This window comes from Homo sapiens, chromosome 10 (genome assembly GCF_000001405.40).
Source record: "Homo sapiens chromosome 10, GRCh38.p14 Primary Assembly".
Lineage (NCBI taxonomy): Eukaryota > Metazoa > Chordata > Mammalia > Primates > Hominidae > Homo > Homo sapiens.
Genome location: NC_000010.11, coordinates 118,556,322 through 118,627,352, shown reverse-complemented (window position 1 = coordinate 118,627,352; position 71,031 = coordinate 118,556,322). Strand labels below are relative to the sequence as shown.

At 45.4% G+C, this 71,031-nt stretch overlaps 1 protein-coding gene and 1 pseudogene across 1 annotated transcript, besides 4 other annotated features; one reads left to right on the top strand and one right to left on the bottom strand.

Moving 5' to 3' along the window:
• Window positions 30,320-31,128: an enhancer, noted in NCBI's record as "H3K4me1 hESC enhancer chr10:120355737-120356545 (GRCh37/hg19 assembly coordinates)". NCBI's record gives its function as "activates a minimal SCP1, AML or CMV promoter by ChIP-STARR-seq in primed H9 embryonic stem cells {active_cell/tissue: H9 hESC(primed)}" and the evidence as "EXISTENCE:reporter gene assay evidence [ECO:0000049][PMID:30033119]".
• Window positions 31,129-31,937: an enhancer, noted in NCBI's record as "H3K27ac-H3K4me1 hESC enhancer chr10:120354928-120355736 (GRCh37/hg19 assembly coordinates)". NCBI's record gives its function as "activates a minimal SCP1, AML or CMV promoter by ChIP-STARR-seq in primed H9 embryonic stem cells {active_cell/tissue: H9 hESC(primed)}" and the evidence as "EXISTENCE:reporter gene assay evidence [ECO:0000049][PMID:30033119]".
• Window positions 31,705-37,356, top strand: PRLHR (prolactin releasing hormone receptor). The gene is made up of 2 exons (NM_004248.3): window positions 31,705-31,837; window positions 32,103-37,356. Exon 2 carries the CDS (start codon window positions 32,109-32,111, stop codon window positions 33,219-33,221), a length of 1,113 nt encoding a protein of 370 aa, NP_004239.2. The 5' UTR covers window positions 31,705-31,837; window positions 32,103-32,108; the 3' UTR covers window positions 33,222-37,356.
• Window positions 31,938-32,746: an enhancer, noted in NCBI's record as "H3K27ac-H3K4me1 hESC enhancer chr10:120354119-120354927 (GRCh37/hg19 assembly coordinates)". NCBI's record gives its function as "activates a minimal SCP1, AML or CMV promoter by ChIP-STARR-seq in primed H9 embryonic stem cells {active_cell/tissue: H9 hESC(primed)}" and the evidence as "EXISTENCE:reporter gene assay evidence [ECO:0000049][PMID:30033119]".
• Window positions 41,570-42,769: an enhancer, noted in NCBI's record as "MED14-independent group 3 enhancer chr10:120344096-120345295 (GRCh37/hg19 assembly coordinates)". NCBI's record gives its function as "activates an origin of replication core promoter dependent on BRD2, BRD4, P300/CBP and CDK7 cofactors, and independent of MED14, by STARR-seq in HCT116 cells {active_cell/tissue: HCT116}" and the evidence as "EXISTENCE:reporter gene assay evidence [ECO:0000049][PMID:35650434]".
• SLC25A18P1 (solute carrier family 25 member 18 pseudogene 1) lies at window positions 53,733-54,482 on the bottom strand (annotated as a pseudogene).

The following is a 71,031-nucleotide window of genomic DNA, read 5'->3' as shown; positions in this document are numbered from 1 at the left end:
CCTCCTAGTTTTGGAGGGGCATCAGAAAGCAGAGAACCAAGGGGGTTGGGCAGGTCCCAGTAGCCCCTGCCTTTCCAAGTTTTCCCTGCTGCATGTTTGGAAATGGGACCAGGCTGCCCAGCCACTCCCACCGAGCCCAGCCAAACCCTGGGGAGGCCCAGGAGTGGGATGGCGGTGGGGTCTACACTGGTCACAGAGCTGCTGTCACCAGCAGGAGGCGCTCTTCCTGATCCAGTGCAGCTGACTCAAGCTCTGAGCCTGCTCCTCTCTCAGTGGCCCTGTGGCTCAGAAATTCCTTCTTGCTATAGCCAGGGGGAGGGAGCAGGGCCCCATTGACCTCCAGCTGGGTCTTTTGTGACCTCCTTTCTCCCTTCCATCTGGGATTTTGCATGGGGTTGAGATGAAGCCGTCCCCCACTCGCCCCCCAAAAAGCTGTCGAGACCCCAAGCATGGAATTAAAGGAACATCTTGAGTTCCATCTAGGGAAATTCCAGGCACCTACCTAGCTTGCTCTGAGAAGTAAATAAGCAACCTGATAGGCAAGAAGGTAATAGTAGCTTAGAACAATAGCCAAGGAAGCTGAAATCACAGGCTGTTTGGTTCCCTATAGAAACCAAAGGCAACATCTTACTATATGTCCCCAAGTTGTTTCTCAGAAACCTGGACCCCCACCAGACTGGCTCGTAGACCTCAGATAAAGGGGAACTGAGGACTGACCTCAGACCACTGTTCTTTCTTCTAAATTTCTTCCTGAGGGGTCTAGAGGAAGTCACACCCAGGAGCCGGAGCTAACATTTTCTGCTAACCTCCAGTTTTTATTTTGTTATTATTTTTTGAGATGGAGCCTTGCTCCATTGCCCAGGCTGGAGTGCAGTGGCGTGATCTCAGTTCACTGCAACCTCTGCCTCCCGGGTTCAAGCAATTCTCCTGCCTCAGCCTCCCAAGTAGTGGGACTACAGGCATGTGCCACCACGCCTGGCTAATTTTTGTATTTTTAGTAGAGACGGGGTTTCGCCATGTTGACCAGGCTGGTCTCAAACTCCTGACCTCAAGTGATCCACCTGCCTCAGCCTCCCGAAGTGCTGGGATTACAGGTGTGAGCCACCATGGCCAGCCTGACCCCCAGTTTTTAAATAAAGCTTCTCTTCCTTAACCAATTGCAAATCAGAAAATCTTTGAATCTACCTATTAACATGTAAGCCGCCATGTCAAGATATCCTACCCTTTTAGGCCAAAACCAATGTGTAAACTTCATCTACTGATTTACAATTTTGCCTGTAATTTCTGCTTTCCTGAAGCTGATCCCTGCCTTTAAAAATTCTTACCTGCAAACCATCAGTGAGGTCAGGATTATTTGCTAGTCACCAAGTAAGGAAGAGAGGAAGGCATTTTTGCCAGGCACCAAGTAAGGAAAATCGGGCAATGCTGCCCGGCAAATAAATGCCTTCCTGTCTTCTGCTGCAAACCTCAGTGTGGATGTTCTATCCTTACTCTACCTGGCATGCGGACCCCAGGTTGGTTCAATAACAGGGTCTTTATTCAGCTGTCTTGGCCAAAGAGCCCAGTGTTGGCCACGTGAAGATAATTGTGTTTCTAGAGAGTCCTTATTGTGGTGGGGAAAAAACAGTTCAAGTGAGCTCAGGTCACTCTGACCCTGCAGGGGAGGCGTCTCCTTGGAAGCAGAGCTCTGATTTTCTGCTTTGTTTTCTCACTGAAAGGGCACAGTGCAAGATGCAGGGCTTGTTTCTCTGGTAGAAATGTGATTGTCCTTCTCACACTTTGCTGGGTGGCAAGAGGCTTTGTTAGTGTTACAGGAAAGGGGTCTAGATCCAGACCCCAAGAGTGTTCTTGGATCTCACACAAGAATGAATTCAGAGTGAGTCCACAGGACAAAGCAAAAGCAAGTTTATTAAGAAAGTTAAGTGGTGAAAGAACAGCTACTCCATAGAGTAGGGCGTTCCCGAAAGTAAGAGGAGGAATGTGTCCAACCTAGGTACAATACTTTATAAGTATATAGGATAAAAAAAGATAATGGGGAGATGTGCTCTCCTACAAGGGTCTGTGATAAAGGATTAGTTTTCTTAATTACTATATTTTGCAAGAATCAATATTATCTTTAAAGGGAAATTAGGACTTCTTCTGTTAAGAGACTGGGATATCAGAACACTCCTAAGTCTGGGTCTGTTTAGTAAATGTTATCAATCTGTTCACTTAACCATAAACATCTAGAGGCTAGGAATAATACCTTTCTGGGAATGCAGCCCAGCAAGCCCCAGCCTCATTTTTCCTAGCCCTCACTCAAGATGGAGTCGCTCTGGTTCTAATGCCTCTGACATGAGTACCTCTTTTTATTTTTTGTGGAATGGGCTCCATCCCCAAAGTCCACGTGTCCCAACTGCTCCCAGGGTGCAGAAGTCCCTGGGACACGTGCTTGGCAGGCGATCCATGGCTTTAATCTTCCATCTGTACTGGAAAGCACCCACCAAGCCGATTCATTAATCCACACTGGGCATCTCCAGCTGGTTGGATGACAGCAACTCAAACACAGCCCATCCCAAAGTGAAACAATCATCTTCCCCTAAGCAAATTTCTCCTTTCATCACACAAGCCAGAGCCCCTGGAATCTACCTCTTAGCCTTTTCCCTTCCTCTAGGTCATAACTTATTTTCTCAGCCTGAGTGAGTGCAACTGATCAGGAGGATATCCATGATACGGGATGATAGGAAACGTATAACTATTAGCTAATATTAAATACAAACTCCTAGGAGCTCAGCTGATAAACTCAGGAGAAATGTGGTGGTCCAGCCAGACTTTCAGGAGAGAAAGAATTGGAGAAGGAGAGGAACACACACACAACAAAAGAGAGACAAGGAAAACGGAGAACTGGGCCTTAACTCCAAGATGCATTTGAATTGGATGCATTTGCGTTTCTGAAATTGCTTGGGTGGGAGCCATAGAGACAAACTCCGGCAGTTAAGAAAAAACTGTTGAGCTGCCAGCTGTTGAGGGGGTTAATTAGGACACAGAACCAAACCAAAAGTAACAATCAAGCCTTTCCTCATATACTGTGATAGAGCAAGCAAGCGAGGAGCCAAAAAGAGGAAGGCACCACTCCTCATGGTTTCCCCCTAGAAAGGCACTGGGCAATGATGGGGTGGCATCCAATCAGATGCAGTGCAGACAGGGGCAACTGCCTTACAGCTCAGGAGCCCCTAACAAAAAGGCTCCTTGAATTAGTTCGTTTTAACACTGCTATAAAGACACACCTGAGACTGGATAATTTGTTACTTTTCCAATTACTTTCAATGGCAAACATCACAATTACTTTGGTACCAACCTAATATAAAGAAAAGAGGTTTAATTGACTCACAGTTCTGCAGGGCTGGGGAGACCTCAGGAAACTTACAATCATGGCAGAAGGCAAAGGGGAAAACAGACACTTCCTTCACAAGATGGCGAGAGAGTGAGAAGAGGGTAGGGAAAGCTGCCATTTATAAAACCATCAGATCTCGTGAGGACTCACTCACCATCACGAGAACAGCAAGGGGGAAATCCGCCCGCGTGATCCAATCACTTCCCACCAGGCCCCTCCTCCAACACTGGGGATTACAATTCAACATGAAATTTGGGCAGGGACACAGAGCCAAACCATATCGCTCTTGCCTTTATAGATCCAGGGGTCTTGGAGAGAAAAAGTATAGAGTCGGAGTGGAGAAACGGTCTCAGCTGAGGCCCCTTGATAAGGAGGGTTCTCAGTGGAGGAGCATTAAGGGTGTAGGCATGGAGACATTGAATTCATCCGTGCAAACATTGAGATATTTGCACCCAAACTTACTGTAGTTGTGACGTTGAATTTTGTTTTATTTCATGTTTTAGTGTGGTTATCAAAACTCTTGGGGATGAGATAAAAACAATAGTTATTATTTGTAATGACACTGGGAAATATCTGAATGTAAGCTGACCACAGAATTGGAACTGAAATGTCATAACTGGGTTGTGTCTTTGCCTTTTGTGGATTGATTCTTGAGGGACACAGCATAGTCAATATGGAAGATATATGAGCAATGGAAGTTGTTCTATGTAAACTCGTTGGGTGGAAGTTTTGAAATTGTCTTACCTGGCACATGTGTAATTTGTGGTAGAATAATTGATATGACAAAACTTCTCAAATCTCAGTGCCTTAATACAGTCAAATTGTATTTCTTGCTCATGTCACGGTTCAGTGTGGCTTAAGTAGTGGTCACTGGGAAGTGGGGACAAGGTTTAGTCTGCTCTGCACTGTCATTAAGGGGCCCAGGTTTCTTCCAAGATGTGAGTCTTTGCTCCTCTAAGGTTTTGTCCTCTTTCCTTTCAGCAAGCAGAAGGGAAAAGGTCATGAAGGAGGTTTTTTAGGGGAGAAGATCATGAAGTGGTGTCCACCAATCCCACCCTCATTCCCTTGGCCAGTACTTAGTCACATGTGCCCCCTAACTGCACAGAAGGCTGAGAAATACAGCCTGGCTCATGTTCAGGAGAAAAACGAAACAGAGTTTGGTGAAGACGGAACAGTCTCTGCCACAGCACATTTCTGATTTTTTTTTTTTTTTTTTGAGACAGAGTCTTGCTCTCTCACCCAGGCTGGAGTGCAGTGGCACGACCTCCACTCACTACAACTTCCACCTCCCGGGTTCAAGCGATTCTCCTGCCTCAGCCTCCCGAGTAGCTGAGATTACAGGTGTGTGCCACCATGCCTGGCTAATTTTGTATTTTTAGTAGAGATGGGGTTTCACTATGTTGGCCAGTCTGGTCTCGAACTCCTGACCTCAGGTGATCTTCCCGCCTCGGCCTTCCAAAGTGCTGGGATTACAGGTGTGAGCCATCGTGCCCAGCCACCACAGCATGTTTCTTAGGTAAGTGGATATTAATTTGATTCTCCTTTTTTTTTTTTTTTTGAGACAGGGTCTCACTCTTTCTCCCAGGCTAGAGTACAGTGGCACGATCTCCGCTCACTGCAACCTCTGCCTCCTGGGTTCATGCCATTCTCCTGCCTCAGCCTCCCGAGTAGCTGGTACTACAGGTGCCCGCCGCTACACCCGGCTAATTTTTTGTATTTTTAGTAGAGACGGGGTTTCACCATGTTAGCCAGGATGGTCTCGATCTCCTGACCTCGTGATCCGCCCGCCTCGGCCTCCCAAAGTGCTGGGATTACAGGCATGAGCCACTATGCCTGGCCTTATTCTCCTTTTTTGATAGTCTCAGTGAGTATAAGGAATTATGGGGCAACAACACTAAGGTAATACGTGTGTATCCATGTTCCTCTGAGAAACTAGAGCTCAACTCTAAAGATGCCTGGGATAGGGAAATGAATATTGACAAAGGTGAAGAAACAATTTCAGGAATAGAAAACAAATTCAAATATGGAGCTCAAGTGGAGAAAATCAGAGAAGAGTTTCCAGCAAAACTTCAAGAGCTAATATCTTCTGTGGCACTCTCCCTTTCATTTTTATCTTTTGCAGGTGTATGAGTTTTTTTTTTTTCAATGACACTGGGTGCTCTATGTTGAGGGCTCTTTGATGTTTCCCCGGGGAGAGATTTGAGTTTCTCTTTTCAGCTGGTTAGTTCTCAAATGATGCCCTCGGGCAGGTCATGTCTACATCTACACAGTTTGAAGTAAATTCCAGGAAGCTGAGCCAAAAGTTAAAAACAGACAAGGAAATGGGAACTTACAATTCTTGAAGGAAACAGTTATTTAAACACAAGCTCTGTGTGTTTAGCCAGGAGAGGAACGGACTGTTCTTATGGGGAAGGTGGATTATTTTTAACAGGGTGGTACCAATGTATACAGATACACGTGAAAGGAGGAGGGTTGTGAGTAATGTGTCTGGTGCATGCTGTGAGCTCGCTGGCGGCCGGGGTTGGTGACTGGTGACTGACAGGGCTGCAGGATGTCATCAGGGCCCCAGCCATGTGGGAACTGTTATGGGACAGCTGGTCCAGAAGTGGGTGTGGGCTGGATCTCATCTAGTTCTGAACATGGCTGTAAGAGAAGGAAGGTTGTGTCCTAAGTGGGAAATAGAAGCCCATCTTGCTGTTCAACTGGAAGTTGAAGCAGTGGCCCTGGGGACAGATCTCAGATCCCTTCGGGAAGGTATGATGGCCATGTCCACAAGTTGCTGCGTGGAAGCCCCTTGGTTTCGACGTCTGTTTGCAACTGGGTCTGTTGAAATGCATGTGCCCACATCTGCATTCCCACCTTCAGGGTACTAGGGTAGCCCCAGAGGAAGGAAGTGAGGGATGGGTCATCTGAGAAGCCTCCCCTTGTGCTGTGGCCAATTGCAAGGATGGAGAGAGCTCTATGTAGACGAGCCAACAAGTCACAGAGTGTTCCTGAAGTACATTGTATCTGTTCCTGCCCAAGAAACAGGTGCTTTTAAGGACATCCCTCTTGACATCCAAAAGGCCCTGAAATGCAGTGAATAAAAAAAGGAACTTTGCCTTCATCTGGAAAGCAGCCTACCTACACAATGGGCAACTCAGCACTTATAAAGCCATGGTGAAAGATGGCAGGGGCATGAGCTACCGGAACAAAGGGACAGAGAAGCAAGTCAAAGCCCTTTATGTGCAGTGGTGGAAAAAAAAAGCATCTGGATATAGCAATTGGGCTGGAAGAGGCTTGGGGGTCCATTATATGGCATAATAAGAGAAATTACATCAGTGGGATTCTCATTATTGTTTTATTGGTATTATATTAGGGCAGAGCAATATGAGGGAAAAATGCAGCTAAAAGGATGGATGGGAGAAATAATCACATCTGACTCTTTTTTGAGACAGATAGTTTAGAATGCCACTTGTCAAAAGTGCAAGGGGGTTGGGCAGAGTGATTGATGTCGGAAGGGACATGGATCTCAGATTTAGGAGGAGGGGAAATGCATCAAGTTTGCCAGTAGACATAGGAGCTAAAGGAGCAGATTCAGAAGGAAGGTGCTGGCTCTGCAGACCTTGAGGGGAAGGAATGAGGCAAATTGGAGGAAGTGGGGGAAACGCGAGGAGGCAGCCCAGGTGGGGTGGTGGCTGGGGACGTGGTGGACATCAGACAAAGTCTCAGAGTCACATGGCCCTGTTAAGGCACATGCCACTCTGCATTGTCCTGGCAACAGGTCCCCATTTTACCACCCTGGCATTAAAACAAAGATAAGCCAAGGCAGGGAGGTAGGTGAACTGTAATCAGAGGCAGGGCCCATGTGGTGTGGGTGGCTCCACTTTGTGGGGACTACCTGGGCACAGGAATTTGGGATGTGTGATAGACAAAGAATGTGTCATGAAGTCCGTGTGTCCAGAAAAGAGAGAGAGCGCCTCCTGGGAGCTGCTGGCCTGGGGTTCTCCTATCGGCTCTGATAGAGGCCTTGGAATAAATATCCAGGTTGTCTGGCCATGCCTGCTACCTAGTGTGTTTGGAAGGAAATCTAGCATTTGAGGAACCCAGGCTGGGCACAGGTAGGCATGTGCTCTCTAAGGTAGCCTGTGAAACCATCCAGAAGGCTGCTCTCTCCCACTGCCCAGAAGTTTGACCCACCCAGAGATGGGAAGTGGGGTGGTCCAGGGAGTTAGCAATGCTCCTCTGTGTCACTTCTCTCCACCCTGTTTGGGCTCTCCACCCTGTCACCTGGACCTCTGCAGCAGCCTCCCACAGGGCACCCTCGTTCCTGCCTTTCCCCACTGCAATTCACCCTCCAGACTCCTGCCTGAAGAAACTCTACTTTCCTGTGTAAGACTCACCAATGGGTCCTGGTTCTTAGAGAATAAAGCGCAAACTCCTTAGCGTGGTTACAGGTTCCTTCCAGATCTGGCCCTGCCTCCCCAGCCTGCCTTCTCTGGGCGTCTGAGTCTCCCCACTGCCAACTCCACTTAGCAGCTGGTGCCTCTGGTACTTCTGGTCTGGCATTTTCTTTCTTTCTTTTGTTTTTTTTCTGAGACAGAGTCTCGCTCTGTCGCCCAGGCTGGCACGATCTCCGCTCACCGCAAGCTCCGCCTCCCAGGTTCACGCCATTCTCCTGCCTCAGCCTCTCGAGTAGCTGGGACTACAGGCGCCTGCCACCATGTCCGGCTAATTTTTTGTATTTTTAGTAGAGATGGGGTTTCGCTGTGTTAGCCAGGATGGTCTCGATCTCCTGACCTCGTGATCCGCCCGCCTCGGCCTCCCAAAGTGCTGGGATTACAGGCGTGAGCCACCGCACCCAGCTGGCATTTTCTTTCTTATCTTCTGAGACTCACTCCAAGCACAACCTGACCCATCCCCTCAGGTTGGAACTGGCCACCCCTTCCTTTGGGCAGGACAAGGATGCAGGTGGGCTTCAGGAAGAGCAGGATCCAGGTGCTGGGACTCTGCCAGGACTCTCTTGCTCTGTGCTCTTTGCTGCTCTCTGCCAGTCAGCTCCTTTCTCTCCCTGAAGATGGGGGCTTATTTCACCTCTGAGAAACAAGCCTGCCTACTGTTCCCTGTCTTACTTCTTCTCAAGGATTATAACTTAGGGAAGGCTCATTCTCTTTCTCAATCTCAATTTGAAAAGTCTTAGGGAAGAATTCTGATTGGCCTTGCTTGGGTCAGCTGCCCACCTCTGACTCAATCAACTGTGGTCATGGGCAAAGGCCATTATTATTAATAATGTTGCCTGGCTGGGCACAGTGGCTCATGCCTGTAATCCCAGTGCTTTGGGAGGCTGAGGCAGGAGGACTGCTTGAGCCCAGGAGTTTGAGATCAACCTGGGCAAAATAATGAGATGTTGTCATTGCCACTAAAAATAAAAAAATTAGCTAGGCATGGTGGCATGTACCTGTAGTCCTAGCTACTCAGGATGCTGAGGTGGGAGGATTGCTTGATCCCAGGAGTTCGAGGCTGCAGTGAGTTAAGATCATGCATCTGCACTCCAGTCTGGCAACAGTGTGAGACCGTGTCTCCGAAATACATATACACATACATACATAAAAATAAAAAAATTAATAATGTTGTCTAAATATGAGTTAGCTTTCTTACTAACTACTCCTCACAGAGTTCCTACTGGACTGGTAGCCAACCCAAACCCTCATGTCACGATAACTTTTCCACATTACCTGCCACCAGGTTAATTCATAGAAAATCAAATAAGCTGAATGCTCAACTATCAACTCACCACATTTACTAACAATAAAATAAAATAAACCTGGGTAGTTTTAATTTACTGGTTTTCCCTTTGTCTTCATAGCAGTATTTTAAGAAATATTCAGTCTTTCCCCTGGCTCCCTGTTGCCAAAACCAGAGGCTGAAAACAGTAAACGATGATGGGGGCAGAGAGAGGAGAGTCCCAGAGGAGCAAGCAGGAAAACTGGGAAACAGGAACATATTTATAAGAAATACTCATAAGACTAGAGCCCTAGGATGATCTATTTGTTGAATATAATTAATTCATCTGAAAGTAGAGTCAAGAAAATATATTCATAAAGAATATTTCTGAGTATAAACAATTCTTTTGGCTACATTCTTTGTATGAATAAACAATAGGTTTGCAGAAATCTTTGTATTCAAGATAATCTTATTAATATATTTTTCTTGGGCCCCTGAATCTTTCCTCTCTCTGCACCTAAGTCTTATTAACTGCTATTCTTTTGTTTCTTTTTAACTTAAACAGCCTCAGTGCCTTCAACTTTTCCTCCTAGATGTGGCTTCTAGGTCTTTCCTCAGCTTGCATGTTTTCTTGTCTCATATATATATGCAAATATATATATTTATAAATATATATTAAAATATATTTATGAGCCCTATGCAAATAAATGGGATAATGGAACAGACATCTCCTTAAACTCATAACCTGCACTTCTATTAATCATTATTATTACTAATGTTGTCTAACTTCATGCTAGCCTTCTGAATAAGGACCCCTCACAGTGCGTTCCTACTGAGCTTCTAGCCAGATAACCTTGTCTACACACCTTGTCTACATAACTTTCCCCTGGCCTGGAGGAAGGATTTTTGAAAAGTGAAAATGAGACCCCATCTGTGTATTCTAAGCCCTTATTTGTGAGTGGGAAACAAGGACCTAAGATTTGCCATCATTTGAAAATGAGAATTTGAGACTGGGTGCGGTGGCTCACGCCTGTAATCCCAGCACTTTTGGGAGGCCAAGGTGGGCAGATCACTTGAGGTCAGGAGTTTGAGACCAGCCTGGCCAACATGGTGAAACCCTGGCTCTACTAAAAATGTAGCAAATCAGCCAGGCATGGTGGCATGTGTCTGTAGTCCCAGCTACTCGGGAGGCTGAGGTGGGAGAGTCACTTGAACTGGGGAGGTGGAGGTTGTAGTGAGCCGAGATTGTGCCGCTGGACTCCAGCATGGGTGACAGAATGAAACTCTGTCTCAAAAAAAAAAAAAAAAAAAAAAAAGAAAGAAAGAAAGAAAAGAAAAAAAAAGAGTATTTGTATTACTGAAGTTTTAAAATGGTTTTGGAATTATCAGTTACTTTTTTTCTTTTTTGAGACAGGGTCTCACTCTGTTTCCCAGGCTGGAGTGCAGTGGCGTGATCTCACCTCATTGCAACCTCTGCCTCCTGGGTTCAAGTGATCTTCTTGCCTCAGCCTCCTGAGTACCTGGGACTACAGGTGTGTGCCACCACCATCGGCTAATTTTTGTATTTTTAGTAGAGACGGGGTTTCACCATGTTGACCAGGCTGGTCTCAAACTCCTGGCCTCAAGTGATCTGCCAGCCTGGGCCTCCCAAAGTGCTGGGATTACAGGCGTGAGCCACCGTGCCCAGCCTGTCAGGTACTTTTATACAGTTTGGCAGTAGTCGCAATGTTGCTAGCATGGGCTTGATATCCATTTTATGTAAGTCCCAGCAACACCATGTCTTGATGGCACGAATCTGTGTGCGTGTGGGATTATTCACTGCATTTCTGCAATTCCCCTGTTTATTCAGTTACATCATGGATTCATTGAAGTCCTCTATGGCAAATTCTGTGACTTAATTAGATTGTTATTTAACCACAGAAAAGGAAAGAGTATTATATATCTAGACAATGTTTTCACCTGAACTTGAAAGCATTTCCCATCAGAGTCTAGGATTGGCGTGTGCTTTCACTAATGCTTTCAATCTGCTTAATTCATTCCAACTTTCGTTGCTGCAGGCACATGTCAAAATTAGCTTTCAAATACTGATTTAATCTCTGGCATAATTACATTGCTGTGCACCCCTGAGGCTTTTAATTCTTGAGTGTATGCTAAAAAGTGACAAAGCTTCAGGAAATTAAAAAAAAATGTATTTAATTTTCTAAAAGAAGCCTAGTGGTAGGAGGAGGAACTATGCACGGATTGAGTTACGTGGAGGTAGCTGATCATTTGAGCAAGTGGCTGACGCACAACTGAGCCACCAAAGAAGCTTCAGTCTCCCCAGCTCAGCAGATCTGGTTACAAGCACATCAGCTGGGCTCTTAAGGGAGGATAGGAAGAATATTAGAAGCCAATCTTTGAGTCTCTGCCTCTCCAACGCCAAGGATCTTCATCTGTGAAATGTGGATAATGACAGCTAACACTTACTGAGAGTTTACTGTGGGGAGCTGCTGTTCTAAGCACTTTAGTCATTTAGGATCTTTGAGTCAGGCATAATGTTGGGAACAAGCCCCCCAAAATCTAGCCATAAACTGGCCCCAAAACTGGCCATAAACAAAATCTCTGCAGCACTGTGACACGTTCATGATGGCCATAACGCCCATGCTGGAAGGTGGTGGGCTTACCGGAATGAGGGCAAGGAACACCTGGCCAGCCCAGGGCGAAAAACCGCTTAAAGGCATTCTTAAGCCACAAACAATAGCGTGAGCGATCTGTGCCTTAAGGACATGCTCCTGCTGCAGTTAACTAGCCCAACCTATTCCTTTAATTCAGCCCATCCCTTCATTTCCCCTAAGGGATACTTTTAGTCAATTTAATACCTATAGAAATAATGCTAATGACTGGCTTGCTGTTAATAAATACGTGGGTAAAACTCTGTTGGCGCTCTCAGCTCTGAAGGCTATGAGACCCCGATTTCCCACTTCACACCTCTATATTTCTGTGTGTGTGTTTAATTCCTCTAGTGCTGCTGGGTTAGGGTATCCCCAACCAAGCTGGTCTCGGCAAGTGGTGTCCATCGTGGGGGCTTGAATCCAGGTCAAAGGGTTGCCGGAGCGACGGTTGGAGAATGTGGAACTAGCTAGAGGACACCTGAGTACTCTTAAAGCAATCCCCGCGATGAGTAAGAAGGGGAGCTTGGAAGCGTTAGGGTGACAATGGGACAAGTGTGGGGTCTGGTTCGTTCCACCTTGGAACTTTTTCACACTGCTGATGAGGAGGAAGGAGAGTATAGCGAAGTAACAGAAGAGGTTACAGAGCATGTTTATTCACCAGCTAATGCTAAAGTGGCAAAGGAAGGAGAGGTTCATCCCTACCCTTCTGCACCCCTCATTATTATTTTGAAGAAAAAGACCCTCCAGATCTTTCTTTTCTGGAGGACACTGGGCTAAAAGTAGTTGCCCCAGTGACTGTTCGAGCAGCACCTCGATCGACCACTCTTAGTTCTATTCAGGCAGGAATTCAGCAAGCTAGATGAGAGGGTGATTTAGAGACTTGGCAGTTCCCTGTTAGAATACACGCCCCAGATCAACAGGGAAATATTATAGCTACATTTGAGCCTTTTCCTTTTAAATTACTCAAAGAATTTTAAAAAGCTATAAATCAGTATGGACCAGGTTCTCCTTTTGTAATAGGACTGTTAAAGAACGTTGCTGTTTCCAGTCGGATGATTTCTACTGACTGGGATGCTCTTACTCAAGCTTGTCTAATTCCTGCTCAGTTCTTACAGTTTAAAACTTGGTGGGCAGATGAAGCTTCCATTCAGGCTGCTCGCAATGCCCAGACCCAACCTCGAATTAATATAACTGCAGACCAACTTTTGGGGGTTGGCAGCTGGACTGGTTTACATGCACAACTCATCATGCAGGATGATGCCATAGAACAGCTTAGGGGAGTGTGCATTAGAGCTTGGGAAAAAAAATCACTTCAGGTGGAGAACAATACCCTTCCTTTAGTGCTATAAAACAGGGACCCAAAGAACCATATGTTGATTTTATAGCTCGGTTACAGGAGTCTCTTAAAAAGGTGATTGCAGATTCGGCTGCTCAGCATATAGTGTTGCAGTTATTAGCTTTCGACAATGCTAATCCCAATTGCCAGCCTGCTCTGTGACCTATCAAAGGGAAAGCACATTTAGTTGATTATATCAAGGCCTGTGATGGTATCGGAGGTAATCTGCATAAAGCTAGTCTGCTAGCACAGGCAGTGGCAGGACTGAGAGTGGATAAAGGAAATACTCCATTTCCTGGAGCTTGTTTTAACTGTGGGAAGCATGGTCATACTAAAAAAGAATGTGGAAAAAATCAGTGAGTCAGGTCACCAGATAGGGGAAAAAAGAAAACTGTTGATCCTGAAATATGTCCAAAATGTAAAAAAGGAAAACATTGGGCTAATCAGTGTCCCTCTAAGTTTGATAAAGATGGGGACCCGATTTCAGGAAACACCATGAAGTGCCCATCGCGGGCCCCGTTCTAAACCAGGGCATTTCCAGCTCAGGCCATTCCCTCCCCCCTGTACAATATCTGTCCCCTGCCACAGCTGGTAGTGCCGCAGTAGATTTATGCTGCACAAAAGCTGTGAGCCTTCTGCCTGGGGAACCCCCACAAAAGGTCCCAACAGGAGTCTGTGGACCCTTGCCAGCGGGGACAATTGGATTACTTTTAGGAAGGTCTAGTTTAGGTTTAAAAGGGGTACAAATACATGCAGGAGTCATTGATTCATATTACAATGGGGAAATTCAAATTGTTATATCTACTTCTGTTCCCTGGAAAGCAGAGCCAGGAGAGCGCCTAATAGCACAGCTCCTGATTATGCCGTATGTGGGAATGGGAAAAAGTGAAATTAAATGAACAGGAGGATTTGGAAGCACAACTAAACAAGGCAAAGCAGCTTATTGGGTAAATCAAATTACTGATAAATGCCCTACCTGTGAAATAACTATTCAGGGAAAGAAATTTAAAGGTTTGGTAGATGCAGGAGCAGACATTTCAATCATTTCTCTACAGCACTGGCCATCTGTATGGCCAATTCAACCCCCTCAATTTAACATAGTTGGAGTTGGTAAAGCCCCTGAAGTATGTCAAAGTAGTTATATTTTGCACTGTGAAGAGCCTGATGGACAATCTGGGACTATCCAACCAATTATAACTTCTGTACCTATACATTTATGTGGAAGAGATTTATTACAACAATGGGGAGCACAAGTTCTAATTCCAGAACAATTACATAGCCCTCAAAGTCAACATAGGATGCATAAAATGGGGTATGTCCCTGGTATGGGACTAGAAAAAAGTTTGCAAGATTTGAAAGAACTGCTTCAAGCGGAAAGACAAAGTTCCCGCCAAAGATTAGGAAATAATGTTTGATGGCGGCCATTGTTAAGCCTCCAGAACCTATACCTTTAAAATGGTTCACAGATAAGCCAATTTGGATAGAACAATGGCCGCTAAGTAAAGAGAAACTGGAGGCTTTAGAGAAATTAGTTACCGAACAATTAGAAAATGGGCACATAGCTCCAACGTTTCCCCCTTGGAATTATCCAGTTTTCATAATTAAGAAAAAATCAGGTAAATGGAGAATGTTAACTGACTTAAGAGCCATCAGTTCAGTTATACGACCTATGGGAGCATTACAGCCAGGATTGCCTTCTCCTGCTATAATTCCAAAAAATTGGCCTTTAATAGTCATAGATTTAAAAGACTGTTTTTTTACTATCCCTTTAGCTGAGCAAGACTTTGAATGGTTTGCATTTACAATTCCTGCAGTAAACAACCTGCAGCCTGCTAAGTGTTTTCACTGTTTTACAGATAGGCCTAGTAATGGTAAAAATTACTATGCCCATTTTAGAGCTGGGAAAACTAAGGCCACTGAAAAGTAATGTAACAGCCCAAAGCCACCATCTGGGAAGTGGTGGAGCCTGGATTTGAACCCAGCAGTCTGGTTCCATAATCCACACTCTTAACCCCACACTGTATGGCATGGGAAAGCTGCTGCCCCTTCTGTCTTATGTAGGAATCAAATGTATGTGTGAGTCTTTTTGTGCTGAGTGAAAGGCTTTGCAAGCTCAGAAGTTCCATTGTGCTTTTAGAACCACCCAGTGTCCTGAAGTCTCATGCCTTTCCATGAGGAGTTGAGTGAAGGGGCTGAAGGACCCTCAGCCTCAGCGTGTGCTCAGATTTGCCGCTCTAGCAGAGGATCTTTGAGGAATCATTCCATCTTTCTGAGGCTCAGTTTCTAAGTCTATAAAAGTCAGTGAATGCTGGGAGCACCAAGAAAAACTGTAGGGGGCCACTAATAGTTGCTGACATTTATTGAGCACTAACTACGTGCAGGGACCTGCAGGAAGCCCTTTAATGAGGTATGTCATCAGGCACACCTGATGGTGATGAGGCTCATTAGGCTCAGAGATTCACCCAACATCACCTAGGAAGTGTTAGGATGTTACAGTCCATGTCCTTGACCCCTGGCCTGCTGCTCTCACTACAGACCTCCAGAGGAAGTGGTTTCCAAGTGTCTCTGCTCCCTGTCCATGGAACCTTCTTCGTAGCTACCATTTGGTGTCCACCCAGTTCCCCCAGTGTTTCCTTGAATGTGCATTTGGACACAATGAACTTGTTCCCAAGTACACAGGGTCTCCTTAGTCATCCCTCTCCCAGGCCTGCCCCATGTCTTCCCTTACACTTCAACTTTCAGAGCAGTTGCTTTTGAGGGGGTGACAGTGAGAGTATTTTTCCTACTCTTTCCCTTTCCCCTAGCTCTGTCTCTGGGTTTGGTCCTGAAACTCTGTATGGGGTTGGATGTTTGGGGTCTGTGATCCTGAGCGACCAAGCTTAGGGGGAGCTTAGGACACCAGACCTCTCTTGGCACAAAGAATAATGAACAGGGCAGGCCACAGGACTGTGCGGCAGAAAATGCGGGTTACACTCAGGGAATTATTTCAGAGAATGTGGCTGCATTAATGCTGCTAGCCCACATCTCAAGACTCTGGGGATGGCAGGGAGTAAGTGGGGCCCAATGCAGCGAGATAACCTGCCAGCCACAGGCTCAATGACTGCTCATAGGCCCCATCTCACTCTTAGTGTTGCAGGGAAACAAAAACCCACCTGCTCTTTGCTCTAAGTCAGATGCTTCTGCAGTGGAGTCTGCTTGGGCTCAAAGGCCATTTTAAGTGGAAAGGATGGTGAACAGACATTGTACAAATCAATTCTTTCTCCTATAAAATCAATGCTTTTCTTTCAAGGAGTTGAAAGAAGAAAGCAAATGCTGAATTTATGAAGCAGACATGATACTGTCTCATTCTACCTCCAGGGAAAACTGTTTTTCTCTTCTCCTCCCAGCTGGCTGGAACGAACATCATGTCTTATAGGAATACTGTTGCTCACGCCTGGCTTCAACCAATTCTGGAAGTTGTCAAGCCTCCTTCATCTAGATTTAATTTAACCAGAAGCCACAGAGTGCTGTGGGGAACAGGAGACTGCTAAATTTCCTCCCTGGCTGGTCTCATGGGGGCAATTAATCCAAATAAATAAAACCCAAGAGAAAGACAAACATTAAATGAGAGCCAGACCACAGGACAGGAGAGGCATCAGGCTTTGGAGGAGTTGGGAAGAGGAAGAGGTCAGTGTGGGCTTGAAATGGTCCATTTTTTTCCCTTGGTTTTATAAAGGAAACAGGATTTTAAAAGATAAAAATGATTGAGGATGCCCTTGGCTTATGGGGAGTGAGCACAGCCTAGGGAAAGTCACTGAGTTGGGAATGAACAAAGCTGACCTCTGGCACGGAGCTCTTTCCTCTTTTTTTATTCTTATATGTCTGCAGCCAGCATGGTTTTCTAATTTGAATAAAAGAGACATGTCGTAAAGGTCAGGGACACCATTTGGAATCTCTTACTCTTTCAGGTGCCCATCAGTGTCACAAGAACACCCTAAGTACAGCTGAAAAGGTCCCTGAGTGTGAGTTCTGGAGAGCTGGGGCCTTGGCCTCGCTTTGCTACTGAATAGCTGAATGACCTTGGCCTGTCCTTCAGCCTGGCCTCAGCCTCCTCCTCTGTAAAAATTTCTTTTGCCTTCCAGTTTGGTTATCTTTCTCCCTGGGCTCCTTGGGAAGCCCCTGGGTGCCAGGGATGAATTCCTTAGCAGCCAGGGCCCCATGGCATCCAGGTGTGGTGAGATGGAGCCAGTGATGTGATGGCATCCTGTTGTCAATAGTTAGCTCTTCACCACCTTCTCCAACCAGAAGCACTTGGACTGTTCACAAAACTGGAGTTTCAGTCTGAAATTACTCGGTCCCGAGGACAGCACCTGCTCTCACCCAGGCCCACCTGGGTGCCAGACTCAGCACTTGCTGCATCCAGGCCTCACTCAACCCAGTAGCAAATGGCAAAGACATTAGTGAAAGGTACAGGCTTACCAAAGGTTATGCAGGAGACGGAGGAGACAAACCTCCCTCATGACATCTCTGTTCTTGCCCCACAAGACTTCATCCATCTGTCCATCTGTCTATCTGTTCATCTACTCCCATATATTCATCCTATTTCCTATCTAGGGTAACTTCTCTCCCTCCCTCCCTCCCTTCTTTTTCCTCCTCCTCCTCCTCCTTCTTCTTCTTCTCTCTCTCTCTCTCTCTCCTTCTTTTTCTCTCTCTCTCTGTCTCTCTTTCTGTCTTTATTGAGCAAGCAATTAATTATTTTTAGGGGAGCCTCTCTCCTTAAAATGCAGACTGATTATAAATAATAAATCATTTCCAATAGGTGAGAAAAACAGAGTGGAGATGAAGCAGGACTAGAGAAATAACAGGAAGGCAAGAGTGCATCTTGTTTCCAAATATGTGCTTTGAAACCCTCTGTGCTCACATGAAATGTCCACACATGGGGCTTTGAGAGCCCTCAGCACTAAGTGGCAGGTGCAGTCAGTTGCATGATTCCCAGCCTGTAGTCAGTTGCATGATTCCCAGCCTGTGCATTCACTTAGGGGAAGTGTAATTGATGGCAGTGGGAGGCAGACTGTTTCTTAGGAGGGAATGGATGGGTCCCTGGTGAAACCCCACCTTCAAGCCAGGAACGTAGGGAAGCCTGGGGAACAGGCTGCCAATTCTAGGTGAAGTCTGTGACCTGGAATGAGAACCTGTCTGATGCCTTTTGGCCAATCAAGTGGTACTTTTCCCTGGCCTGCCCATAGACCAATCAGCACACACTTTCTCCATTCTGAGCCCATAAAACCACCAGACTCAGCCAGACTCAGACACTTGTCCGACTACCTGCCTGCAGATAGGAGCTACTCATTTCAGGTCTCCTCTCCACTGACAGCTGTTGGGTTGATCAACAAAGCTCTTCTCCACCTTGCTCACCCTCCAGTTGTCCATGTAACCTCATTCTTCCTGGACATGGGACAAGAACTTAGGACCCACTGAATGGCAGGAGTGAAAGGAGCTGTAGCACTTTCCTGGCTGGGTTGCCGAGTTGTGGGTGGGAGCTAAAGGGCTGTAACACATTCCTGGCTGAGCTGCAGGTGGTGACATGTTCCTGGACTGTGGGAGTAAAGAGTGGCAACCCTTCTGGGGGCCCAGACCTTGGGATTCCCTGAACCAGAGCTATAACACTATAGCCCTCCCATCCTCTCCTGGCACTGGGTGGCTGCCCCATGTGAAAGGAAGCAGCAGTGGGGCTGGGCCAGTTCAGCAGCCATGGACTGGAGTGGGGAGGCAGGACAGAAAGAGCTATGCCACAAACAGGCTGAAACATGCCTTTTGAAACATGGCCCCTGGTCACCACACTGTGGGTGATGAGAAAGAGACAAGCTGTGGTCCTTCTGGGAGCCCAGAACTCGGGGTTCCCCAAGCCAGGGCTGTGATATGCTGTAACACCCTCTTTGAGGCTACGCAGTTCCTGGCATCTCCAGGCTTTTCAGCACCACCGTGTTCCCCTCATCCAGATGCTGGTGCCCACAGCAGAAGCTGCCATGGTACATCTGGTCCAGCTGCAGCCTCACACAGAGCCGGTGCCTGTGCTGGTGCCTGGAGCCACCCACTGTGCTGCAGCAGCCAGGGTGCCTGGCTGTGTGCAGTGGCCTGACCCCGCGCTCACTTGCTCACACACCCCTTGCTGCTCTGCACCTGGCTTGGCACCTGGCTCACTGTGGGATCTGAGCCAGTAGTATGAGCCAAGTGCAGCCTGCTGGGCCAAGTGGGTGGAACAAGCCCAGCAGGCATGAGCAAAACTCAAGCAGAGGTGCCACCAGCCACAGAGGTTTCTGGCTGACAAAGTGACACCTGAAAGATCCTGTGACACAATGTGTCAGATGACTAGCTGTCTCCAGTAGTCACTCTCTCTGTCTTTATAAGCAACAGAATTGTATTGCTTGGCTGTGTTCTCAAGCCTCCCTTGCAGCAAGGGATGGCTGTGGAGGTTTTGGGGAGAAGGAGTGTCTTACTCCTGGGTCTTTCCATGGTAAAGATTGGGCATGTGCTTCCCTGGTCATTTACATCCTTCCTTCTGATGAGCGAGTGCAGAGAACTAGACCCAAAGGTGAAAACCACACATGGAAGAAAACCACACATAGCTCCCACCAGTCCTGGACACCTGTTGCTGGGCTACTTTAAGAAGGAAAATAAATGTTTCTCTTGGGGCCTACATGAGGGTGGACAGGGAGAGGAGGGAGAGGACCAAAAAACTATTGGGTATTATGCTTATTACCTGGGTGACAAAATAATCTGTACACCAAACCCCCACAACACTCAATTTACCTATATAACAAACCTGCTCATGTACCTCTGAACCTAAAATAAATGTTAAAAAACAAACAAAACAAAAAAAGAAATGTTTCTCTTATTGAAGCTACTCTGTATTTGGGGTCTCTTAGAAAAGCAGCTTAGCCTGAATATAAATGCAACAACTGCTCTTGTACTAAGAGAGTGAGACGCTATCTCTTCAATTCATCCTTTCCACACTGATTTGAAGTGTCACCTTTATCACAGGCTTTGCTGTTTTCTCTGGAATACAAAGCATCAGTTAGAAGCAGTGAACTAGAAATACACGTTCCCAAATAGATAGACCTTAAAAGCATAGTACTGAATGAAAAAACGATTACCCACAACAAGATTTATGGCACAGTAACATCCGTGTAAATTAAGCCTCTCTCCAAACCCACACTATTTTATTTCTAAGATATACACATTTATTCAAGGGCACATATGAAATCATTAGAGTCAGTGTCCAAGGAGAGGGATAAAGGAGGAAAAAATAGACATTTACAAGAGAAGGGCTTTGCTCATATGATGATAATGGGCATACACTGAGGAGTAGGGCTAACTCCCCACCTGAAGTTAACACACACACACACACACACACACACACACACACACACACAAATATGCACCCCCACCCCCGAATACATGCACACCCACACTGTGAAGAACAGGAGTCGGGGGGATTTGGGTGACCAAAACGCTATCTGGAGCCCATGGCCAGGGTGAGGCATTTCCATCAGACAAATCAAGATGAGGTTGGGCACATCCGAGACAGATCCTTTCAGGGTCTGATTTTGGCCTGAGCTTCATAGAGAGGTTTTCTTAAATGATACTGGAGTGTCTGCTTAGATGCACTGACTCAGATGCCAAATGAGGGTGGCAATTCTGGGCACCCAACTGGAGGCAAGATGAAGAAGCTTCTGGCACAACACTTCTGAAACGGAAATGTGGGCATCCATCACCTGGGATCTTGTTAAAATGCAGATCCTGATTCAGGAGGTCTGGGCTGGACCTAGCTTCTCATTTTTCTCCAAATCCCAGATGCTGCTGCTGCTGCCCTACGAATCACACCTCGGGCGGTGAGCCCCTAAAATATCTAAATGCATTTTTGGTAGGCCAGTAAATAGAATTAAGAAAAAATAAAAGGAAGAAATGGAATCAAGAAGCTCTTGAGGTCCTAGCATTTTCCTAGGATTGTCAGCTGCTGAAACCCTTGATTTATGACTAGACAGTTTCCAGAACGCGTTTAATTGCTTTATATCCTCTGTGTTTTCTTTATCATTAATGAAGATACTTGCATAAGAAACATCTCAGGGAACTCTCTAGCTGTTTAATTTTGTGGATTTGATGTAAGAAAAAGCCCCACCACATCCGTTAATTATGTTCATGAAATTTGCCATATGAGAAAAAAGTAGCTGGGGAAGCTGGTAGAAAGACTGTTATAAATTAAAAAAGAAAATCTTACATGAAAAAGCATCACTGTAGCAAACAGAGCCTTCGCGTGGCTGGGAAATGGTTGAAGAGTGTGAGTTAGTAATTGCTTTGATTGGATCGAGTGAATCATAGGAATCGAACAAACACCACTTACTAAACTCAGAAGACTGCCAACGATTGCTCAGGCTGACTTGCCTCACGGTGCTTACAGCTCGAGAGTGGAAACATTGCTGGGAGTACGCGTGAACGAAATGATTTCCTCTGGGATTCTTCCCTCAGTGAATTGTGAATCCAAGGGCTTAAAGTTCTTTCTTAGATATGTAGGAAGGCCAGACCTGTGGAGAAAAAGCTAAAGTGAGTCTGAGGAGGATGTCTGAGGATGTCATATAGATATACAGCTTTTTAAAAGGTGGAAGTGGGGCAAGGTGTCATTCAGGTGTGTGCAGAGAAGTGGTGTCATCTAGGTGTGTGGATACTAGACAGGAATATCTCAGAACCACAGTCTCTGACTCCTGGGCTGTCAGAGCTTATAGAGACCTTAGGGATTGTCTAGTTCCCTTTCCCCAATATGATTTTAGAGATAAGGGAACGGAGATGCTGAGTCAGGCAGGGCTTGCTCTGGGTGACTTGGATAGTTACTCTCAATGTGGGGATTTGCACACTGGTGTCCTGGCTTGCAGGCCTGATAACACTACTGTCTCCCTTTATGTCTCTTCAAGCTGTCTTTCTTCCAGTTCATTCCCTAGCCTACTCCTGCAGGAGCCTGGCTGGAGTCTTAGTAAGCCAAGCTGATCCAGGGGGCCAGTGACTTCAACTATGGCCTCAGATACTTTATTGGCCATGGAATTCTGAGCTTCAGTGAAGTCTCCCATGGGCATCTAAATTTAAAAAAAAAGATTAAAATAGAGCTGCCTCCGCTGAGCTCAGAACCAGGTGGATAGCAGTGCAATGGTCAATGCAGATGCCAGATGGTTTTTACCATCCATAAAAGCCATTTCTGGTTGTTAATGAAGGAGGGTGAGAAGCAAAATGAGAACGCAAATTGCTTTGTCCCTGTCTTTGGAAAGAATGTAATACAAATGGTTTTCAAGTGTTTTGCTTCGTTCTCTGTGTTTATTTAATTATGTACTTGTGTATATCATCTACCCCTAATAGACTAAGCTGAGATACATCACTGATGCTGCTAATATTTTAATATCTGAGTATGGGTAAGAGACCAATAGAAAGTTAAAAAATGAAGGCCTGCTAAGATCCTGAATCAAGCAGGTTGGTCAATTATCTATTTTAATGGGGGACGTCGGGTTCTACTGGGTGACCCAATGTCTCTCCCAGGAGAATTCATCCTTTCCAGTAGCTTCCATGAAGCCCTGGTTGACAGTGGATTGTGTAAGGACAATGACAGCTTGCTGTGCCCATGGGAGCTCTGAACAAGTGTGGATGCTCACCAGGAGAAAGGGGAACATGCAGGGAAGACCAAGTTTGGGGGACATGAGGGCCTTTCCTGGCATTGGTAAAGAATGCTGTTTAGTTCAACAGCAGTGTCCCTTTCCACATTTGCCTGTTATAAGAACTCATGCAATATTTAGTGAGCTCTTACAATTCATTAAGCAAAAGAGAGTCCCCTGCAGTACCGGTGAGGGTAAATTGGATCATATCTTGTGACTCATAGATTTCCCTTTGCTGAGTGACTCCCTGGAGAAACCTCCCCAAGGAAGCATATAGGAACATGTCTATTGTAGTGAGGCTTGTAATAGCAAACTGTTGCAAACAATCTAAATGTCCATCAACACGACTTCTTTCCCATCGGTTCAGATACATGTATGTAAATGCACAGGGAAAGGTCTAGAAAGGCAGGTGTAACCACCGAGGGAGAGATGGAGATTGAGGGTGAAAGTCAAAGGGAACTTCAGGCTTATCTGCTTTTTATTAAACAGGAGAATGTGTTCACGTGCTGCTTATATCATCAAAAATCATTTTTTTTAAAAAAGGTAGAATCTAGAGAATGCACCGAGCAGGTACAATACTGTTTTCTTCCTGCATCTATCATGCAAAGAGAAAGGGAGGGAAGGCTGAGATCAGCTGTTGGGCTCTCTGGGCAGGAGGGCAGGCTGGGTTTGCATCTGCTCTGTGCCCCTGGCTGATATTCCAGTCATTTGAGGAGGAGGGAGCCAGGCTCATGGATTCACCTGCTAATAACAGACTTTAGGATAATGGTTCTTACCCTAAATGTGTCAGAATAACTCAGAGTGCTCGTTAGAAATTTGTTTTCCCAGGCCTCACCCTCAGTGGTTCTGATTTAATGAGCCTGCCTTGTGGTCCAGCACTCTGCATTTTTAATAAGCACCAGAGCTGATTCTGATGAAGGTGGCCTTTGGGCCACACTAAGAGAAAAATGATACTTTCCTATTATTCACCCTTTCCTGAGACATTGCCTCATGGTCTCCTTAAGGATGAAAGTTAGGGTTGTTTCTCTTGTGACAAAGGTGCACTAGCCAAGATGGGGCACAGGGAGGATCCACTGTCCTACCCAGGCTGCCAAACTCCCAGCCCTGAATGTCACATGTGTGTGCCTGCATGCACATGTATGACACAACTGAAGAAAACACCCGAGGGCTATTCTCATTCTCCACTTTGTCTAAAAAAAAAAATCAGGAAAATATCTCACGCCACATAAGGCCACCAGCATGAACTTAGACGTGTTCAGATAATAATTCAGAGGAAAGCATAATGAGATGTGGCTTGGGTTCATCACTGTGCTTTGGCAGGAGAAGTATATTAATGGAAACCCAAAAGAAGAGCTTCTGCAAGGTCAAGGTCCCCATCTGAATGTAACTGCAAAGGCCCTTCACTGCTACATATCACAGAGCAGATGCCAGATGGTTTTTACCATCCATAAAAGCCATTTCTAGTTGATAATGAAGGAGGGTGGGAAGCAAAATGGGAAAGCAAATTGCCTTGTCCCTGTCTTTGGGAAAGAATGTAATACAAATGGTTTTCAAGTGTTCTGCTTTGGTCTCTGTGTTTATTTATGCATTTGTGTATATAATCTACCCCTAATAGGCTGAGATACATCATTCATGCTGCTAATATCTGAGTATTGATAAGAGACCAATCGGAAGTTAGAAAATGAAGGCCTGCTAAGATCCTGAATTGAGCAGGTTGGTCAATTATGTATTTTAAGGGTGGTATCTTTGCACAGAGTGCCACCAGAGAAGGTGCCCTAGCTGGGGCCTGAATCTTCAGGAATTCAGGGAGGTCCAGGGATGGCCGGAGAGGGATGCTGGTGATCAGAGAACCAAGGGAAGGGAATGGAGCCACTGTAAAATTCTTTTTCTTTCTTTTTTTTTTTTTTTTTGAGACGGAGTCTCACTCTGTTGCCCAGGCTGGAGTGTAGTGACGCAATCTCAGCTCACTGCAAGCTCCACCTCCCGGGTTCATGCCATTCTCCTGCCTCAACCTCCCAAGTAGCTGGGACTACAGGCACCCGCCACCAAGCCCGGCTAATTTTTTGTATTTTTTAGTGGAGACAAGGTTTCACTGTGTTAGCCAGGATGGTCTCGATCTCCTGACCTCGTGACCCGCCCGCCTCGGCCTCCCAAAGTGCTGGGATTACAGGTGTGAGCCACCATGCCCGGCCGGTAAAATTCTTTATAGGGCCCAGCAACTCAGCCTGCCTGAGCCTCTCCAGAGCCCTGGATAATTATCCAGCCCTGGATAATTGCAGCAAAAATAGGCCCTATTATCAGCATCACTCATGGGCCACTTGGGATATTTTTAAAGACATGCATTTCAAAAATAGATAAAATGATCAGAAAACAGGAGAAAGGGATGGTGCCCTATAACAATTTTACCCTGATGCTCTAACCCAGGGCCTCTTAGGGATGCAGGGAATCATAGGGAGCCCCTCCCCTGGGAAGAAAGGATGCTACACATGTGGCTGGTGAAAGAGTGAGGAATGGTTCATCTGTGCCACCTGAGAAAATAAACTCATGGAGATTCATAATGGGCCCACATTGTTGTGTATGTTGTATACAAACATAGAAAGAGAGAGACACAATTAAGCCACATGTGCAGTGTTGACATAGCTGAGTTAAAAAATCATTATGAACACTTTAAAGACCTTTGTGTATTTAAATAAATATGATCTATAAGAGGGAACACAATTCTAATTTACTAAAGCAATTAGTAAATTCCCCAGTGAGTATTCTTATCTCTCTTTCATAGTATGTGGTAGTAGCATTTATCATGGTTCATGCCTCACAGTGATTTTTGTAGGCTTCTCTCTCACTCACTAGACTGCAAGTATTTAGACAATGATGACATTTTTTCTTTGTTTGGTCTCCGATTCTTTCCTGTAATATCTAGTCCTGGGCTTTGCATGCTTGGTAAACAATGATTGAATCAAGTAGATGTAAAAAACCAGCAAATTCTTCTAACCACAAAGTTTGTCACATTTGAGTGGAAGAATTGGGAACTGCACCCCAAAAACCTCCTTGACAAGGGGCGGCACCATAAGGCTTGACAAAAGGGTTCTCCAAGAGTAGCCACTGTCACTACACGCCAGCTGCATTCCTTCCCACGTGATTTATTTATTTATTTATTTTTGAGATGGAGGCTCATTCTTTCTCCCAGGCCGGAGTGCAGTGGCACGATCTCGGTTCACTGCAACCTCTGCCTCCTCAGTTCAAGCGATTCTCCTGCCTCAGCTTCCCTGAGTAGCTGGGACTACAGGCGCATGTCACCATGCCCAACTAATTTTTGTATTTTTAGTAGAGATGAGGTTTCGCCATGTTGGCCAGGCTGGTCTCGAACTCCTGACTTCAGGTGATCCACCTGCCTCAGCCTCCCAAAGTGCTGGGATGACAGGCATGAGCCACGGCGCCTGGACCTTCCCATGTGTCATATCACTGGGTTTTCCCAACATCCCCCAGAGGTAGGGATTATTAGATTTTCCAAAACTGGGGCTCTTCCAGAGTAGAGAATTTGTCCAATGATTCACATTCATAGTGGGAGAGCTGTCATTCAAGCTCAACAGCTGTGTGTTATTTCTTATTTTGATTTGGAGCTTTGTGACGAGTTACCTCCTCCCTTTGGTAATCGGCTTTGGCTTATGTCTGGGCTTTCCTCTTTTTTAAAACATCATTTTTCTCCACTTGACCTGTTGCTATTTCAAGAGTGAGAGGACAGCCTGGGAAATGAATGTTTTCAAAATCTAATAATGAGTATGTCTGGAGGCTGCGACAAAAGGCACTTGCTCAAAGGCATCTAATGGAAACACACAGTTTTCTTCACATTTGTGTGAATGGTCGTATCCATTCTTACACTGCCTGCCATAGGCTGTTCTGCCTTAGGTGGCCAGTCCTGGTGTGGCCAGGCAGTGAGTTGGAAGAGCTTTTAGAACTGGTGCCTGGCTCAGCCTGAGGAGCCATGGTGGCATCTGGCTGTTGGAAAGCACACAGGGCAGGTGTAGAAGACAAAACTCACTTTGGGAGGGCTTCTGCCCTGTTATTACCTGGCCTTAGACAAGTGTCAAACAATTGTGCTAGAAATTAGCTCTTTGTGCTAGTAGTCAAAACTGATATCTAGTGGTTTCCTGTATATTTGGGCTAACTATAACGTATCAGCATGGACTTAGTTGATGTCAAATCTTCAGATCCCTTTAACGAAGCTTCCTAAAACTCTAACTGCTGTCCTTACTTCTGTCGTCTCTGTCTTCTGTTTTCCACATAGTGTCACCTATTATCATCGGCAAAGACCATCCCCTGAAGTTCCTACTGAGAGACAGGACTAGCTGGATTTCCTGGGCCGACTAAGAATTCCTAAGCCTAGCTGGGGAAGGTGAACGCACCCACCTTTAAACATGGGGCTTATAACTCAGCTCACACCCGACCCATCAGGTAGTAAAGAGGGCTCACTAAAATACCAATTAGGCTAAAAGCAGGAGGTAAAGAAATAGTCAAATCATCTATTGCCTGAGCGCACAGGGGGAGGGACAATGATCGGGATATAAACCCAGGCATTCGAACTGGCAGTGGCAACCCCCTTTGGGTCCCCTCCCATTGTATGGGAGCTCTGTTTTCACTCTATTAAATCTTGCAACTGCACACTCTTCTGGTCTGTGTTTGTTCCAGCTCGAGCTGAGCTTTCACTCGCCGTCCACCACTGCTGATTGCCGTCGTCGCAGACCCGCCTCTGACTTCCACCCCTCTGGATGCAGCAGGGTGTCCGCTGCGCTTCTGATCCAGTGAGGCGCCCATTGCTGTTCCGGTTCTCACCATTGTTCCTGTGCGGCTAAGTGCCTGGGTTTGTCCTAATCGAGCTGAACACTAGTTGCTGGGCTCCATGGTTCTCTTCCGTGACCCACGGCTTCTAATAGAGCTATAACACTCACTGCATGGCCCAAGGTTCCATTCCTTGGAATCCGTGAGGCCAAAAACCCCAGGTCAGAGAGCAAGAAGCTTGCCGCCGTCTTGCTTGGGAGTGGCCCACCACCATCTTGGGAGCTCTGGGAGCAAAGACCCACCAGTAGCACTATGGCCCAAGGTTTTGTTTCCTATATGGGATGGAAGCAAGAGACATTTGGGGTAAGGCATGAAGATCTGTTTAGCTTAAACATGATAAGGTGTGAGTTGTAACTAAATTTTCTAGAGCTTTCTTAATAAACCATGGGGGGAGGGGTTCCTGTATTTATTCAATCTCATTTGAACCTGCTTGTATTTTCAGTCTTTGCAGGTACATCTGCCATTCATTCATAGGCAGTGAAGTATAGTAGTTGAGTGGTGTGGTGCCAGAATCAGGCAGATCTAAGATGAAATTCCAACCCCACTGCATACTAGATGTGCCATTATGGTTAGTTTCTTGACTTGAGAGCCAGTTTTCTCATCTGTAAAATGGGTATAATAATAATTTTGAGGGGACTCAAATGAGACAATTTGTGTGATGTACTTAGCAATGGCTGGCATGCCTAAAGCCCTAAGTAAATGGTAACTATTTTTATTCATTCAATAAAAAAAAAGAAAAAGAAAAACACATGTATTGGGTATCTGCTGGGCTCGTGGCATGTTGTAGGTACAAAATGTATCAAGACATTGGCCCTGTCCATAAAGAATTTACAGTCAGGGTTGGTGGAGGCAGGGAAGCTAAACACTTCCGTAATTTCAAGGTAGAAATTAATAAAAGACAGAAAGATTATGGAAGGGACAAGTCTTTGAGAACAGTTGTCCTTGGGTTGGGTCTTGTAGGATGTGAAGAATGTGGACAGGTAGAGTTGAGTGGGGATTAAACAACTGACATTGTGGAGAAAAGAAATAAACCTTAAGAGAGGAATTAGACAGGAATGGTGAGGATATCTCAGCACCCAGCAAAGTTTGGCTTGTACCTAGGAAGTAAAATGGACAGAGGTGGGAAGCTAGACCAAAAAAATGAGGACATATCAGAAAGGGAGTGCACACTGGTTGGAAATACCATGCGAAAGCATCTGGCCTTGGTTGGATGGGCTATTGAAGACTTTTGGAGAATGGGAGGAAGTAAAATCCCATAGTTTGCTGTCTACTGTATGAAGTATTACCTTTCCTTCATTTATCCTATTTTTTTTTGTTTATTTATGCTCTCTCAGGTTTTTGGAGCATTCTTAGTACTGGACAGTCTGAACATTAGCATGATTTAATCATGATGTGCTGGCTGGGAGAGGGACTAGCCTTAACTCCAGTGAGGAGAAGAGGGAATGAAGCCCTAATAGGCCACATTAAATCTTCATTCCCTCTTCAAAGGACAGCTGTTCACTTCCTTTCCACCTTGCAAATATTGATAATACTAAAATGCTTGCCCAACTTTATCTGGAATTTGGCAAATGATCCACTCTTTCCTCTGGAGGGTGCCCCAATATTGAAACTTCAAATATCCATGTTTACATGACCTTCAGTTATTGACAAAGTTGTCTTCGTATTATTACTTTTACTATTATATATGATAATTGACCAATATAATGATATTGACCAGAATGATGGCTCTAGTTAGGAGGCCTAACAACATCCCAAATCCTTTTTCACTGACTTTATCGCAATTTCCTCTGCTTAAGAGATTTTGAAACAAAAGAGTGCCCCTGCTCTTGGGTGCATAAAACCCTGCAGGTGAAAATGATGAGAAAAATTACTGGGCAAGGTATTAGGCAGGCACTGATTGTATCCTATTTAGAGCTCTGCAATTAAAAAAGTATATATAATACTGAGACTGGGTGCAGTAGCTCATGCTTGTAATCCCAGAACTTTGGGAGTCTGAAGCGGGAGGATTGCTTGAGCCTAGGAGTTCAGTCAGCCTGGGCAACATGGCAAAACCTCACCTCTACAAAAAATTAGGCCAGGCGCAGTGGCTTACGTGTGTAATTCCAGCACTTTGGGAGGCCGAGGTGGGCGGATCACGAGGTCAAGAGATCAAGACCATCCTGGCCAACATGGTGAAACCCCGTCTCTACTAAAAATACAAAATCATCTGGGCATGGTGGCACGTGCCTGTAGTCACAGCTACTCGGGAGGCTGAGGCAGGAGAATCGCTTGAACCTGGGAGGCAGAGGTTGCAGTGAGCTGAGATCACACCACTGCACTCCAGCCTGGCGACAGAGCAAGACTCCGCCTCAAAAGAAACAAATAAACAAAAATTAGTCAGGCATGGTGGTGTGCACCCGTAGTTCCAGCTACTTGAGAGGCTGAGAGGTGGGAGGATGGCTTTGGCCTGGGAGGTTGAGGCTGCAGTGAGCCATGATTGTGCCACTGCACTCCAGCCTGGGTGACAGAGTGAGATCTTGTCCTAACATATACATGTATATATACACACACACTGGTTTTAGCTAAATTGATTATAACTCAGGGACCGTGAGCTTAGGATGGACAGAGGTGCATAACATTGATTACTTTTGTTCCAATATTGACTTTTTTCTATATGAGTGATTCATTTAAATTTGGAGGGTGGAATAAATTGATATTAGTTTCCAGTCTAACTGGAATATCTGCAGCCAGAGGACAAAGTACAAGGACTTATCAGAGAGGAGACAATGAAGCTCCATGCTCTGGAAAAAGGAAACAAGAGGCTGAGGGAATGAGATAGCTTCTAAGGAGGGAGCTTACAAAGGCCCCTCCTCCCCTGGCTCTTGCCCCGTGGGCCAGGCTAATTTGCATTTCAATGAGGACTTAATACTACTGAAGATTTTATGAAACGCCTAAGCTTCTCAAATGTTTGTTACTTTTGTTACCCTAGCTGAAATCTGCAATTACCAGTATTTTTAAAAAATCCTAAAATGAAGAGAAGAGGCCTGTGGGTGTTCAGTCAAGGAGGGAGGGGTCAAGTCTCAGTCCAGGAACTACTCTGTGCTGGGAGAAGCAGCCAGATACGGCACAGGTCGCGGTAGCCGAGAAAGAAAGCGAGAGAAAGGGTGAGCCGGGGAGTCGCTGGGCCAGACTGAAGTGTGCCTGTGTAGAATAACTGGCAGGAGAGCTGCATTTTCTGACCCCGGGAGGTAAAAGACGACGCCGTCCTTGGCACTGAGTGCGGTGACCACCAAGAGGAGCAAAAGTCATGAGTCTCCGACCCCCAGGCCCCCGGCTCAGCTGCCTCCACTCCACCCTACTCTTCTCAGCCCCAGCCCAGAAAGCAGGCAGCGAGGCAGGTCTTTGAACCGGACCAGGTTCCTTCCCCAAACACCCGGATCCAGAGAGGGGCAGGAATTCCCTAGTCATTTTCCCCTGCTCCTCCCCACATCATCCGCCCGAGGGGCGGCAGATCCAGCGGAAGCTGTCCGTGGTGCTGACTCCTGCCTTTGGCTTGGCCGGACCCGCTGCCCGCTGAGCGCGCTGCAGCCAAGCAGGGGGCTCGTGTGGCGGGGCCACGGGAGGGTGAGGGTCCTCAGGTCCGCGACCAGCTCCAGGCTCTGCTGTTAAATCCCAGCCCGAGCCCTCTAGCGTCTCTGCCCTCCGCAACCTGGCCGCTAGGCAGGATCCAGCCTTTAAGAACGGGTCAGTCGTGCCTCTCTCAAGCCCCCAGCTGCATTGCAATCTCCCACCGCTACTTCCTTCCCCGCTCCTTCCCTCCTAAGACTGCACCGGCTCCTCCCGATAGCCTGACGCTTCGCGCCTCTCCTCCGCCCTCCTCCACTGTGCGCTCCTCCGGACCCTGACCCTCCAGGGGCCGTGCAAGCTCCTGCAGTAGAGATTCGTCCTCTTCGCTGCTCTGGCCAGGTTTGCCGGCCCCTCCTCCCGTTTCGGATTCCATCCTCCCCACACTGTCCTCTTCACTAGTTCTCTAAGCACCGAGCATGGCAGAGCGCGCTCCACCCCTATTTTCCATACATGGGAGCTGGAGTGGGGGGCGGAGCTGAGGGGAGGCGCTCCCAGTCCCTCTAAGAAGCTGCTAGCCCACTGGGAAACATTTGGATCCGTTCAGCTCCCGCGGAGAAGCGAGACCGGATCACCGACGTGGGCAGAGGACTACCGAGGGCCAGCAGAAATTCTGCCCCTTCTTCCCGCGAGTGCTTTCCCGCTCTCCAAACCCCACTCCCAGGTAGGATCGCGCTCCTGAGTCTGCCTGCGTGGACTGCGAGGACCGTAAATAGAGGCGGAAGCGTTTAAATAAACCGTATGTTCTAACCGTGCTTAGGTTTATTTTACAGAGGTGAGAGGACAACACTTTTTGCTACTTTTGCTGTTGTTCTGTGGCCGGTTATTCCCAAGGGAGGACTCAGGCGATGGGGGAGGGGCGCGGCTGGTGTAGGAGGTCGGATGGAGTATGGCAAGGGAAGTGACGGACTTTGATTACCTTTGAACAGGTGGCCATGGCCTCATCGACCACTCGGGGCCCCAGGGTTTCTGACTTATTTTCTGGGCTGCCGCCGGCGGTCACAACTCCCGCCAACCAGAGCGCAGAGGCCTCGGCGGGCAACGGGTCGGTGGCTGGCGCGGACGCTCCAGCCGTCACGCCCTTCCAGAGCCTGCAGCTGGTGCATCAGCTGAAGGGGCTGATCGTGCTGCTCTACAGCGTCGTGGTGGTCGTGGGGCTGGTGGGCAACTGCCTGCTGGTGCTGGTGATCGCGCGGGTGCGCCGGCTGCACAACGTGACGAACTTCCTCATCGGCAACCTGGCCTTGTCCGACGTGCTCATGTGCACCGCCTGCGTGCCGCTCACGCTGGCCTATGCCTTCGAGCCACGCGGCTGGGTGTTCGGCGGCGGCCTGTGCCACCTGGTCTTCTTCCTGCAGCCGGTCACCGTCTATGTGTCGGTGTTCACGCTCACCACCATCGCAGTGGACCGCTACGTCGTGCTGGTGCACCCGCTGAGGCGGCGCATCTCGCTGCGCCTCAGCGCCTACGCTGTGCTGGCCATCTGGGCGCTGTCCGCGGTGCTGGCGCTGCCCGCCGCCGTGCACACCTATCACGTGGAGCTCAAGCCGCACGACGTGCGCCTCTGCGAGGAGTTCTGGGGCTCCCAGGAGCGCCAGCGCCAGCTCTACGCCTGGGGGCTGCTGCTGGTCACCTACCTGCTCCCTCTGCTGGTCATCCTCCTGTCTTACGTCCGGGTGTCAGTGAAGCTCCGCAACCGCGTGGTGCCGGGCTGCGTGACCCAGAGCCAGGCCGACTGGGACCGCGCTCGGCGCCGGCGCACCTTCTGCTTGCTGGTGGTGATCGTGGTGGTGTTCGCCGTCTGCTGGCTGCCGCTGCACGTCTTCAACCTGCTGCGGGACCTCGACCCCCACGCCATCGACCCTTACGCCTTTGGGCTGGTGCAGCTGCTCTGCCACTGGCTCGCCATGAGTTCGGCCTGCTACAACCCCTTCATCTACGCCTGGCTGCACGACAGCTTCCGCGAGGAGCTGCGCAAACTGTTGGTCGCTTGGCCCCGCAAGATAGCCCCCCATGGCCAGAATATGACCGTCAGCGTGGTCATCTGATGCCACTTAGCCAGGCCTTGGTCAAGGAGCTCCACTTCAACTGGCCTCCTAGGGCACCACTCGAGGTCAATCTGGTGCTTATTCTCAGCACCAGAGCTAGCTAAGCCAACATAGGGCAACATTTCCAGCCCAGCCCTCTTGTCCGGCTGTCTGTCTTGTCCTTGTGTGTTTGTAAAATGTTAAGCGGGCTTTGGTGAGAGTCTTGCTCTTTGCTTGGGGGAGGCCAAAGAGAGGGAAGAGGATTTCTTATTTCTTCTTTATGCCCTTGAAGGACAAACAAAACTTTTTCTCCACGTTCAGAAAAGTATTTCAGAACCACGATTGCCTTCCTGGCGTCCCCTCCTCCTGCTCGTTGGTGAAATGAACAATATGAATGGGATTTAAAAGGAATGCATTGGGCTTGGTAAAGATTTTCAGTTTGCCTTTAGAAAAAGGACCCAGCTGAGAGTACCATGATATTGCTTAGTCCATTTGAACCCTTGCATTCCTAGAATTTCAGGTAAATATGTATTAAAACTCTACATCTAGGATTTCAGCATTTCCTGAGTAAGACCTTTATATGCCAAAAGGGTTTCGTTTTAAAACCACTTGAGTTTATAGTACAAAAACACCTACAAGCTCCCTTTAGAAAGGTCTTGCTATTGTTTCTCCCCTTTCCTCCCCAACTACTATTTAAAAATGATGAGACGAATTAGTCAATGAAGAGATAGATAAATAAAGAGGAAAAGGTCCAATTCACTTAAGAGGTCATTCAATTGTACCTAAGGACAGACATCCTCTGTGTATGTGTGTTTGTGTATGTGTGTGTATGTGTGGGTACACATTCAGTGTTTGCCACAAAGTGGGCACTCAAATATTTGGTTTTCTGAATACTCAATGTAAACTGTGTAGCGTGGCATTCTCCTGCAGTCTCTAATTGCTCACTTGCAACAGATCAACAGCTGTCATCTGACTGCTCAGCACCTGCTCTGTAGTGATTCTTGGAACATGATCAACCCAGAAATCAAGGACCGGCAGAAGTTTACTTAAGGACAGAACAGAAGAATAAGCTACCACCCACATGATGTGTAGATCAAACACTAATTACCTCCAGGGTTAAGGGAAAAGGTGAAGACTGTGGAGCATGATACCAGGCTGATAATCATCACCTTAACCTCCTGTGAGTTCTGTAAATGAGGACAAGTGCCTTGGGACAAAGGTCTCCACACTGTTGGAAAAGCAACTTGGGCAGTGAGGGCAGGAGTCTTGGGAAATGATACATAATATCCAGCTGTCAGATCAGCCTCTGTGTTCCCAGTAACTCAGTCACCATCTGTAGGGTTCAACTACTTTCCCAGCTCACTGAACACAAGAATCACTGTTTCACCTCCTCCTGCTTCTCTTATTCAGAAATAAGCTCAATTCATTCATTAAAATGTGCCCTAAAAGGAAAGGAAAGAGGGATGATATGGGAATGACAAGGGTTCAATCCTATTACATTCATGTCAACAACCATGGTGGGAGTGGGAGTGATCACGGTTGGGCTGGTTGGCATAGGAATCTTTAGTAGTTACAGGGCTAGACTTTTTGCACACAGTAAAGGGTAGGAAAGGCTGGCTTGGGAGAAAGGAAAAGGCAGGCAAAGATGGGTATGGAGGTTACCTCTGGCAATGGTGCTAAATGAACTTGAGCTTCATCCGTGGATTGGAGAACAAAGAACCTGTGTGCTAATAGTGCAACCCACCCCTGCCCCAGATAAGCTCATCTCCCAGGCATCCCGAGGACTGGCTCCTGTGCTTCCAGCAGCTATATTACTTGGGAGGCTCAGGGCCAGACATTTCTCATTTCCTCAGAGAGTTCCTTTGATGGTCATGTGTGGAGAGTGTAGATGGTAGAGGGGAAGGAGAGGGATTATTTGGGGAGGGATCTGATTCATCGTCGGCTCTTTGTTGGAAGGTTTGAATCACTGGTTCTCAACCCTGGCTGCTCCTAGAATCACCTGGGGAACTTTTTTTTCTTTTTGTAATTGATGTCTGGGCTCTCCTCCCAAGAGTCTAGTTGATTTGAGATGGTGCCTGGACACTAGCATTTTCCAAAGCACTTCAGGGGATTTTAATGTGCAACCAAGATTAAGCACCTTAAGAATTATCCTTTCTAGGGCTGGGCATGGTGGCTTACACCTGTAATCCCAGCATTTTGGGGGACCGAGGCAGGCAGATCACAAGGTCAGGAGTTTGAGACCAGCCTGGCCAACGTGTTGAAACCCTGTCTCTACTTAAAATACAAAAATTAGCCAGGCGTGGTGGCGCACGCCTGTAATCCCAGCTACTCGGGAGGCTGAGGCAGGAGAATTGCTTGAACCCAGGGAGGCAGAGGTTGCAGTGAGCTGAGATTGTGCCAGTGTACTCCAACCTGGGTGACAGAACAAGACTCCATCTCGGGGTGGGGGGTGGGGGCGGGAATCCTCTTTCTAATGAATCTCAGAAACATCCGAATGAAGCTTTAGTTGTACCTGCCAAAGGTGTTAATAATTTGGAGCTGAATTTGACGGTGTTACATGCCATACTTAGAGAATACTCTTTTAGTCTTCAGGCAATACCAGCTCAATCACAAAGAGGCAAATTATTGAAATCAGAATATATAGGGATTCGTTCAACAGTTTACTTACATATTTCTTATGTATCAGTCCAATCAATTCAGAAGGAATATCATCATTCAACCTTAGGTCAATTGTATTATAAAGTTACATACCATGGCCAGGTACCATGGCTCACATCTATAATTCCAAAACTTTGGGAGACCGAAGAGGGAGAATTGCTTGAGCCCAGGAGTTCAAGACCAGCCTGGGAAATATGGCAAAACTCCATCTCTACAAAAAATAGCCGGACGTGGTGGTGCACACCTGTGGTCCCAGCTACTTGGGACACAAAGGCAGGAGGATCACTTGAGCCTGGGAGGATCACTGGGCTGCAGTGAGCTATCATTACACCACTGCACTCCAGTCTCAGTGACAGAGCAAAATCTAGTCTCAAAAAAACAAAAAAAACAAAAACAACAAAAAACAACAAAAAACAAATTTACATACCATGAATTATTTTAAATCCTGGTTGTCAGGGTGTTAGAAAAAGTGCTCCTTGATTAGCTTAAGTTTATATCAACTATGAAAAACAAGCATCTCCATTAATTACTAGAAAAGCTGCCACTGGTTTCTGTCATGCCTACAACTTAAGTTTGAAACACTTACATGGACTTTATAAAGAGCTTAAAGAGGTTGGAGAATTAGATTGTGCTTATAAACATCTTTACATATTATGAAAATCAGCAACGGAACAGCAATTAATTCTTACAACATCTGAAATGTGTTGTGGACTAGTTTATAAATCAAACCGAATTTCAAAAAAATCAGAGGTGAGTCCCAGAGAGAACTGCGTAGGACTGTAGGTAGAAAATTTTATTTAATAATTCATTTTGGTTAATATCAAGCATCTAAGATGTATACACAGTCCTCTTCCTGCAAGGAGTAATACAGGCAGTCAGGCTGGGAACTGAGCCAACTTGGTACTTGGCAGCAGCCCTTCTCAAGGCTGATGGGAGGTTCTGTAATCCTCTTTGCAAGCTTTGTCACCAGGTCACACTTTTGGCAGCCAATCAATAGATTTATCTCATTAAACTGGCAGAAGAGTGTTTCAATGCATGCTCCAACAGCTACCTGGAAATAGCAATTGTGAGAGATGCTAAGGTAAGGATATTCCAGTTCCTATAACCGTCTGATTTTTTGTCCTTGTGAATTTTCAATCTGCTGTTTTACTGGGATAGCTAAGTTCCAGGTTTATTTTCTCAGGTAGGCTCACCCACGACCTCTGTCCTGTGGTTTGCATTCCTGAACATCTGTTAGTCTTTCAAATGCAAGGCACAAAACTAACCTCAAGAGTGTGGCTAGATCTGGGAGTGAACACAGGGCCTGTCCCTCACAGACGAGAGGTCAGGAGCACCTTTGTTTCCCAAGGCAGGTTCTTGATTGATTTACCTTCATGCGTTGATGTCTTTGCTATGTGTGTAAAATGCATGTGTTGCTGAATCACATGTGAAGCTCTACATGCTGGGGTTTATACTGTGTTTGGCATGTTGTGGGAGCTCAATAAATACTAAATCAGTTGCACAGTCTTCAGCCACAGGATTAATAAACCAAGCCAGTTATACATATGGGGTAACTACACAACCTCAGGATAGCCAGAGTCAAAGCAAGGATAAATCATGTCAAGGAAAACATGCTATTCAACCTAGATTTGTCAACTCCACCTTATTCCAGAGATGAACTGTTCATTTTGGGTCTTCTGTGACCCCCTGCCCCCAACCTCAGTAATGCCAGCATTTAAATATATGGCACCAAGCTCTCTACTCCCCAAGACTGCATATGCCTAAATCCACGGGTCCATCAAAATGAGAGTAGAGAACTTCATGCCTAATTTCTATACCATCATATATTGGAGAGTTATTTAAATGTTAGCATTTTATCACCCATTTCTCACACATAATTTGGGAAGGTCTAACAACATCCCACATATGGGTCTATAAGCAAAATCACGAGGTTTCTAAAATGTTCATGATGGAGTCATAAAAAAGATTTTTCAGTACACCTAAAATACCACTCAAAAATGGACATATGTATACCTTTTCAGCGACCCATTTATCCTACAAAGTAAAATAGTATACAGATGTGGGAAATGTAAAATATTTGGATGGATGAGAGTTGCAATCTTGATTGTTAAGACTGTACATTTTCCAGTCTTTGGAAACAGCCTTATTTTGAAAACTGGGCATGTACACTTCTCACAGGTTTTTGAATTGTTTTTCTTTGCTTTTAACACAATTCCTCTCCTTTTCCACTCTTTATTTCTCATGCCTTTTTCTGCTACTTTTTCATATTATCTGTATCTCCTCTCTAAGCCCCTTCTGCCTCAGTGAAGGGGAACTGGTGGGATTCAAGCATCCATCTCCTGGTCAATCGCTACAAAGTGAAAGATGATGGCGAGAACCCCTGGCTAATTCCACTGCAGAAGGCAGTCTGCACTAAGCTCCTAGAAGGCTGCAGTTTGTTGTATTTCCCACACACTGTGGGGTCTTGGAGTTCACACAATTGGTCATTTTGCGGTCAAACTGCAGGCTCAGGTGGATAACAGGAGTTTGCATAGACTCTCCACAGGGCTCTCAACCTGGTAAGTCTCACAGCGAGCTCTCCAGAGGAGCCTAACAATGAAAGGTCAAATGTGTTTCATTTTTATGTTTGGTTCTGGAGTAAAGAAACTGGAGTCAAAAAAAGCAAAGGAGAAACAGTCTGCTTTTAAGCATTCTCTGCCTCTCTCCCTCCCTCAGCTCTCACAATATCCTCTCCTTAACTTGCTGATGACTAAATCCCCTGGTCTCAGGACCCATCTCCTTCTTCTGAAATGACATCCAATGAAAAATGGAAAGCTATACTGTGAAACCCCTCCTTGCCCCCACAGTTATTGCCAAGCAATGAAAACACCCTTTTGACCTGGAAAAAATTAAGACTCCAGGTTTGAGCTCTCGGTTAGCAGTCAGGCACTGGGCTTTCCTCCCTAGCCTAGACCACAATCACCCTGGTTGGTGGCTGGGCACGGGGCTGCTTGGCAGGTGCTGGGCTCCCCATCCAGCTCTGGCATTATTGCGTCACCTCGGTCATTGTTTTTTGCGCATCACCTCCAAGTTCGAAGTAGTACAAACCACCTATTTCGCGTGATGGGGACTCAAGGAGTCTACATCCTTCAAACTCCTTGCTAGTGGAAATGGTCGGGACTAGGGGCAAAGAGGGAAGGAAATTTGCAGGTCAAGATGTAGTCGCCCCACAGGGCTCTCCCAGTGGGGCTTCTGGAGCAGCAGTTGCCTTTGTTTTTCCAGGGTGTGCAGCCCCTCAGCCCCCAGCTAAGTCCACACGCACTGAAAGCCGAGGTTCCTGCAACGTGGTGAATTCACACTTTACGTTTTTGGAAGAGGAGGGGTCAGCTGGTGAAACCACAGCAGCCCAGAAGAAAAGCCAAACCCACCTGTTGGTCCATTGCCCCAGGCAATTCGTTGATCTAAAGCTAGGCCTGCTGAATAGCAAAGACAGCTGTAGATTTTTTTTTTAATTACAAAATCAACATATTTTTTCTTTAAGTAGTAAGTGAATATTTCCCACCTGTCTTCCCTGGGCGAGTTAACAGTTTGTGCTTTTCCTTCCTAGGCCCTTCCAGGAGCATTCACAAACATATTCACAGTTTGTATTTTACCAAAATGCGATTAAACTACATCATTGTTGTGTAACTGACTTCCACATCCCTCCTCTTAAAATTATATCAAAGAAGACTTCTATGTTGGGTCATACTCATTCTGGCTGAAGAGGAATCCATGCCTGGGTGGACCACTGTTCAATCATTTTTCAGCCAGTGAGTGGTGTGGGTTAGAAGAGATAAATCTGAACTTAGAAGGTGCCCTAAGCCCTGCAGGAAATGCAGAGGAGTCGAAGTCTAATCACAGCCACTGAAAAGCTGTCCCTCTGTCCCTGGAGGGCGAGGTCCTCCTTGAAGCCCTCCCAGAGACCAAAACCATCTGGGTGAGGGGGTGGGACTCCTTCCCCTTAGCTGCTTCCAGATCCTGCACAGCACCCCACCAGGGCTGGGGCAGGCCCACCAGCTGTTCTCTGGCAGACAGCAACTGGTGTCTATGAGACTCTGCCAACCCAGGGTAGGATTTTCCCAGGAGTCAGGAGCATGGTAGGGTCCCTCTTCTAGCCATGAATCCACATGGGCACAGGTCCATGAAGAGTCAAATCCTTCACCTTATTTGCCCACAGGCAAGCATTTCAGCAGGGCCCTTAATACTGTTGAGGTTTTGTCAACAAAGGTGAAGGTGAAGGGTAGGGAAATATGAAGTATGGTGCAGGAACCAGTAGCTACTACAAGCAGAGGAGCTGTCATCTCTCAATCCAGAGACCAGAGGGCAGGGAGGAGTTGCTGAAACTCCCAAGGGTGGAGTCATTTAAAGGAGACTTTCTCCAGAGGAGCAGTAGCCTTAGATAGAGGGATGGGGCCAGCCTAGGATAGAGGGTTGAGCCAGCCTGGAGTGGAAGGATGGGCCAGCCTGGGGTGGAGGGATGGGGCCAGCCTGGGGTGGAGGGATGGGGCCAGCCTGGGGTGGAGGGATGGGGCCAGCCTGGGGTGGAGGGAAGGGGTCAGCCTGGGGTGGAAGGATGGAGCCAGGCTAGGATGGAGGGATGGAGCCAGCCTGGAGTGGAGGGATGGGGCCAGCCTGGGGTGAAGGGATGGGCCAGAATAGGATGGAGGTATGGGGCCAACCTGGGGTGGAGGGATGAGGCCAGCCTGTGGTGGAGGGATGGGGCCAGTCTGGGGTGGAGAGATTGGGACAGCCTAGGATGGAAGGATGAGGTCAGCCTGGGGTGGAGAAATGTGGCCAGTTGACTTCTGTACTAAGTGTCAGAAAAGTGATACATAAACCATAAACAAATGCCATGTGAATTCAATGGTGGGGCTGTTCATGTATGACCCTGGCAGTCAGAAAAGCCTTCATGCAGGAGGTGATATTTGAGCTAGACTTTGAAGGATGCCTGGGATTTTCTTTTATTTTTTTTTTATGAGACAGAATCTTGCTCTGTCTCCCAGACTGGAGTGCAATGGCACGATCTTGGCTCACTGCAACCTCTGCCTCCTGGGTTCAAGTGATTGTCCTGCCTCAGCCTCCCAAGTAGCTGGGATTACAGTTGTCCATCACCATGCCTGGCTAATTTTTGTATTTTTAGTAGAGACAGGGTTTCACTATGTTGGCCAGGCTGGTCTCGAACTCCTGACCTCAAATGATCCATCCACCTTGGCCCCCCAAAGTGCTGGGATTACAGGCGTGAGCCACCACCCCCAGCCAATGCCTGGGATTTTATGTAATGAAGAGAGTAGTGGCAGGAGAGCATGCTATGGGCAGGGTAAGGTGATTAGCAAAGGAAGGAAAGGGTGATGCCTATTTGAAAGAGTGCAGGCTGTGCTTACGAGACAGAGTGGTGAAAAGCTGGCTGAAACTAGATTCAGGAAGATTAGTAATACCAGTTAGGTTGGCTGAATTCTTACTGTGTGTAAGGCACAGTGCTGTACCTTACATTGCATCACTTATTTCTCAGCACATTAGGAAGTAGACATTCTCATTGTTATTTTTATTTTACAGATAGGAAAACAGATATTTAGAAAAGTCAAGCAATTTGCCAAGGAATGATGTATGGGAGGTGGTGGAGCTGGGATTTGGTCCAAAGTCTGCCTTCCTAACCACTATAAAGTCCTACCCTGAGTTTCAACCTAAGGAGTCTAGCTCTTCTTGGGAGGCAGTGGGGAGCCAGTGAAGGTTTAGGGTGAGTGGGAGATAAAAGAATGACTTGTTTAGGAAGGTACTCTGGGACCTAATGCTGGCAAAAGGGAAAGTGTGGAATGGGAAGGCAGGAAGTGGGGAAATACATTAAGGAATTATTGCATGGTCCAGGAGAGAGAGAATCAGGACTGGAAGTGGGCCAGTTTAAGTGAGGATGAAGAAGAGATAGGTGGAAAAGGGCCTTAGAGAGTAATTAGCATCATATCTGAATGTCTTACCTCGTTCAACATTTCACGTTTGCCCCAGGAAGAAAAGGTAGCATATGGGATCTAGGCCACAGATGCTCAATTCCCACGTCAATCAGGAATGCTTTCTGTAGGAAGTAACAGAATACCAAACTAACCACAAGGCAGAAGTCCTAAGGTTCTTTATCATCTGATTTACAAAGAAGTCTGGAGGTGGGTGGGTGTCAGGTCGGCCCAGTAGCTCAATGGTGTCATTGAAGACTTAAAATCTTTTTCTGTCTTTTGCCTCCATTCATCGTTAACTGCTTCACCTTTATCCTGATGCTGTTACCTCAGGTCTTCAAAATGGCTGCTAAAACTCCGGATACTCATCCACATCCGAGGCAAGAAGGAAGGGGAAAGGGAAACACCAGCAACTCTCCTTCAGTGCAGGAAGGCAGAGGCCTTCTCAGTTGCTCTCGTTATGTATCACTTGCCAGAACTGGGTGACATACTCCTAACTGAAAGGGAGGGAAAGAAACCCTTTTACGCCTCTAAAATGGGAGGTTCATACTGGCCATTGGGTTATCTGGCCCACAGGACTACCACAAGTCCAGGGCAGCATCTTCTTCAGGCCTTGTTCCATATTCAAGAGCCCTTGTTCCATATTCTTCCCAAATGAGAGGGAACAAACATGTGTTGGGTTCTGAAAAGTGGCAAATTGTAACTCGGGGAATATGGGCCTGAGTAACCACTGCACACTAATGGCTTCCAGCCAGGCCTGCCAGTGTTGTGATTCACATTTTATGAGTCATCAGCTGTATCTTAGCAGATAGCTGCTAGAAAGTTGAAGTTAATTTCTTTTTAAAAATGTCGTAAGGTAATCATAAACCATGGAGACTCAACGGTGATGAAAATGGATGAAAAATAACATAAAGATGCTTGATGCTAAAGCATAACTGTGCTCACTGCTGAGTTTTTTTCCCCTTTTTTATGTTATGATGCTATTCCTGCTTTTATGCTTCCAGATTGTGATAAGAGGGAGGGTTGGCTACCTGCTCTGTTGCCAAACTCCCAAACGCAGAACCCTGGTCATTTTAAGGCAATTTTGAAGTGTGGGTTTCCTGCTCTGCTCAACACGTGGGTCCCTGCACAGATGTTGGCATTTGTTACAGCACCTTTGGTCAACCTTCCCTGAGGGCCAGGGGCTAGTGTGTGCCTGCTGTATACTCTTTGTAGCTCAGAGTTCACAACCTCGAGTTTTCTGAGAAGTTGCCAAAGTCAACCTCCATTGTTCTGAGGCATAGTCACATTGAATCTCACTAGGCCCAGGATTCTGTGGCAAAGTCCCCCACAGAAGAAGACCATAGGAGGGCATGGCTGTTCCCTAAGAGATAACCCTGAGGTGACACATGGCCTCCTCTTTTAGGAACTGTGGGTAGCTCAATCAGTCCTAAAGTTGGCCTGATGCTTCTGGAATGCTGTTTAGAATAACACCCCATTTCCTACTGCAGCGCCTTCTACCTTGCTCTCCTCCTGGAGGAAGAGATCTTTCCCTTCAGGTCTCAGCTTAAATGTCACCTCCTCAGAGATGCCCTCTCTGACTGCCTCATTTAAAGTGCTCTGGCCTCTTATTCTTAACTTTATCTCCTTGCTTTTTCTCTTCATGACGCTCATCATGATTCGTCATGACACATTGGTCTGTCCTCTATGAGATGTGAGCTTCGTGTGGGTACAGGCCATATCTGCTTTCTTCACCCATGTATCCCCAGGGTCCAGCGCACTTCCCTGCAGTGAGCCAGGCTGCACCCAAGAGGGCTATGACTGCAAGGTTAGTGCCTCCATCCATGGACTGGGCATAGGCTTTTGCCAGGGGAATTTCTATTACGTTCCCAGTATTGTCTTTGAAAGTACCCATAAAGGAATGACTTGTTCAGGAATGTACTAGATTTCCCTTCTTGTTTTTCTCATTTAGAGGCTCCCTTAATCACACAACTATGAGGTCTGAGATTATGAAACTTCACATAGCAAAAACAAATGAGTTAAATGACTTGCTTCAGAATGCAGGTACCATTATCTGATTTTAATAAATTGAAAGGTTCCCAAACCTGGCTGTGCATTGGAATCATTTGCAGAGCTTTTCAAAAACACAGGTTCCTAGTACCTACCCGAGACCTACTAGATAAGAAACTCTTGATGTGAAACTGTATATTTTCAAAATGTCATGTTTGGTAATCAATTAAAAAAATGTTGATGTAGTGAACATGTTAAAAATAACAAGCTTGGCCGGGCGTGGTGGCTCATGTCTGTAATCCCAGCAATTTGGGAGGCCAAGTCCGGTGGATTACTTGAGGTCAGGAGTTCGAGACCATCCTGGCCAACATGGTGAAACCCCATCTCTACTAAAAATACAAAAATTAGCCCGACATGATGGTGCATGCCTGTAATCCCAGCTACTCGGGAGGCTGAGGCAGGTGGATCGCTTGAACCTGGGAGGCAGAGGATGCAGTGAGCCATGATCATGCCACTGAACTCCAGCCTGGGTGACAAATTGAGACCCTGTCACAAAACAAAACAAAACAAAACAAAACAAAACAAAACAAAACAAAACAAAAAAATCAATCTTGCTAGGAGACACATCCGTGTGTTATTGAACCAGAATTCTAGTAGCAAATTGGCCTAGGTCATGGGGCGGGTGTTTCTCAGGTGCCTCAAATGTGTAAGGTGCAATCTTCTTTGGAGCATTTTCTTGTCCAACTTCAAGCAAGAGATGAGAACTCTCTGAGGGTGAAGTGAGCCCTGTAGGTGCCTCAGGGCTCTATGCTCTCTCCAGAAACTGGGGGCAGCCTGGTGGGCTCAGGATGATGCACACAGTGGGTGCTCAGGGTCCTGCTGTCCTTGCTATGCAAAGGTAGCACAAGCGGTGGGCCCATGTTTCTTTCTGAGATTCCTACTCCAAGCCATGCTCACACATCTTCAACACCAACAACAGCCCTGCGGAATTGATACTGGTATCCCAGTTTTACAGATAAACAGACTGAAACTCAGAGAAGTCATTTATCTACAGTGCAGTGGCACTGAGATTCGAATCCAGACCTGTCTGGTCCCTAAACCCCTTTCTGTTACATTGTCCTACCTCACACAATGGACATATTAATAATAATGACAAACAATAATAGTAATAATAACTATTGAAACACACCTGATAGCAGTAGCTTAAGCACACCCTTAGAATGACCACATGGCAGACGCACCTGAATGTGTGTTCTGAGTTAGGGAGCCCGGGTGTGGCCAACCCGGAGATTCATTCCTTAGCTACTAGGGGCATCTGAGCCCCTGATCAGACATCTGATTGAAAATTTACTGCATACTATGCAGTGAAGTATTTTATAGATAGAAACTCTATGAGGTTGGAATTATGGATATCTCACGTATCTGTTAGCTTTGGCTGCGTAACAAACCACCCCAAAACATAGTGGCTCACATTGTGTCAAACCCCTACCCACTTCAATAAGGAAGGCACCAGGTTCAAGAGACTGAAGAAGAGACCCAGAGCCAGCAAATGAGACATGGGGTTTTATTAGGGGCTTACATACAGGGGAGAGAGTCCAGTGGTGGTGGGCTGGGCAGGATAACTGCCTTACATACAGAAACGGCCTAGTGGTGGCGGGCTGGACAACATAACTGCAGAGCCCTGTGGTAGTGGGCTGGGCAAGATAACCACCACCACTTGCTAACAGCCTGCAGTTTCTCTAGCATTTTGACTTAACAGCCTCCCTTTAACAACCTCCACCTGGTAATCTTCGTTTAACCCAAAACTCAGGGCCTCAAATCCTCTGTAGAGCCTGTATTTAACGGGACTGACCGGGGTCTCAGATGCTTCTCATAGATAAGGAATGAATCTCTGGGTTGGGCATGCCTGGACTCCCTAACTCAAAACACACACTCAGGTGCATCTGCCATAGGGTCATTCTAAGGGCATGCTTACACTACTGCTATCAGGTGTGTTTACTGTTCAGCTTAAATCAATTAAAAAAGTTATTACTCACAGTTCTGTAGGTCAGCTGGGCAGTCCTTCTGATCCTCTGGCTTTCCGTCTCCTGGTGAGTTGTTGGGGACTGGTTGACCTCACAAGTCAACCTACAGTGCCTTCACAAGTCTAGTGGTTGGCAGGCTACTGTATTAGGGACCCTCAGCTGGAACCACTCATCCCTTCCTCGCATAGCCTCTCATCCTTGTAGGCCAGCCTGGGCTGTTCACATGGTGGCAGAATTCCAACAGAAGGAGTGGAAGCTTCTAAATTTATCAGAGCCTAGACTTGGGACTCATACAATACCCCTGCTTTATTCTATTGGGCAAAATCAGCCACAAGGCAGTCCAGATTCAAGGGTTGGGGAAATAGGCTCCACCTCTCAAAGAAAAGAGCTACAAGATATTTGTGGCCATTGCCAATCTACGTATACTGTAGGTCAGGAAACTATGTAACAGAGAGATTGAGTAGCTTGGCCAAGACCATACAGCTTGTAAGTCAGCAGCAAAGTTGGGAATCAAGCTCAGGAAGGCTTCTCCAAAGCCCAGATTCCTTCCCCACTACCCCGTGCTGCCTCCCGAGAAGCGTACTGTTTCCTCACGTGTGTTGGGTTTTCCTGAACTGCGCTCTCTCTCTCTGTCCCCATTGCTTTGTGTTTGCCAGTATCCTTTGACGTCCAGACAGCTGGTCTCCTGGCACATGTTGTGCAAAGGCTGGCCTTGACACAAAGCTAAGCCCACAGTGGGTCTCCCAAGCCAACCCATGCCCTCTGTGGATGCTGACCAAGTGAGGTCTGATATTCTATCATTAGATGGACGTCCCTCGCCTCCTTTCCTCTCCTCCTTTCCCTCCCTTCTCTCCTTACCCTCCCTCCCTCCTAAAATTTATTACCCATGTCTTTCTTCTGCCTTTGCTACTGGTTATTTTCCACTCCAATGGAAGGATGAAGAATGCTCTGGCTGCTTGAATGAATGCCCTGCTAAATACACCAGTGCATGAGCAATTTATCAAGCCATTCTTGCTCAGGTGCCTATTATGATAATCAGCAGGTAATAATACTCAGGGGCTGCAGCTACAGCCTGAATAGAAATCAGCCTGCCTGGACTAAGAAAAGAAAAATCACGGTAAGACTGTATTTATGCACCAATTTCTCATGCTTATTGTCAAGGTAGTTAGGATGTGTGTCTTAATGAATCTGTTCATTAGGGGTGATTTGGTTTTGGGTTTATTTAACTCTCAGCATCCCTTCCCTGTGGTCAGCGCACCTGCTCAGAGAGCATAGTTCATTGTGTTGTTTTTTGACTGCAAACCTGACTCACGGTGAACAGGCTAACTCCTGGATGCTCGTAGCTGATGGAACAGAACCCAAGAGGAGCAGACACAGCCTTGTACTTCACAGCAATAAGGCTGATTTCTGCATTTGATTGTTGACTGTTATTCTGGGACACGCCAGGCACTGCCCACTTTACAGAATTCTGCTTGCTGCTGTGCCTGCTGGGACTTGGAGAAGATTGAGAGTTTCCTGCTGGCTAGTCGTGCTGTAAAATATCCTATTCTGGGCGGGGAGAGACTCTGACATACATGTAGAGGCCAAGGTCCTCAGAAGGACCATGAGGGAACATCTGGTTCAATCCCCTCATTCAATAGATGAGATGACTGAGGCCCAGAGAGGGTATGGGGCTTATCCCAGGGTGCACAGCCTGCGTTAGTGACACAGCAGGAGCATACATCAGTGATTTTGTTTCAATTCTTAGTATCATTATTTTTCTGACTTTATAAATCATTCATCTTATTTTTAAACTAAACAATATATAAAAATATAAGGAAGACATGGAAAAATGCAAGTCGTTTGTTAAGCTCTGCAAGAATATCACTGTGAGTTTATGCATGATCAGGCTTATTTCAGACACTGTTAAGAATAAAGTAGCTGGGCCGGGTGCAGTGGCTCACATCTGTAATCCCAGCACTTTGGGAGGTTGAGGTGGGAGGAATGCTTGAGTCCAGGAGTTAGAGACCAGCCTAGGCAACATAGCAAGGCCTCATCTCTATTAAAAAAAAAAAAAAATAAAGTAGCTGAGGAAAATAGAACTGGCAGATAATTGAATAGCAGATAGCCATCGATTGATGGATTTTCTTTTAAAACAATTTATTGAACACACTCAGCCTTTACAATGACAGCAGGTCAGTGGATTCAGTTCCCAGTAAAGCTTATTTAAAGCAAAGATGTCAATTTATACCTCACTTTTCTATCACGAAGCATGGGGCTGCACTGTTGGATTCTGGGACAAATAGAGAAAGGAGAGGGTATTGCGGGGACTCACTTAGGTCGAGTTCCCATGATGCAAGAATTCTTGTTGGGTGTTTACCATTTTTTAAACATATATATCTTTACAGTAACTTTTAAGAGATACGTATTAGTGTATGCATTTGATATCAAATAAATTTAGGTGCCAAGAGATGAGCTTATCTTGCCCAAGAATGACAGCAAGAAGCTTCATAAGCTTATTCAATAAGAAGCCGGACTGGTCTAGTGGGGAGCACAGTGGGGATGAATGAATGCCACCTTCTTCCACTCTCTGTCTCCCTCAGATCAAGCTTAAGGGAGGGAATACATGATGGACTTGACTTTGTTCCCCTGGCCCACTTTATTTAAATCTCCAAGGATATTGACTTCTATTGGTAACTGGATAACAGCTGCTCCAGTCTTTGACCTGTACTCCATCCTCTGTGGTTTAATCATGGTTTTCATGCCTGTTTTCTGACCCCAGGACAATGGTAAGTACCCAGAGACAGAGACCATGTTTCGTCTCTTATACCTCCCAGATAAGATAGCTTAGTATGAAAAAATATAAATGAGTAGGTGAGTATGTGAATGGATGTGTGAGTGAAGCAACTGAAAGAGGCAAGACACTCTTCTCCCTGTAATCAGATGATTCTAGGGACATTTGTGCTTGGGGCTGCCCAGCCTCCATTGCCTCTTCCTGTTGGAACTTCCACTTTCTTTGATGGAATTAGCTCTTTCTCCATAGTTCCAGATAGGTGGGACTGCAGTCAGGTTCCCTGTTCTGTGTGGCCACGGGAACAAAACCAGGTTGATCTCTTTGGACTATTATGCTAGAGAGCAGAAGAGTTAACATAGATCAGGAGCAAAGCTACAAATGTATCTTGAACACAAACTGGGTTTGATACTTTTATTCTGATAGGGATGAAAAAGAATGCATTTGCCTGATAAAAGGCTATATATCACATATCAGAGGCCAAGTTAATATTTTATAGCAAAGATACCATATTCAGCACAGCAGCTGCAACTGCTTGATTGAGTTTACAGCACTCCAATGCCATCTTCTAGCATCTGTCTAGTTTTTACAAGGTTCAGCCTTGTGAATAAAATGCAGTTAATGAATAATCACAACCTCTCCATCTTTAGGTCTATAAGGGTGGCACTAATTTGTGTCATTCCCTCTGGGACACAGCATTGCTGTTGATTTACTGTTTTGGCTGGGAGAGGCTGTTTTAGAGTTTTTCTGAAGGCCTTCCCCATTCTGATAGCTCTCATCCCAGAGACCATGAAACTAATGTAGATGTTATACTATCAAGTGAGTTTTTGGGAACCACAAAAATGAACACCAGGTGAATCCATAGACCCAGTAAGCCTACTGTGAGTCAAATCTGGCTGAGAGCTCATATATTACCTGGCCTCCATATACCCCCAACTATAATGGGGGGGGCATGATGGAGCTTTGGGTCTCTAGGTGTCAATGCCAATGGATATCCCGTGCTGACAGTCCTTGAACTGTTTGGGTATTCCTTTTCCCTCAGTGTACAGTTGCCTAAGTAGATGGCTGTAGGACCTCTTAGGCAAAGACTGCGAGAATCATTACCATGTACACTTGCTCTGGTGTTGCTGAATCCTTCCTCCTAAGACCTATCTCTGCTTTAGTCAATGGATTCTGGGTCTAAAAATTGGTGTGGGTACAAAAACTGGACACAGGACAATAACTTTTTATTGACATGACTATTCTCAATCTCTGGATCAAAATTTTGGTGTGTTAGCCCAGATATCCCTGTCCCACGTGTCAGAATCCAATTCTTTCCCAGTGGGGCCTTGACTGTAACAAGGTTAGGTTAAGAGCTTGGTTACCTTTTCAATTAGTCTAGCTTTGGTCCTCAGCTTTCTCTGCCCTTTGGCAGCAGATCAGCACCTTCTTATATACTCCCTGGAAAACTCTCTGGCTTTTACATGTAGCTTTAAGTGGCCAGTTAATCACCCTCAGCTGTTTGTTATTATTATTTTTTTGAGGCAGAGTGTCGCTCTTGTCGCCCAGGCTGGAGCACAATGGCGCGATCTCGGCTTATTGCAACCTTTGCCTCCTGTGTTCAAGCAATTCTCCTGCCTCAGCCTCCCAAGTAGTTGGGAGTACAGGCGCCTGTCACCATGCCAGTCTAATTTTTGTATTTCTAGTAGAGATGGGGTTTCAAAGTGACGATCAAGTTTAGCGATAGCCAACACCCTGTCAGCATCACCAGGAGCTGAGCTTCACCATAAGTGATGGGGTCCACATGCTAGTTGCATGATTCCGTACCAATGTGTGCTTTCTTGGACCATTCTTGGCACCAGTGATTGCAGGTTGGGTTACTCAGGAAGCAGATTAGAGATTAGCACATGAGGCATTTATTAGGAAATGCTCTAGGAATCAGTATCTGTGGAAGGGAAGGGAAAGATCAGGAAGGTACAAGGAGAAGTTGATTTCTTTTAAGTGTCAGTGGAGGCCTTAGCTGATCCTACTGGTTGCTCTGAAGCTGGGATGATTCTTCAGAGTTGTTCTGATTTGGAGCAAGGAGCTGGGCCTTTATTTCCCAGCACCAATTTATTTACTGGATGCAGGCTGTCCCTAAAAGAGACATGACCTTGGGGGAGGCAATTTTCTTTCCAGTTGAAGCAATCCTTGAAGAGGGCTGACAGCTGAGAGTTGTCTTTTGCCAGCACTCCCAGCAGATGGGGAATACATCCCTTTCCCTGAAGGCAGATCTGGGTGACACATCACAGTGCTCAGCACACTTTGTGTGCTCTACTAAGCAAAGGGACTCTACTTATCTTCAGGTCCCTCCTCTAGTGTCACAGGAAAACTGGGAGAAGCATTGAAATTTCAGGAGTTCCTTTCCCTCGGCACCATTCTCCATTTCACTGTAAACGAAAGGAGCAAGCAGAACGGAATATTTGTCTTGCCTCTATCTCCCTACCTCCCTAGAAGACAAAGCAAATATATTCAAATTTGTTCTAAGTAACATATTTTACCCATTTTTCTACACAGTTAATATGCATAGAGGAAGTGGACGATTGACATCTTCATGATGCTGAGTCTTTCAAACCATGGACATGGTATGTCTCTCTATTTTGATATTTTTTGATTTCTTTCATCAGTAATTTTCAGCCCACAAGTCCTGTAAAGGTTTTGCTAGATTTATACCTGAGTATTCCATTTTTTGAGCAATGGTACATAGTGTTTAATTTTAAATTTCATATTCAAGTTTTCATTGCATATATATATGTATATATATGTACAATTGATTGTGATTTTTGTTTGTCTTTTACCTGTTACCTTGCTGAAGTCACTTAATTCTAGGAGGGAGTGTGTGTGTGTGTTTGTATGTATTCCTGGGATATTCTACATAGACAATCATGTCATCTGCAAACAGGGACAGTTTTAATTCTTCCTTCCTTTGTGATCTCTTTGCTTTGTATTACCTTTATTTCCTTACTGCACTGGCTAGTGCTTCCACTGCTATGTTAAATAAAAGTGGCAGGAGTAAATATCCTTGCCTTGTCCCTAATGTCAGCTGTAGCTTTTCTGTAGATGCTTTTTATCAAGTTGGGGAAGTATCCCTCTATTCCCATTTTTCTGAGGGTTATTGTCGTAAAAATGGGTGTTGAATTTTGTCAAATGCCTTTTATGCATCAGATGACATGATTATAAAATTTTTATTCTCTAGCTTGTTAACAAGGTAGAGTACATTGATTAATTTTCAAATACTGACCCAGCCTCGCATATCTGGAATAAGCCCCACTTGGTCATGGCGTATTATTTTTTATATATTGCTGAGTTATATCTGCTAATATTGCACTAAGAATTTTTGCATCTATGTTAGTGAAGGATGCTGGTCTGTTCTTAAAAAGATTTGTAGTATCCTTGTCTGATTTTTGTCTCAGAGTAATACTGGCCTCATGAATTTATTGGAAAGCGTTCTTCCTCTTGTTTTCTGAATGAGATTGTGTAGAATTTGTATTAATTCTTCTTTAAGTGTTTGGTAGAAGTCTCCAGTGAAAATATTTGGGCCAGGAGATTTTCTTTTTGGAGAAGTTTTTAAAAATTACAAATTCAATTTCCTTAATAGTTTTAGGGCTTTTTAAATTATTTATTTCATAAGGGACTAGTTGTGGTAGTTTGTATTTTTCATGGAAGTGGTTCCTTTCATCCAATTTGTTAAATTTATGTGTGTAGAGTTGTTCATAGTATTTCCTTAGTATTCTTTTGATGTCTACAGGGTTTGTTGTGATACACCCTGTTTCATTCCTGATATGTGTAATTTGTATCTTCTTTTTGTTTTCAGTCTTGCTAGATGTTCATACAGTTTATTGATCTTTTCGAAGAACCAGTTCTGTGTTTTAGGGGTTTTAAAGTTGTTTTTCTGTTTTCACTTTTATTGATTTCTGCTCTTATCTTTATTGTTGTCTTTCTTCTGTTAGTGGTGGGTTTATTTTGCTCTTCTTTTTCTTGATCTTTGAGGTGGGAGAGTAAACGGTTGATTGGATATTTTTTCTCTTTTCTAATGTATGTATTTACTGCTATAAATTTGCCTCCCAGCATTGCTCTAGCTGTGTCCCACAAATTTTGATGCATTTCATTTTCGTTAAGCTCCATGTACATTTTCTTTAACCATTCATGTTTATTTCAAATAGTGTTCCTTGAACATTGATAGGGAGGGGTCTGTGAGGGCCTGTGCTCTAGGAGGAGGGATTGAGAAGGGTGGCTGCTCTGACTTTGCCCAGGCTGCTCAGTCAGAGCTGGCCTCATTCATCTGCCTTCCAGGGTTTGAAAGGCTGTGCTTGGCTTCAAACTAGGTGCTGACTAGGGGCTGTCATGGTCCCCTTGAACTTCTGATCCTCCTTTTCCCCAAAGTCAGCATGAGGATTCATCATAAGTTGTCTAATTCAAGATTAACGAAATTAAATCCTCAAACGGACTCAACTGTGCTGAGTTTGAGTGTGAAATAGAAATATTAAAATACAGAAACAGCCCTTCTATCTTGACTATCTGTTAAGGTCCTGCAATTAATACAACAAAAGCAAGTACTATTTTTGTTGTTGAATAGTTTATAATAATAGTAATAGTAATATAATAATAATAATAGTAATAGCAATCCCAGAGAGGTGCTGTGATGGGGCCTGGCAGCCTGCTCCCTTCATAAAGACATGAAGTCTTCATGGCAGTTTTATTATCAAAAGATAATGTCTTTAAATGCATAAAATACATGCACAGGTTTACAAAGGAAATCAATTATACTAAAACAGTTAATATATCCCAAGTGTGGACTTTTTAATATTTTAATATATGTGTTTCTTTATTACTACAGTAAATACACTATCTAGTGGTGGTTGGGGGTTTCTGAAAGCCCCTGGTAGCTGTACCCACAAAGGAAATAAATGCAGGTATGAAGGGAGAATAAGGCCATGCTCAACATGCTTATTAGAATAGGGTTGTTACTTCTGAGTAGAGGTAGCACTACAAGTTGGAGAAGAAGACATGCTACAGGTGGCCTATCCTGTTCTTGCCCCATCCAGGCTGAGTAAAATGGGCTGGAGAGAGAGAGAGAGCCATGAGTACAAGGACTCAAACTCCAGCTCTATCTACTCAAAACACCTTAAGATATACTCTCCAATACCAATGAAATAGATGTCCTGAGCATTCCCAGAGAGGTGCTGTGATGGGGCCTGGCAGCCTGCTCTCTTTATGAAGACATAAAGTCTTCATGGCGGTCATGGCGTATTATTTTTTATATATTGCTGAGTTATATCTGCTAATATTTCACTAAGAATTTTTGCATCTATGTTAGTGAAGGATGCTGGTCTGTTCTTAAAAAGATTTGTAGTATCCTTGTCTGATTTTGGTCTCAGAGTAATACTAGCCTCATGAAATTAATTGGAAAGTGTTCTTCTTATTATTGTCTGAATGAGATTGTGTAGAATTTCTATTAATTCTTCTTTAAGTGTTTGGTAGAAGTCTCCAGTGAAAATATTTGGGCCAGGACTCCAGAGTTTGCTGGCACAGTGGTGACCCTGCCACAAATGTCCTCATCCCAGGCCTTCTTTGAGGGTTTGGACTCAAGTTTTCAGAATGTCCAGAAGTGTCACCGTGACTGCAAACTATGGAACCTGCTGCACAGCCTGACCTGAAAGAATGAGTAGAGGATGCCTTTCCAGTAAGCTCATTGAACCCTGGGTGGTTAAAGTTGGCAAATGGTGGGAAGTAGATGCTGGAGAAGGGAATATCTCTAAGGAGAGTAGCACCAGGCCTTTGTAGAGGCCAGCCAGGCTCTGAGTGCAAAGCACCTTCCCGGCAATGAGGGTGGTAGAGGTCCACTTGTGGGTGGAAGCTGTGACCTCACCCTGATGGGGAAGGGGGAGGCACTGCCTCATTACTGCTAGGGGAGGTAGACGTTCAGGTTTTCCATTTGGCCTCTGTTGACACTCTAGAGGGAACTTATTTCTCATTACTGCTGTACAATAGTGAAAGTCTTGACCCTACTAAAGGCCCCGTCTGATACCACCCCAGTAGGGAGGGGGAGGGATCCCTTATTACTGCTGGGTGGGGTGGATGTCCCAGCTCCATGGATACTGGCAGGTTGGGGATGTGGAGAAGGAGATGGGAGTCATTAAGGTCTGGCTGGAATGGAAGTCCTGGCTCCCTGCTTGGCCTCTTCGGATCCCACCCCGGTGGGAGTGTTGGGGTGCCTTGGAAATGTAGAAGTCTGGGCCTTCCGCCTGGCTTTGCTCACGTGGGTGTTGGCCACAGTGTTCGTTCCTGTGGTCTGTGGCTGGAGTGGAGCAGTCATCGTCCGAGTTATCTATCTTGCTAAGCTTTTTTTCTAGGCTTGACTAGAGACAGCAGGCCTTTTGGGGTGGCTTTTGGGCTCATGCCTGATGGTATTTTTGTGCTGCCAGGCTTTTCAGCTCCAAGTCTGGGATATACGAGGCAAAAAGACAACCCAGGGAACTCTCCACTGTGTTGTACCCCGGATTCTGCGGTCCTTGTCTGGTCTGTCTCATTTCCACCCTTCAGAGTCTTCTTATCTTTTCTTTTGTGTAATATCCAGGATTTTTATTTATGCTTGGCAGAAGCAATAGGGAAAAGCAAATCTATTTTCTTCCTGGAAGCAGGAGTTCCAAGATAATGTCTTTAAATGCATAAAATACTATGCACAGGTTTACAAAGGAAATCAATTATACTAAAACATATATATCCCAAGTGTGGACTTTTTAATATTTTAATATATGTGTTTCTTGATTACTATAGTAAATACGCTATCTAGTGGCAGGTTGAATGGTCACTGTAATATTGAAATAATGATTTGCATAAATGGTATTCTGAGAATTTGCCACAGTTGCAGGATAATGTCAAATGATCTGTGATTCCCACTGGTGACAGAGTCACTGGTTTCTCTCATACAACTCTGCTTTTTTGTCCACATTTATAATGGAAGGAAATGACAGATTTTAGTTATAGATGAGTGAAAAATAAAAGTCAATTGTTTTCTGATCCCAGTTCACAGACCCACTGAATTCTTAACCCTGGCTCACAGCCCCTGCTTTTAAGGATAAAATTGGATATATTGTTAACCTCGAGCCCAGAGCAACAACAGCAAACCTTATAGGCAGAGATTTCTGGCAGACTTAAAAAAAAAATCATTTGAGACCAAAAGCCCACAATGATCAATAAATAAGATGATCAGGCAAGGATAGCCAAGAGCACAGCTGGATCTGATTAGGGGATGACAGGAAGCCAAGTTTCTGAGCCAAACACGGGATTCCTGCTGCCCAGGACCATGGACACTGAGTCAGTCAAGTGGGCAAACCCTGTGAGACCCTGGCCTCTGCTGATCACCCAGGAAAGATGCATCTGAGAAGAGGGTGGGTCTTTGGCAATTCAACTGGGCAGAGTTTAGAAACAAGAAGCCTCCCCACCCCTCCTAAAACCAGCCAATTACTCACTCTGCGCCTGTTCCTGCTGCACAAAAGTGATTTTCCTCTGAGGACACTGTGTTCTGAATTCCAACGTTCAGGGCCTGACTCCCAAACAATGGCTATCTGGGCAGCCTCAGATTGGTTTGGCAAATGCACCATGTGTTCATAAAAGGCAGGACTGCATGGTGAAGCCCTTGGAGGACCAGAAAAGCTACATCTGCAGGAAAACGAAATAAGCACCCCAATTTACAAGTTACCAATTTGATCCTATTTGTCTAGGGCTGGCCTGATGCAATTTGAGGGGTGGTTAGAAGTTTCTTTTGCCTCATTCCTTGCTTTTCTATCCTTTTCATTAAAGTAAGAAATAACTGCGCCTCACATTTTAATGAAAAGGAGTGGCGGGAACAACCAGAGGTTTCTAAAGGAAACCTGAAATAATAGTGCAGTTGCTAAGGAACAGGCTGGACAAGTTAATTTTGTTGGCATAACATCTCCTCGTTATTTAATCTCGTAGTGTATTCATTTTATCCATCTGCCACCATGCTACTGAAGCCAGGAAGAGCTGCTACTTGCAATGCCAAGGCTGAGGACAGACCTGTCCAAACCCCTTATACATTTCAGCTGTCAGAGTGAGGTCCCGAGCTTTGATTTCACTGCTGGAGAGACCACCCCCTTCTATTTTGGGAAGAAAGCTGCTGAGGGGCCCACCACTCTGTTCTGCCAGACAAACCTCTTGTTTACCCCAAAAGTGGCTCTGTATCCCTGCTGAACACTAGTCAGCTGGTGTGCTTTTCAAAAAGACCAATGTCTGGTCCCCAGCCCCAAGGATTCTCATTTAATTGCTCTGGAAATGGGGTCAGGCATGATTTTTATAAAGCTTTCCTAAGCGATTCTAATGGGCTGCTCAGGCTGAGAACCACTGATTTATAGAATTGCTACCTTTCCACTCCTGTGTCTCATTTTGAAATGAGCCAGAGCCTCTCAGAATTATTATTCTTTTGGTCATTTTCTTATCACTTTCTCCCTATTGCATAGAAAATTATAAGTATGATAATGAGTTTTTAGTGAGAGCCTGAAGCCAGGGTATGATCTTTTGGAATCCAACAGCCTTGTAAAGCAGGCATTTTAAAATTATCCCAACCTTACAGACAAGGAAACCAAAGCGTGGAGAGGTTGAGTGCCCAGCTGGCTGGTAAGTGGCACATCCAGGATTTGGACACACGTTCCAACTCCAAAGTTCAACTACTCATGCCAGTGACTTCTGTCCCCATGGAGAACCAGCTGGAGAACTTGTGGGTAGAAGCTGTGACCTCACCCTGATGGGGAAGGGGGAGGCACTGGTTCATTACTGCTATTTGGGGTAGACGGTCAGGTTTTCCATTAGGCCTCTCTTGACAAAGGGCTGCAGATGCAAGCTCAGCTTCCACCCATGGTTAGGACCAGCTGGGGTAGAAGGCCTGAACTGGTGGATCAGATGACTCAGCCTGGGCAGTTATGTTTCATCAGCTTGGACGCTGGGTGCCGGCTCTGAGAAGCCTTATGTGGACTCTTCCTCTCAGCCTCCTGGATTCAAATCCAGCCTCCTTCTTACCAGCAAGTGACCTTGGCCGAGTGTCTTAGCTTCTTTCAAATCTGGTTTCCCCACCTGTTGAGGAGGAGGACAAATGCACCTGCTGCGTAGGAATGTCATGAGGGTTACATGAGGTAACACATATAAGCACTTAAAATAGGGGCTAGCACACATTACTCATGGAAGATTAGTTACCCTGGTCAGCCTTATTACCACAGAGCTAGAACTTGGAGGCTGCCTTACTCCTCTAGCCTCCTAAGGCCCAGAGACTCCCGGTGCCTGGCACGATGTCTGGATTCCAGATGCTGGACAGCTCTGAGGCGGTCTCTGGGCTTCCTCAAGCTGGCGCCTGGACTCCCTCCTTCAAAAGCAAGCAGCTGTCTCCAAAGGCCAAGCCACTACCTCTACCTTTGGTTTATAAAAACCACTTCACAAGGACCTCTTTTCACATGTATTAGCAGGAGATTTTTTAGTGCAGGGAGAGAAACGCATCTCAAACTGGCTTTAAGCTGAAAGAGAATTATTGACTGATGCTGGCTGATGCAACTAAGAAGCTGGGCTGGCTTCAGGGTCCAGGGGCTCAAATGAGGTCCCCAGGCTTTCGTCTCCCCGTCTTCAGTGCTGTTTTCCTTTCCTCTGTGCTATCCTCACCCATGGGCAGCTCAGGCATACAGCTTTATAATCAGCAAGTCCCGCTGTGGAGGAATTTCTTTTTCTTTTTCTTTTTTTTTTTTTGAGATGGAGTCTCACTCTGTCACCCAGGCTGGAGTGCAGTTGCGCGATCTCAGCTCACTGCAACCTCCGCCTCCTGGGTTCAAGTGATTCTCCTGCCTCAGCCTCTTACAATTTCTTGATCTCAATAATTCCAAGAAAGTCAGGCAATGGCCTCGGATCAGAGCCATGTGTTCAAGGCCAGTAAGGCAGCAGTATCTAGTCTGGCCCATGTGTTGACTGAGAACAGAGAAGCAGCAACTCAAATCACCACATTTCACAGCCATCTGAAAAGTTCATAGCCGGGTGCCCAGACAACTCCAGAAGTCCATCTTACGGCCTGTTTACACAGACCAGAGTCTGGTTTGAAGGACAATTAGATTGTGGTGGGTAGTGGGGAGCTGCCTAGGAACACTTGCTTCCCCTCCAGATATTAAAAAGGAAAACCGAAACAAACCCCCAAATCCTCGTGGAGTGAGACGATCACTTTCAGCTCGCAAAGTGTAGGCCCCAAACTATGTGAGCCTTGATCACCACCTTGTGGCAAAGAGTGGAATTTTTCTAGGATGGACTTTTAACTTTTCACTTTTTTTTTTTTTTTTTTTTCTCTGAGACGGAGTTTTGCTCTTTCACCCAGGCTGGAGTGAAGTGGCACGATCTCGGCTCACTGCAACCTCCACCTCCCAGGTTCAAGCAATTCTTCTGCCTCAGCCTCCCTAGTAGCTGGGATTATAGGCACCCACCACCATGCCAGGCTAATTTTTGTATTTTTAGTAGAGATGGGTTTTTACCATGTTGGCCAGGCTGGTCTTGAACTCCTGACCTCGGGTGATCCACCTGCCTCGGCCTCCCAAAATGCTAGGATTACAGGTGTGAGCCACCGTGCCCGGCCTGGACTTTTTCCCGGGAAAATGCTTCAGCTGTGGGAAGGAAGGAACAAAGGGAGGGAGGGAGAGAGAGAGGACTCATTAGATGCCGTTGCACGGCCTGTCCTATGGAGAACCATTTAGTCTCCTCAACTGTGGCAAGAACGTAACCAGAATAACTCATGAATTAGATAGTAGACTAGCACTGGGCCTAGCGGGACTCCATGCCGGGGACACAGAAGTCACACATTACCCACCATGTGGAGAACCTGCTAGGCCGCAGATGCAAGCTCAGCTTCCACCTGTGGTGAGAACCAGCTCCAGTCCTTGTAGGAGTGGAAAGCCCAGATAATACAATGTGACCTGGCAAGCACTGTTTCAGAATATGAGAAGTGTCCCATGGGGGCCCTGGAGAGGGAGGCACTGTCTCTTCCCACAGACCCTGCAGGCCAGCTCAGAGCAGGCACGCCATAAATGCTTGACGAAGGAATGTCGGTGGTTTCTCCTAGATTCCCCATTTTCCATTCTGTTTCTTCCGACGGACATATTCCCAGGGCTAAAATTAATCTCTGACACATTTCCAACTTTCTTGACATAGGTATTTCCTCTGTCACTGCTGGCCTACAGTTTGTCTTCCTATCCAGGATTTTAGGACCAATACTTCCCCTAGCCAATGACAAAGATTCTTTGCTTGGCCAAACTTCAGTCAGCCTCCTGCACCTTCTCTTAGGCCCACCTCTGTGCACTTCTTGTAAAATCCAGCTTTAGCAAGAGTCCTGCTAAGTCAGGTTAGCTAGACCCCTCCACTCCCAGCTGTCATTCTCCATTTCTGATCACTCTCGATATCTGGTCGGGTTCCTCATCTTTTACCACTGCCCTGGGGAGGTCTGATCTTCCTGGCCTGTCTTCAGCAAGAATCCCCTTGGCCCCTAATGTTTCCTCTTAGCCATTTCCACCCGCTGACCCCCACGCTGCTCCTTTGCTCCAACACTCCACCTGCCCTTGCAAGTGGGAGTTGAGCCCGGTTCTCTATTCTCCCTATTGCAATAGTCCTGAGTAAAATCGGTTTTTACCCCTTAACTGATGTCCAGCTCAGGTTTTTGACTCCAGCGCTTGTCCCATCAATGAAGAACTCATTGTCTATACAGTGCCTGACTGCACACTCTAGACTCAGAAGGCACAGCTTCAAATAGGACCCTCCACCCTGAGCCTGTGTTCATGGAACTGAAGTCGTTTTCACCACATCATCTTACACACACGAGCCAGGAGAGCAGACTGGCCAGCAGAGCCAGGTTCCCTGGAGCCCTGCAAAGCCCACAAACACCCGAGCTGTGGGGTGGCTTTGCAGCTTCTCTACCAGCCACCCCACCACAGGGCAGGACTCAGGCATGCTGAGGGCCCAGACTTGGTTGTGACCTCATCATCTCTGCCAGCATCTTGGTCTCCTTCAGCTGGCGGAGACCTGACCAGATTAAGGGGACCCCAGGCCCTAGCCTTCTCCCTGGAGTGTGTGGAAACATGCCTGCTCTCACCCACGATCGCCTTGTGCCACTCCCATTTGGGCGTTAGAGTCTCTCAGTGTCTCACTTTGTCAGCTGTTTCATTTGTACAAAATACAACAGGGAACAGCCTGGGTCATAGTAGAGGAATCATTAATTATGTAAACAACTCCATATTTGGGAGCCAGTGCCAGACGCTAAGCCCTGGGGATAGAGCAGTGAACTGAACCTGGGAGGTGGAGGTTGCAGTGATCTGAGATCACACCATTGCACTCCAGCCTGAGTGACAGAGTGAGACTCTGTCTCAAAAAAAAAAAAAAAAGGATCTACTGGGGCCAGGCATAGTGGTTTATACCTATAATCCCAGCACTTTTGGAGGCCAAGGCAGGAGGATTATTTGAGCCCAAGAGTGTAAGACCTGCCTGGACAACATGGTGAGATCCAATCTCTACAAAAAAAAAATTGCCAGGTATGGTGGTGCACCTGTGGTCCCAGGAACTTGGGTGGCTGAGGGGGGAGGATTGCTTTAGCCTGGGAGGTTGAGGCTGCAGTGGGCAGTGGTCACACCACTGCACTCCAGCCTGAGCAGCAGGGTGAGACCCTGTCTCGAAAATAAAATAAAAATAAAATAAAAAAGATCACTTGGACAATTGACATGGGGGCAAGAGAGAAAGTGGGAGGGGAGGGGAAGAGTTAGGGGGCTTCTGCCAGGTCCCATTGGACAAAGGTGAAGGCTGGGACTGGGGTAGGTGCCACACTGAGGGGGCAAACTTGGGATGTGTTTTGTGGGAGCGCTGCCAGGACTAGTCAATGGATTGGATGTGGGGCATGGGGAGGGAAAGGGAACACAAACATGATGTCCCCTGTGGTTTTGGTCTGGGTAGCTGGTTGATGGTGGTGTAGTGACTTAGATGGAAAAGCTGGAGGAATAGCAGGTCCAGTGTGAAAATCAAGGGTTCTGGTTTGGCCATGTTGGATCAGAGAAGCCACCCACAGAAGGTTTAAGGTACCGCGTGGCACCTGCAGAATGTCCAGGATGGGAGGATGCCTCCAGCTGCATCTCAGGCCCTGGCTCTGGGGGGGCACCCCCGCCCCCTTCTTGGAGTATGCTCTTTAGTGTGAGGAGAGTGGCCCCTAGTGAGTAGGGATCGGTAACCTCACCCACCTTCCACCCCTTTCATGAGGCTAGGCCACCGCATCTGGGCAGGAAACAGCAGAGCCACGTTCACCTGAAGGCAGTGACCACCTGGGATGGGTTAAAATGCGGAGGCTGCAATCGGGGCCCTGAATGTGCGTATTGAACTTGGGCCCTTGATATCTGTCATCAGGCAGGTTGGGTCCCACGCTCTGCAGATGTCTGTGATCCGAGGGTGTTGAATGGCCACGGCCCTGAGTGTCCCCATGAAGACTCCTTCCCCCACACACCTCAGTTGACTCACTGAGGGCCAAGGTGACAGAGTCCTTAAGACCACGATTTTGAAGTCAGATACCCAGGATTGCCTCAGCTGCCTCCATTCCCAGCTGCCTGACTGGGAGGAGTTGCGGAACCTTTCTTGGGGATCCCTTTCCCCCTTTGAGGAAGGTCTTAGCTGCCAAATGGCCACATTCTGAGGCTTTGGTGGACTCCTGTAGGGGAAGGACATGGTGGCCCTTACTGGTTGAAGGTAAAGCCCCTGACTCCTGGAAGCTTCCAGGAGACTCTGGAAGCTACCCTCACTTTCCGTAGGAGGAAGACCCTGCCTGCCCAGGGCTGCAGCCACTCTCCTTGTCATTTGACTAAATGCACCGCTTCCCGTCCCTCCACCAGATGTCAGGCCAAAGCTGTGGAATGGAAATGATGCCTGGGCTCTGCCAGGCGGCAGCAGCTGCAGCCTGGAATGCGAACCTCCCACAGATGCCCCATTAGGAGAGTTGGGGAGGGGGCACTGAGGGTAGGGAGGGGATGTGCAGGGGTCCTGGCATCCACACCGGGGCTGGATTCTTAGATCTCTGGGTCGAGGCTACTCTTCCAAAGTCAGAAAGGGAAGTGAATGGTGGGGTGCTAGGGCCCCTCTCCTGGCCGTAAGAGCTCAGAACACATGACCAGCAGAGACAAACAAATTCTCAGGCCCTACCAGATCTTTTTAAAAAATGTTTTTGGTAGTGGGAGGCATTAGGATTTATTTGAAACCTGTCTTTTTCTATTGATTGAATTATAGGTGACAATAGCCACGTTTCATACACTCCCTTTTCCCTCTTTGGGGGACTCTTGGAGAAACAGCCTCATGAGTTCATCTGACCCATACCCACTGGGGCAGAGCCCAGCCACGCCTGAGGGGTCTGTGGTGTGTCTGGACCCTTAACTGGGAGAGTAAGAAGAGAGGCTGCCAGAACCCAGGAATTCTGCTCTAAAAGGGACTGCAGCGGCCTTAGGTCCAATGTCTGGATGATGCTGGTGCTGTTTGTTTGGTTTCTGTCAGTCCCACCAGACTGTAAGTACCATGAAGACAGAAACCACATCTGCATTGCTCACTATGGTGTCTCCAGACCTAATAAGGTTTATCTGAGCTGAGAATGAATGCTTTTGGGGAGATGAAATATAGCAGGATGCCCTGGTGTCAGTATTTGCTTCGATGAAAAAAATCTTAGGTTTGTAACTTGCCTAGCTCTGTGGCCCTGGGCAAGTTGTTACAAAACTTTGGCCCTCAGTTTCTTCATCTGTAAGATGGGGATAATAATGGTGTTTCCACAGGGCTGTGGAAAAGAGTGCCAGAGACTCTGCACAGTGCCCAGTGCCTAGTCAGATGGGGTGCTTGTTCCAGTTACCTATTACCATGTAACAAACCATCCCAAAGCAAGTGGCACAGAGCAGCAACAATTTTATTACACTCACAGATTTTGTGGACCAAGACTTTGGAAGGGAACAGAGGGGTCATTGTTTTCTGTTCTGCAGTGTCAGCCAGGACCTCAGCGGGAATGATTCAAACAGCTGGGGCGGGGTGGGGGCAGTGATGAGACAAGCTAGAGGTGGGAACAGCTGGGACTGAGGATCCACTTCCAAGGTGGTTTCACTCAACTTTCCCTTGCCAGGCCTGAGGCTGCTGGGGGCCATCAGGATCAGGTGGGACTCTTGACTGCAGGAAGCCTCCATGTGGTCTCTCCAGTATGGTAGTCTCAAGGTGGCTCAGGGATCCAACAGCAAGCTCTCTAGGGAACAAGGTGGCAGCCTTATGGTCTTTGATGACCTTGCCTTGAAGTTCTATGGAGTATCTTTCACCACAATCGAAGGTGGAAGAAGACACAAGCCCATCTGCATTCAAGGGTTGGGGATGTAGACTACCTCTCCAATGGGATTACTATGGAATTCATAGCCATGTTTAAAAACTCCAACACTTTTAATTTTAATTTTTAAATTTTGACATAATTTCAGACTTTCAGAAAAGTTGCAGGAATAGTTCAAAGAATTGCTGTATTCTCTTCATCAAGCTCCAAATTTTAGTCTTTAAAATTTATCCCTTTCTCTCTATATATACTTCTACATTGTTTTTGCTGAACTGTTCAGTATAAGTTGCAGCTGTGATACTTCCTTATTTCTACATACTTCTGTATTTCTAAAAACAAGGACATTCTCTTACATAGCCATAGTACAATGTCCAAAATTAGGAAATCAGCAAACATGACTATTTCTGTTATAAGGTCATATTCAGATCGAATTGTCAATTATAAATTATAAATACATTATAAATGTCTTCATAGCCAAAGAAAACCCAGGATTGTGTGGTGTACTCAGTTGCCATGACTCCTTAGTATCCTTTAAACTGGAATAGACCCTAAGACTTGCTTTGTATTTCATGTGTTTACATTTGAAGAGTATAGAGCAGTTCATTTTTCAGAATGACCCTCCTTTGGGTGTGTCTGATGTTTCCTCATTGTCAGTTTCAGGTTATGCCCTTTTGGCAGGAGTACATTATAAGTGATGTTGTATTCTTCTCAGTACATTGTATCAGGAGGCACAGGATCTTAATTTGACTCATAACTGATGATGTTAACATCGATCACTTAAGGTGGTGTCTGCTAAGTTTCTCTACTGTCAAGTTACTAGTTTGCTATTTATCGTTAATAAATATCGTATGGAGAGGTAATTTGTGACTATGTACATATTCATGTGTAAAAATAAAAATTTCACCCACTAGTTTAAGGATCCATATGTTATTCTGACTTTAATCAATTGTTATCATGATGGTGATTTTCTAATTTTATTGTTTCTTCTATTAATACAATATTTTTTGTTTCTCCTTTGTAAGGAAGAACTTTCCTTCTTTTTCTTTCTTTCTTTATTTTTTTAGACGGGTCTTGTGCCAATGTTTTAGTGCTAGGGGTTTATTACTAGGTGGATGTCATTGCTTCTAGGCCCTCACAGTGGGCAGAGCTTAGAAATAAATGAATGCACACACACATGCATCTATCTTTATTTTTGTATTGAGCAATGTGTATATTTTAAAACTCATTAATTCCCACTGATACCCCAAATTTCAGTCATGTCCTACAGAGCATATTCTCGCCTTCCTTCTCGTGTATTTGTAACTCCTTTCTCTACCAGTGGGGAAACTGGCTCCCATGTTCCTCGGTATATTATTTATTTATTCAGTCCTAGTTTCAGAATTGCTAACCCATGGCTTTGTGGGGGAAAAAATACCTTATTAACTAGAGTTCAGTATTTGTTCAGTATTTTGTTTTTTTTTAAGTTTTAGTGTGAGGACATGTTGTCTAAATACTGTCATCAAAAGTTACTTGGATCACACTATTTTTATTCTATAAGAGGGAACCCAGGTCAGAGAGGAAAGGTGACTTAGAACAAGTCGTGAATTCTCTTCCAGTGTCAAATTCTCTAATTGGAGTTTGCATCCCCAGTGAAGCTCTCAACATCTCATCATGGAGCTATGCATCACTGTTGGCAGCATTCTTGGGACACTTTGCCACTTTGCTTCTCACTTTGTGCATTTTGTGCCAGGCTTGGTGTGAGAGGAAATGATTTAATAACTTAAATTATTTTAATCCTAACCTAGGATCAAGAAAATGAAGAAAGAAATCTGATTACAAATAAAATAAAATTGCAGTTAGAGAGCCATTTCGTTCTCACTGTGGTCAGGTTGTCTTGGGAACTTATCTGGTGGAGGCCAAGGGGGTGATAGTGGCCATTGGGATCCTACTCCTGGCTTTAGTGGGTGTCCCTTTATTGTCTCAGAGGAGTGATGTTAGTTATTAGTTCGGGATAGACAATTTTCATGGTGTTGAACTATTCCTGGTTTACCAAGAGTTTCTAACAGAGAAGGATGGTAAAGTTTATCATTGGCATTTATAGAGATGATGATTTAGGTTTTATTATATCTAGCAAGTATTAGTTTTATGGATTTACTATACACCAGGCATTGATGTAAACATCTTTTACATGTGTTAGTTTATTTAATTCTCACAATAACCCCACAAAGTATGTAATGTTAGTATTCTCATATTTTGTAGTATTATTTTATGTGGGTGTCACATGTGGCCACAAAAGGAGACAGAGGAAAGGCTCTGGAAAAAAAATGAAGTTTATTATACTCATGGTCCCAGAGACAGGAAGTACAGGGCACACCATGCGGGACCACATGGGAACGACACCAGATGGTCAGGAGAGAGAAGACAGGGGTGGGGGAAGGCTTAAGTCACTGCCTTTTCTTGGGGTTTCCAAGGGAAAGGCAAGGCAAGGCAGGGCAATGTGAACAGTTTAGGATTGGCCAGTCTGGATAATTTCAGTGAGCTTTGGGCTAAAGGGGTGGTGGTCCCTAGTTGCCTGGTATCTGGCCCTGGGATGACTAAGGCAGAGGAATACTGTCTCCCGGAATGTAGGGCCAGAGAGAGGAGGTGTGGCTCTGGACTGGTGAGTTTGCATGTCAAAGGCACGCTGCAGTCTGGACCCTTATAACCTCCAAGAATTCACTAGCTCTAGGAAGAACAGTCTCTCCCCAGCCAGAAAAGTTTATTTAAAGGCACCAAAACATTATAATATATAGAAAATTAAGAAAAAAACATTTACAATATGTCCCATGTTATAGCAAGAGAATTGGGCACAGACCTTAGATTGCTTGATAAAAGTCACAGTGGAAGTGGAAAAGCCAGGTTTCTAACCCAGGGGCCCTGGCTTTTAAATCTGACTGTTAGCCTCTAACTATTCTCTTCTTATTGTAATGCCTTCTTTGATCTACTGATGTGATAAATCACATTAATAGCTTTCCTGGTATTGAACCATGCTTGCATTCCAAATCATGGTTGGTTATGGTGTTATTATTATTTCAAAACACTACTTGACTTGATTTGTAACTTTACTTTGTATTTATATTCATGCAAATTTTTTATTTTCTTGGCACTGTATCAAGAGTGTTCTAGGCTTAATGAATTGAATTGGGAAACTTACTATTTTTTACAGACTTATTGAACTATATAAAATAGAAGTGATAGTTTCTTAAAAATTCAAAGAAAAGATAGAGCCTGTAAAACCAAGTAGGCCCAGGATCTTTCTAAATTATGTTTTCAATTATTAGCCTACTTTTTGAATTTCTTGCAGGGCTAGTAGTCTGCTCAGATTTACCATTTATTTTTTGATAATTTTGAAAATTTATGTTTTCTTAGAAAACCATCTATTTTATCAAACTTTTCAAATTTATTAATACAGAATTATACATGTTATTTTCCCATGACTTAAAATGTCTTCCATATCTTTGTTTATATCTCTTTACTTATTTCTAATTCTCAATATCTGTTTTCCTTTTTTAAAAAACAATACTTTCTGGAAATTTGTTTATTTTACTGTGTTCTTTCTTGTCTTCCGATTAATTAACATCTCTTTGTAATATTTACTCTCTTGCTTTTCTTAAATTTGTTGTGTTGCAAGGAACATTTTTCCCTTTTGTTGAAATCAGAAAACTCATCTTTTTTTCCTAGAAAAATTTCATGATGTTTTATTAACAAGACTATCATCACACAATGGCAAAGCCTTTCATGATTGTCTTTCAATTAATCCATTTACACAGTCAGTAAAGGAAATTTATTTTTCAAAAAGAGCCTGCTATGAATGGTTACATTAAATGTATTTAGAGATATTTAGGCTATTGTAGAAGATCAGTTTACAATTCATATCAAGCATTATAGGTAACAGCTTCAATTTTATATCACTATCTGAACTGTCAATTTTCATGTGCGTGCAAATATGGGAGCCCATCTTCATTTATCCTCCATTTGCAATTAAAAGCTCTGTTTAGCCTAATTCTTCTCTATATGATCTTGTGTCCCACTGTGCTATTTCAGAATAATAATAGCTCAGGATTTAGGGCTATGGAGGCCTAGTTTTACATGAAAATCTTTTTAATGGAGAAAAGGCAAGTAAAACAACAAGTATTTATTCAGCAACCAAGTGTTCAATGCTGGGATGGTAGGTAAGTGTGTTAAAAAAATGGAGAAAACATGCTTGCCTTTGAGAAGCACATAATTCTGTCCATTATATACTTAGGAATGTGCAAGCTGCTTTTCATGTACTTTGTGATAATTCTTATAATAACTTCTCACAAAAAAGCAAGGTAGGCATGACTGTCTCCATTTTGCAGATGAGGAGCCTAGCTTGCGAGAAGTTAAATCGTTGACCCATGGACACATAGCTAGTAAGCAGTAGGTTTGGTATTCATACTGAGGTCTCTTTGAATCTAAAACCCACACTTCTTCCTGTTCTTGGTGATTTTCAAACTTTGGGAGTCTCAAAGAATATAACCAGCCCTATATCCCATCTTCTGGGTGATAACCTGGACACTTTCTACTGAACTGATCAACACTAGACTAGATTTTTCTTTCACCTGTATTATATATTAGGCTTTACGTAAGAATTCATTTGAAGACAGTCTTGTGGATCTGTTTCCTTTCACAATAAAAAATTGTTCTAACTAGTGTCCCAGTTCCCGTCAAAATAGCATGTATTGAGTTAGCTCTTCCCCTGACAGTAATGATAAAAGCTGGAGGAAAAATTATCCACATTATGGATATAGATATATGTACAGTTATAGCTCAGGGAGTTGGTTTCAGGACCTTCTCCTGGATACCAAAATCTGTAGATGCTTAAGTCCCTGATAGAAAGTGGTGTAGTTTTTGCATATAACCTACGCACATCCTCCCGTATACTTTAAATCATCTCAGATTACTTATAATACATAATACAATGCAAATCTATGTAGATAGTTATCCTGTGTTTTAAATTTATATTGTTTTTAATGTTGTATTGTTATTTTTTATTTTTCTGAATATTTTCAATTTGTGCTTGGTTGAATCTGTGAATGTAAAACTCATGGATGTGGAGGCTGAGATACAGATGTGAAGGCCCTGGAGGGCAGCCAAAACAGGCAGGAACTGAAGGAAGCACAATCCCTGAATGAAAGGAAATACTTGGAATGAGTTCCATGCTTAGATACTCACCTCAGCTTTCCCCCTAAGGGCGGGCACATTGCAGTTCAATAAGCACTAGGCCTTCGCCAAGCAGAAAGCTGTAATCTGACTGGGCCAAGGAGACAATGGATGAAGTCTGAGTCTGCCAGAGCAGGAAAGGATTGAGGAACAAAATTCTGGAAAAGACTTAGCTGCAATGAGAGAAGCTCTAAAATGCCTCTTAGGTCATTGGCTGTCTCCTGAGATTTCCGCGTACAGAGTGATTCCAAAGAGCCAAGCAGAAAGCAGCAGTTGGGAGGCTGAACTTCTGAGTAGAGATCCCAAAGCTTACCATTGCTGAGGAGCTAGAAATTGGAATTTAAGTTCTTTCAAATTGGGAGAGGTTTGGTTAATGCCTCAGATTCTCTGTTAAGATCTCAGAGGGACCATGCTCTGTAAGAGAGGGAAAAACTGAAAGAGATGAACTCTAAGAAAGTCTTAAAATTAACTTTCAATAGAATAAAGTGATCTGTTAACTTACCAAAAAGAAAAAGAAGAAAAATCTTAACCATTTGGGAGAGAGATAACATCATCCAGAGCTCCACATTTTTTTGATTCACAATGTCTATTACTCAATAAAAAATTATAAGAAATGATTTTAAAATGTTATTATTATTATTTTTGAGACAGAGTCTCTCTCTTTTGCTGAGGCTGGAGTGCAGTGGCACTAGCTCAGATCACTGCAACCTCTGCTTCCTGGGTTTAAACAATTCTCATGCCTCAGCCAACTGAGTAGCTTGGACTACAGGTGCACGCCACCACGCCTGGCTAAGTTTTTTGTATTTTTATTAAAGATGAAGTTTCACCATGTTGGCCAGGCTCGTCTCAAACTCCTGGCCTCAAGTGATCTGCCTGCCTTTGGTCTCCCAAAATGTTGGGTTTACAGGTATAAGCCACCATCCCCGGACTAAAAAAGGTTATTTAACTAGAAATTAAGAGAAATAATATCAATAAAACAGACCAGGCCGGGTGCAGGGCCTCATGCCTGTAATCCCAGCACTTTGGGAGGCTAAGGAGGGTGGATCACCTGAGGTCAGGAGTTCGAGACCAGCCTGGACAACATGGTGAAACCCTGTCTCCACTAAAAATAACAAAACTAGCTGGGCGTGGTGGCGGGCACCCGTAATCCCAGCTACTTGGGGGGCTGAGGCAGGACAATCGCTTGAACCTGGGAGGCAGGGGTTGCAGTGAGCAGAGTTTGTACCACTGGACTCCAGCCTGGGCAACAGAGTGAGACTCTGCCTCAAAAACAAACAAACAAACAAACAAACAACCAGACCAACAGGTGATTCAGATAATAAATTTCTCAGGAAGCAGATTTTAAATAATGATTAGTAAGTTCAAGAAAATGAAGATAAAAATGGAGAATTTAAACAGAAACCTGGATTCCATAAAAAAGAGTCCAGTGGAAATTCTAGAATTAAAAAATACAGTGCCTAAAATTGGGAATTCAATAGTAGATTGGACATGGCAGGACACAATGAAATAGAACGTAGGTCAGTAGAAAGTATCCAGATTGACACACATACACAGAAAATGGTATATAAAATTGAGGAAAAAAGGATAAGATAGTAAGTGGTAGGTCTAACATTTGTTAACTAAGAGTTCCAGAAGGAGAGGAGGCAGAGAATAGGACAGAAGTAATATTTGAAGAAATAATGCTTGAGAATTTCCAAAAACTGGTGGAAGACATTAAATAATAAATTCAAGAATATGAGTCTCAAATAGAAGACATAAATATAAAAATTACATTTAGGCAGAGTTAATTTCTGAAAACCAAGGACAAAGAGAGAATCTTAAAAGGAGTTAGAGAAAAAAGGCACATTACCTTCAGAGGAAA

Excerpts from the sequence above, each read along its gene's own strand:
- PRLHR (NM_004248.3), top strand. The coding sequence starts at position 32,109 with ATGGCCTCATCGACCACTCGGGGCCCCAGGGTTTCTGACTTATTTTCT.